A 72,089-nucleotide genomic window follows, 5' to 3' on the forward strand; every position below is an offset into this window, starting at 1 on the left:
CAGGATGAACCTGTTGCCCATGGCTGTCTTGGGGTCCAGAGGCCAAACAATGTCAATACCCACTCGCTGGAATGGCGTACCGACCACAGGGAAGGGTTGGAGGGGAGCCTTGTTCTTCCCTCCGGTCTTCCCACTTGCCTGGCAAGTCGGACAGGTTCTACAATGAGCGTCTGAGCTCTTGTGCATTTGGGGCCAGTAAAAGTGGGTGACACGCCTGTCATAGCTCTTGTCCATCCCCAAATGTCCTGCTAAAGGCACATCATGAGCCAGACCCAGTAGGAAGGCTCTGAACTTCTGGGGTACCACCAGCACACGGGCTGACCCAGGTTCAGCAGCCTTAGGCTCCGAATACAGGAGGTCGTTCTCCCAGTACACATAATGTGTTTTGGCCTGAACACCATTGGCCTGGTCTGCAGCCTGCTGCCGCATACCCACGAGAGAAGGGCATTCTTTCTGCTCCTTGCAGAATTCCTCCCTGGAGGGTCCTCCTTCTTGCTGCCAATGGGTCAGCTCAGGCAGGTCCCCCAGTTCGGCGATCTGTTCCCCTGTAGGCTCCAGGGCATCCCCCTCAAGGTCTGCTTCCTCCTGGACCGTGGGAACTTCAGGGACCGGTTTCCCGCGCCCCCTGCGCCCTCTCCCTAAGGCCGGTTCCTGGGCCTCTCCTTCAGGCCCCAGGACCTCTTGATCACCCCTACTGGCTGCCATTGACCGGGTGGTCACGCACGCTCAGTCAGGCAGACCCACCATCCGCAGGTGAGTCGTTTTCTCCACCTTTTCCCAAGGGGAGTGCTCCAAGTCATTCCCTAGCAAACAGTCAACAGGCATGGTTTTTCTTACACAGACCTGCAGAGTACCAGAGACCCCCCCCACTCGAAGGGAACTTGAGCCATCGGACACTGACTCTCAGAATTATCAGCGTTGATAACCCTACAGTAGGCATGGGGTACAACCTGCTCTTGAGACACCAGGTGCTGCCTCACTGCAGTCACACTGGCTCCTGTGTCTCTAAGAGCCTCAGCTTCCTTGCCATTGATGATCACCACCTGCCCATATTTCTTAGTGTTAGAGGGCAGGTAGTTCGTAGGGATCATCTCACTGTCTCCTAGCGAGACCAGGGTCATGTGAACGGGATCTCCACCCCCCGGGACCATCACTTCTTCTCCTAAGTGAACACTAGTCACTTGACGGGGCGGAGCACCAGTGGGTGCGGGTTTTCCAAACAGGCGACACTTGGGGTCACTGGATATGTGCCCAGGCTCGCCACATTTGTAACAATTGAAGGGCCCCTTTGGAACAGGCTTACCTGTCGGGCCCCATTCTGCTTTGGGGGTGGGGGAGGCTGAGAACCTTGCTGCTGGTTCCCCTGGGAACTACTTTGGGGGCCTTTTTGGAACCCTTTCTGTTTTCCCCCCTTGTCCCCCCCACTCTTCTGCTGGGGACCCTGCCCACTCTTGGCGGAGTCTCCCACGGGACCCTTGTGGACCCTGGTGCTGAGCCAGCGGTCCGCCTCCTCAGCAAGCTTCCTCGGGTTGGACAGCTTGCTATCGATCAGGTGTTGGCGTAACTCAGGAAAACAGTGATCAGACAAGTGCTCCCATGCAATTAAATCAAAGAGACCTTGAAAATCATTCACTTTGCTACCCTTCACCCAACCATCCAGTGCTCTGCAAAAGTAAGTCACATACTCCACATACGTATTCCCAGGCCGCTTAGTACATCCCCTAAACTTCTGTCTATACATTTCAGGGGTAAGCCCGTACCTGTTCATTAAAGCTTCTTTCATGTGGGAATAGGATCTCTGATTCTCAACGGGCAAATCTAGCAAGGTATCTCGTCCTTCGCTAAGGAACCTTCCCCACAACCCCGCTCCCCAATCCTTGTCAGGGACCCGGTGGGAGGACATGGCTACCTCGTATGCCCTAAACCACTGTCCTATGTCATCCCCCTTAAAGAACTCCTTAACTACGTCCTTCGGGATGTGCACTCTTGACTCTACCTGCACTGGTGATGTGCTGCCACCAGAGGGAGGACGATCCAAGCCTCTTTCTTTCAGGCTCATCTCCCTCATTTTCACTTCGTAATCCATTTGGTGCTTTCGCTCTTCCAGCGCCGTTCTTTTCGTTTCAAGCTCCAGTTGGATTTTTAATTCTGCCAGCTTTCTTTCGTGATTCCTTGTTTCTTTCCTATCTGCCAGCTCCTCTGGCGACAGGCCTTTACCAAAGCTGTGCACGCTGTCTTGTCTTTCGAGATCTATCAGATCTCCAAGTGCATTCTGCTCCTCAGTTGCAACTTGCTCCGCGAGGGCGTCTTGATCCTCCGGGGCCTTTCTGGACTCTATCCAGGCTTTCAGGGCCTTGTAGAGCTCTGGCTTATTCTTGCAACCAGCGTGCGGAACCTTGAGTTTCCTGCAAAAGAACTTCAGTTCATCCTTGGTGTATTTATCCAGCTTCGCGGCGTCCCACTCGACCTCCAACACCTCCGAGGTCGTGGACTCCGCTCCATCCAGGCTCTTCGCGCCCGGCATGGTTCTCACACTCGGAATCTTCTTTTCGGCAAAATTCAAAAGCAAAGTCTGTGGCTAAGTAACTGTAATCTGTAATCACTGTGCAATGGTCAGAGGCTCAGGTATAAATACTGCAAGCGTAAATTCGAAAAATCCTCACCGCTGCGTCCAATGTAGGAAGGGGGAGGCTCTAGTTGGCGCAGTGGCGACACTAGCGACAAGCAGGGACTCTCTCTTCCTCGTCAGGGCTGAGGGTTACCTTCCAGACAACCTCTGCTTACCCTCTAGGTAGTGTGGCTTAAGCAGTCGTAGGCTAATCTTTGGGGCACATAGGGTTAAACACTTGCAATATTACACCGTCACAACCAACCCACCACACAATGAGACCAAACTGTATTCGTTGAAAATATATCTCTTTATATAAACTTCAAGCAGGCTGGTGAATACAGTTATCAGGCTTTCAAATAGCGGTTTCAAGTTACTTAGTTCAGGTTGCCACAGTTCTTTCTAGCAATAAGAGTTCTTAGGGCCTACTGGCCAGTTCAACAAAGTTCTTGTAGAGCGGGCGGCTTCCAGGGGAGCTGTCCCACGTCGCGTTGCCTTCCCGGGGTCGCTGTTCGTTGCGGCTCTCAGCCGAGCAGGTCACGGGTCATCCGGGGCAGCGGTGTTCTGTGGCGGCAGGGTCCTTGCCTCGTCGTTCGCTCCGACCCTGGAGGCGGCGGCTGTGTGGTGGCGGCAAGTGGCAGTACGGTCCCCAAGTGCAGGACGTACCCAGCCAAGTGCCGGTGCAGCTGTGCGCTCACAGCTGCGCTGTCGGGCAGGATACCGACCCAGGGGACTCTCACAGGGCGACTGTCCGTCTTTGCAAGTGGATTGGCTGCTCGTGGCGCTGTCAACTCGAGAGCTCGGACCGGACGGGTCCTCCTTCGCTTTGCTCTCGGGCTCCCGGTGCAGTTGCGGTCACGGTGTTCGGGCCAGCGGCGGCTGGTCCTCACTTTGCTTTCGCTGTTGCTTTGGGCCCCGGTCACGGTGGTCAGGTGGATGTCGTTGCCTTGGAGGAGATTCCTCCGGTGGTACTGCAGTGACAGGCAGCACACACAGTCGCTTTCGTCAGGGTGTAGCGCCCACTGGTCCTGGGGCGCTGGTCAGGGGGCAAGTTCACAGCAAGCCCTTGGAGATCTCTCAGCAGAGTTTGGCACAAAGTCTTGTAAAGCAAAAGTCTTCTCGCAGTCTTTCCTTTCTCCTCTCCTTCGGCAGCAAGGCACCAGACACAGGCAAGAGACAGCACCCTTCCTTGTCCTCCACGGTCCTTCTCGTCGGGCAGAGTTCCTTCTGTAGCCCAAACTGGATCTAACTTTTAAGGAGCAGGGCTCCTTCTTTTATAGGGCATTTCTTTTGTTCTCGCAGGCCAGGGGGGCCTTTGCATAGCCACTTTCAGTCCTTGAGTACTCTGGTGGGTGTACTCCGGCTTCTGCTTTCAGTGTGAGGGGCAGGCGCATCAGACGCCCCACAGGAGGTGGAGCCAGCATTGTGCGGACAGGGGCCGCCAGAGTACCTTGTTGATGGGGGCTTCGCCCTTCCCGGGCCAGGTGTCGGCTGAGTCATCAGTCGCTCCCCAGGAGGGTGGAGCCGGCATTGTGGTGGTAGAGCACAGCAAGATCCAGAGTCAAGAGCCACTCCTACCTCCCACTAAGGTGTAATCTGCGCATTCACCACCTGTCATCCCCCCAGCCCTGTCACTCACACATCCCAGACAGTCAGATACACATACCAGCAGAGGCGGCTGAAATGGTTAGGCAAGCAAATGCTAACTTTCTAAAAGTAGCATTTGCAAACCCAGGATACTAAAATAAACTTGACTACAAGAAATATTTTATCATCCTGAGTTCAGGCATACTAAACACGACTCGCTACCATGCTCCCTGAGCCTGTTGGGATTATAGGGTGTAATAATTCCAGCAGCTCAGTCTGGCCTAATGGAGCAGGTAGCCTTCAATAGTGAAATACGATTTTGGTTGTAAGTCACTACTAGGACATGCCACACACATCAGGGCTTGTCCTACCTTACACCTACAATGCACCCTGCCCGCAGGCCTACCATAGGGGTGACTAATATGCAGTCAAGGGAAGGTTCAGGGGCTGGCAAGTGGGTGCACTTGCCCAGCTAGCGTGACAGTACGAGACCGCACGCGGGTTCTGCGGTCGCAGTTCCCAGACACATCTTTTACGGCTGCTTCGGTGGGTGGCGCAACCAGCGCTGCAGGCCCACCAGCAGTATCGGCATCTACAAGCCCCGGCACTCCTAGTGCACTTTACTAGGGACTGACAGTAAATCCAATGACCCAATCATGGATACCAAGCGCATGTACAATTTACAGTAGGGAGCACTTGCACTGCGGCACGGGTCAGCCGTGGCGCAGTGCCCTGAGTATCGGAAAACCAGCAAAACATCGGAGGCACATCAGCAAAAAGTGGAAGGGAGACTCACGCCAAGGTGCCAGGTCTAACACCTGGTTAGTAGGATCCCCGTCAGACTAGTCAGAAATAGCATAGCACCAGGCAAAAAGTGGGCGTAACCATTGAAAGCAGATCCAACTTTCCTACAGTAGGCCATTTCAGTTGCATTCTCAATTGCATGTTTAATGTCTTTGAAATTCTGGTCGCATTCTGGAGACCACTTAAATTGTACATTTTGCTTTGTCAAGTCTCTCAATGAAGCACTCAGTGTAGCAAAGTTATGACTGTATCTTGAGCAATAACTGGCCATGCCTAGAAAGGATCTTCTTGAATGAATGTTGGTTACGAATGTGACACGGAATGTTAAGTGTTTTAATTGCTGCGGTATGATTGTAGAGCTTTCCATTTATATATTATTCTGATTCACTGATCTCTTGTACATATATTCACATATTTACTTTGAAGATAGGAGCTTCCCTTGTAAATAGGTTGTTTTCATTTGTTTAAGTATATGCAAAAATGTCAAAAAATATGGCACTTTGACACAAAAAAATTAAGAATAAACAAAAGAATTTTTCAAGATTAAATCAAGGCTGAAAGAGTAGTCCATTCAGGATAATTGTGTTTCCATTATTATTCCATTATTCTGTAAAACTAGACAAATTACCGAGCAGTATTGGCACTTTGTTCGGTTGATCATTAGAAAGGATGGCAGCATGGTAACATCTTGAGGGGGTGCAAGTGGATGACAGTGCTTGCACCTTGTCCAGGTCTAGTGTACTTCCCCCATCAGAGAAGATGAGCCCAAAAACTTGAGTTTGGCTTTGCGAAACTCACACTGTGCAGCATTCACAGTGAGACTTGCATCAGCAAGTAACTGGCACACTTGTGTAGAGGCTTTGTCGTGTTCTTCTTGTGTTCTCCCAAAAACCAGTATGTCACCATTGCACTTGAAAGCATATGTAACAGGTTGGATTACTCTGTAAATAACGTCCTGAAATATGTCAGCCGCCAAAGATACTCCAAAACGTAATCTCCCATAGCTGAACAAACCAACAAGAATCGAAAAGGGTAGTAAAGTATCAGCAGCTCTCCTCCAACTAATGTTGATGATATCCATTATTTAGGTCAAGAAGGGAAAAAACGTTGGCTCCATTCAATTTCATGATTATGTCCGTTATGTGTGGACTAGGGTGTCTCTCCCTCTCAATGGCTTTGTTTTTCTAGCTCATAGCAACGCAAATCCACCCCACTCTGCCTCTGTCCTTTTTTGGTATCACTAGTTTCGGCAAAACCCCTGGCATGGGGCCTGTGGAGTGTTCAATGATGTCATGTTTTAAAAGTGCTTCAAACTTTTGCTCTGCAGCTTGTTGCAGATGAAAAGCTACTCTACAGTATTGACTTCAAACCCGATTTGGAAGACCCAGGAAGAGAAGTTACGGTGGACTCCTGGAGCAATCCAAACATTGCCATGGAAGTATGGCATCATAGGGACTGTTTTTCGAAATGGTGCATTGGAGTAAAAAATTATGGAGACAGAGCGGTACCTGGGCCCACTTTGACCCAATTCAAAACCATCGCAAAATATTACTACTACCATTAGTGGGTTACTAAGGGGAGCTAGAGGCCCCATGGAATCCCCTCTGAATTGTCTTCCAAATCTAAGTATCCAGCATTCAGCAGCGCCAGGAGCCCTAAGCGACATGAGACTGGTGTCTCCATCCACAGTGTGAGATTCAGCACCACCAAAGAGAGTCTCTTGAACAAGCAAACACACAGGCTCAAGCAACATCAACCTGAAACGGTGCTCCTGGAATATAAACGACCTCAGTTGCAAGGTGGATGACATTGATTTTATTTCCTTTCTCCAAGAGTTCGACATCTTATTATTGCAGGAAATTTGGCCCGTGCTTCAAACCCCAATCACAGGCTTCAAGGAGCACTATTTACAAGTGACCAAAATCAAAAAATAATGCGGAGCCTCAGGTGGCTTATCAATATTTATCGCATCCCACTTAAGGTGCCAACAAGAATCAATCGATCTAGGCCAGACAAGAGTTCAATGCGTCAAACTCTCAGTACAACAAGATTCAAATTACCCAATTAAATGTAATATTGTCACCTTGTTAATTTGAAATGCATACATTCATCCTTCCCAGTGGCAAAAAGCAGGAAAAATTGAGTCCCTAATCTCTCAACTCAAACCATTACAATTCACTTATCTGCAGGCCGCCATTCTCTTGTCAGGTGATTTCAACATGTTGCTATTTCAAACAGGCACGATTCACTAGGCCCTATTCACGTACCCAGTCGTAAATAGCATTCCCCCAGTAATAGCCAATCACTCCAGAACAGCTTGTCAAGGCAGAACTATCTCTGAGGCATTAATGAATATAGGCTTGTTTGCCCTCAACTGTAGTTTATCCCAAGATCAACCAGCAGCCACTACAAGAGTCTCAAACTATTCCAGCAGTATTTTAGATTACACTCTCGTAGATATCGATCTGTTCCAAATGATCGGCAGTTACCAAATAAAAGCAAGACTGGAGCGCGATCATTTTCCTCAACTCATTGAGATTACCATACACCCTTCAAGAGCTCCACAAAGCAAAGATTTAAGGGTTCTTACAAGGGCATACAACCCGAAAAGGCTCACTTGGGAGAAGTGTGGCGCAGTGGACAGGGAGGCGGACGCAGAAGCGTGGCGCTCATAGTTCGATTATCAGCACCGGAAGCAGATCCGCTTAACATCAAGAGACTCTGGGCAATAGCTCACCTAATCTCCCCAATGGGAATGGCCCCAGCGCCTTGAGACCCTTAAGGGTGATTAGTTCGCGCTTTACAAATACTGGGTTTAGTTTAGTTGGAAAGTCACAGAGAAAGATACAATAATGGAGTTCATGACCAGGCATACTATAGGCACACCTGACAATCAATTACGGCCTCTGTGGCAAATATGAGAGTCCACAAAAATGCAATTTACCCATAATTTTTCTGCTCATCGCTTTCACCTTCAGCCTAATCACAGAAAAGATGCACCCGGGGTTCACCAAATTGCTCCTAGGAAAAAGAACACTAAATAAGGAGATTAGAAAACTACAGAAACAAGACTCAATGCAGCGCTCAGACATGAAACAACAAATTAAAATACTAAGGGACCTGGTTAGCAAAAAAAGCACATCAATCAAACATCTGGAGAAATTTGCTTCATATGATCAAAACAAAGAACAACAAACAATTCCGGGCAGAAATTAACATCATAGCTAACGGTAATTTCTGCCACCACAATGCAAACATCTTGGAGGAAGATTGATTGGACAACACACTTGGAATCTTCTAATGTGCAAGCATAAATGGCCAAAGATCTCTATGGTCCAAAAACTAAGATAAGCATGTACCCTGATAACCAGCTAGAGGAACAATGGCTGAATGAAATACAAGTCCAGGACACTTAAAAAAAGACTGACAGCAGACGGAGCTCCCGGCCCAAATGGGCTTCCAAACGCTCCATTCAAATTCGATCAACCATTCTGGGCAAAGTACCTTACCCCTTAGTTCAACCATGCCTTCATAACTAACCGCATACATGAATCATAGAGAGGTAGCATCCTCCACCTAGTCTTCAAAGCAGGCAGTAGATCAGATCCTGAAAATTATCAACTGATCGCACTTATTAATATCGAAGCTAAATCGAAGCCTCTAATCTCAAATTAGAACTCGAGACATGGGCCACTGAAAAGAATATCATTCCAATTACACCAACTGGCTTCAGACCGGGTACCAGCACAATGAGCAACCTTTTGGCCCTCACCCTTCTTGTCGAAAAAGTTTTTCAGAAGGCTACTAAACTGTACACCTGCTTTGTCGTTTTGAAAGCGCTTTCGATTTGTTTCCAAGATAGTGTCTATGGTCAAAGATGGTTAAATGGGGTAACCTCCCAAAGCTACTCGAGGCCATAGTAAATTTTTACTCAGAGACATGGGTCTGTGTCAAACTAGGCAAAGACGATCGGACTACGGAGAAGATCCCTAAGCATAAAGGTCTAAAACAAGGGTGCGGGGCGTGGCCATGATGGCGGCCTGAGAGGATGTCTTTTCGGAGGGCTCCCCGTCCTGGACCCCCTTGGCCCAGGAGGTGGGCCTAGAACCAGGCATGGCGGAGCGGCTCATCGGCGGCCCATCCAGTGCCTCAGCAGTGGAAACACAGGCGGAGCGCTGGGCGGACAGTGACAGCTTGGATACCTTGCCCTGAACGGATCCGGAGGGGAGGAGCGGTGAGCAGGGCCGGAGGTGGCGGGGGAGAACGGGAGGGCACAAATCGAGCCCCGGGTCTGAGGCCTAACGGAGCCACAGCTACGAGCGACAATGCACTGGGGAGGAGTGGAGGTGGCAGCACAGTGAGCAGAGGCCGTGCCTCCAGGAGACACCATCACCTGCACGCCCCTACGAGGCCAAAGCCCAAACAGGTGGGCAGAGAGCGGGGGTGCCGGAGCCGGTGAGGCCTTCCCAGCACCCACAGTGGTCAGACGTAGGGGACAGTGACAGCAGATGCGTTTTGGGAGTCACAAGGTTGCGGCTTGGGACCCTGGTACCACGACATTAGCTGCAATATAAGACAGGGGCTGGGACTGGTCTCAGAAGCTCCATACCGCACACCCCTTCCACCCACGGAAGCCTTTGAGGCAACACCTGCGCAAAACCTGATCAGCACCCGGGGTCAACAACGAGGTGCACCGGCCGCTCGGCCCGAGAACCTACGATCCTCCATGGATTAGCACCCACTGAAGTGCCAGCTACCTGGGCGGGCTGACCCAAGCGGCTATAGGAGACTACGCAGGGTAAGCAGCATGGCGAATACAAACCGCAGAGGGGGCCGCACTATTACCGACATGCTAACCAAGACCACCCCTAAAGGGCAGAAGACCCCAACGCCACTGGTACCAACTAAGGACGCCCCGGAGCAAGTAGATGGTGGGGCCCCCATCACCAAAGCCTTCTTGGAGTCTCTGTTTCACTCCCTGAGGAAGAACTTCCAAACCCTCAAACAAGACATGGCGGGCGAACATCGAGAACTGAGACACGATGTGGACAGACTGGGAGAGCGGGTGGCGGCACTAGAAGAGGCGGACCACACCAGAAGTGAGGAGGTAGAACTTCTACAACAAGAAATTATTCGTATCCACGAACAACAGACAAACCTACAAGCGCACGCGGAGGATCTCGAGAACCGCTCTCGACGCAACAACATACGGGTGCGAGGCGTGCCTTCCAAATCAGAGGGGGACAACATCACCAGCTACCTACAGCGGCTGTTTCAGGAGGTCTTGGGGGAACCCGATGATTTGGCATGCCGGGCCCCCCCCCCTCCCCCCTGCCCCCCACCCCCGGACATCTTGGTGTTCCTTCCCGACTTCCCGCTCAAGGAGCGCATTCTGCGGGAGGCATGCCGGAAACAACCCCTCAAATTCCAAGGACACACTGTGGTGCTATACCAGGATCTCTCAGCAATAACGCTACAAAAGAGAAAGGCCTTCAAGGTGGCCACGACCTTCCTATGGGACAATGGAGTGCCTTACTCTTGGGGCCATCCCTTCCGGCTCATCTTTAAATGGAAGGAATCCCTACACCAACTTCGGTCCCTGAGCGAGACATGCGAACTGCTGGGCATCGACAGGGAGGAGAACAAGGAAGCGGGAGAGACAACGCCGCAGCTATCGCAGTCGAAGTCTCCCCCATCTTCCCGAAACGGATGGCAACGAGTGGGTCATCAACACTCGCCCAGAAGCAAACTTAAGCTGGACCCAACGACAATGGCACAGGAGCAGGCAGCAGCTATACAGGAAGTCTACAAGGACACAACAGCTGGGACTTGACGCAGCAAGTACTGGGGCATACTCGCACCGGCAATACACAGGGCTAGGGGGGGGGGGGGACAGGACGGGGGCCAATGGGGTCGCCACTGCCACACACTCCCGCACTCTTTCCTACTACAGGCCTGAACTACGGGTGACTGGCCTGAGACTATGATCTGTTATTCGGAACTTCAAGTTACAGTTGGGGAAGGGAGGGGGTGGCGGGGAGGGTTGGTTGCAATGGGGGTGGACTCAGAGACGGGGGAGGCGGGTGGGGGGATGGGAGGGGGGAGTTGAGGTGGTGTTGGCGATCTCCCGCCTGAAACTGGGGGGAAATCCCCGGGCCCCGACGGGTACCCGGCAATCTTTTCTAAAACATTTTGCCAACAAGTGGCCCCCCTGTTGCGGGATCTTTTTAACTCCTTAGCCCAGCCTGGGGCGATCCCAGCAGATCTTCTGGACGCAGCAATTTCGGTCATACCGAAACCGGGCCGGGATTCAACCAGCTGCGGGTCATATAGGCCGATCTCCCTTTTAAATCTTGACTTCAAATTATACGCAGACATTCTGGCAAGCCGATTAGCACCCTGTATGCAACAACTAGTGGAACCCGACCAAGCCGGCTTCATACCCCAGCGACAGACCAGCGACAACACCAGACAGGTCCTACACCTCATTGAAGCTGGGTCGCGGACGCGACCAGATTTCGGCATCGAGAAGCATGCAAAGGCCTTCGACAGGGTGCACTGGCCCTACCTAGAACAAGTACTACATCTCTTTGGCATGGGAGAGGTTCTCCGCACCCGCATATTAAATTGCTATGGACAGCCTAATGCCACGGTATGCGTCAATGGACACACCACCCCTTGCTTCCCGATCGGCAGAGGGACCAGACAGGGATGCCCCCTCTCCCCTATTCTTTTCGCCCTATACATGGAGCCGCTGGCGCAGCGGATCAGGCAGCATGCTCTCATCAAGGGCATCCCATTCGGGGGAGACACGCACAAGGTCAGTTTTTAAGCGGATGATATATTACTCTCCCTCACCGAGCCAACCCAATTGCTCTGCGCACTCTTTAGCACAGTTTTGCACAGGCCTCTGGGTTCAAAATTAACACTGACAAATCAGTGGCCCTCAATATATCACTGTCTCTCGAGACACTGGCAGAGGTACAGGAAGAACACAATGTGCAGTGGTCTGGTACCACGGTCCCTTACCTGGGAGTCCTCCTGGGCCCTAACATCCCCGCCACTGTCGAGACGCACTATACCAAGCTTCGCTTGCGACTCCGCGAAGAACTCTGGAGGTGGAAGCACCATTCACTCTCCTGGCTGGGGAGGATAGCCGCCACCAAGATGACTCTCCTGCCACAGATACTTTACATATTCCAGACCCTCCCCTTGCGCCCGCCAACGGGTTGGATCCAACAGACACAGTCCGAATTGGCACGCTTCATCTGGCAGGGCTGCCTACCGCACTTTAAGCATGCGATTGCAGTCCTGCCACCTGGCCACGGTGGAGTAGGGGTTCCAGATCTCCAACTTTACTACTACGCAACACAACTCCGCAGCCTGGTAGAGTGGCATCAGCTGGAATCCGGCAAGAATTGGCTTTTCCTGGACTAGGCGGTTTCAGGCATGCCCCTACAGAGGATCCCCTTTCTACCCAAGCACCATCGACCACCTAATCTAAACGCATCACAGATTACGAGCACTGTCCTGGAAGTGTGGGATCGGGTAGCCACCAAACACGAGCTGACATCCTTCCCCTCCCCTATGACACCGTTCTTTGCCAACCCCGACTTTACCCCTTGTCTCGACCTCAAAGCATTTACAACCTGGCGCCATTCCCCCTGCAGAGCCCTAGGTCATCTCTTTAATCTAAACGGCATTCTCTCCTTTCAACAGATGAGGGAGGACTATGGCATACCGGAGAGTGAGAGACTATCCTACATGCAGGTTCGACACTGGGCACTTCAGCCGGAAGTCAGACCAGGAGCACAGCACCGCCTCACCCCATACGAGAAGTGGCTAGTCACCCGCACTTCCGATAAAAAGCTGATCACTGACCTGTACCAAAATCTCCTTCTCACAAACATCTACATATAAAATGCAGGCAAGAGCCGGTGGGAGCGGGAACTGGGGAGGGCAATCATACACAATGAATGGAGCGGTAACTATCATAGGGCCAGGCACTCCGCATATCATACCAGCCTCACGGAAACCCTAACCAAAGTAGCCACCTACTGGTATCACACACCTGAACGCCTACATCAATTCGATCCCCGAATTAGCGATCGCTGCTAGCGAGGGTGCGGGGAACTTGGCACGCTGGAACACTTACTTTGGAGCTGTGACCGCTTGCAGGGGTATTGGGGCACGATACTGGATGACATAGACTCACACTTAGACACCCAACTCCCTCGGTTCCCTGCTTACATACTGCTGGGGCTGCCTAACGCTTTGATGTACCCTCTGAAATCACGGAGAGGCAGGCTCATCGCTATTGCACTAGGTGCAGCCACACAGAACATCCTGGCGCACTGGAGTCCCACGCAAACCCCCCCACATACAGGTTGGTTGCACAGGCTGTGGATGGGGCTGGGCATGGAGAAAATGTCCCTAGTACGGGCGGGAAGGGGCGAGGAATTCGCGGAACTCTGGAGGCCCTTTCTGTCTCTGCTTACAGGGGAATTCCGGGAGTTAAGCTGCCCCCGATACCTATGCCTTTTATGTTTGGCAGACACCCCAATCCCGGAACAGAAGGCACCTGCACACAACCACAAAACTGGGCAATAATAGCCCTCTTTCTGCCTTTTCCTCTTTTCCTTAGTGGGATATTCCTTTTGCTTTGTGGACAGGGGGGGGGCTATGTTACACCATCTTGGGGTGTTATTTGGGATCTGCATTGTTGTCCAACTCATTACAGCGTTACATATGATTGTGTTTATTACGGTGGAACTAGCCTGGCAAAGCTTGATGGACAAATACGGTCCGACTTTTTTCCTTCTTTGAAAACTTAATAAAAGATTTAAACCATAAAACAAAGGTGCAATCTCGCCTGAGCCAATTTAATATCTACATGGCGGACCTGGAGGTTCGGCTATCAGAAACTCAAAGCGACCTGCCCAAACTAGCAAATCGTGCAGTGAGGTGCTTACAATATGCGGACAACATAGTCCTATGCAGCCAGGCACCAAATTGACTCCAGCGCCCGATCCATAAATTACACAAATATAAAGATGAGCTTGGTTTGAAATTAAACTATAATAAAACAAAGATGATTTGTTTTTCTGGAAATGGGCACACCCACAACGTGAAATTCAAGTGGATGGTAGCAGGAAAAAAATTAGACCTGGTCGAATCATACAAACACCTAGTTCACAGACGGGCCCAGGCGAACTACCTCCGATTTGCTCTTAACATACTATGAACAAAGTTAGTGTGCCTGTCCCATGCTCACCTTTTACAAGTAATTGCAGTCAAGTTCCTACCCATTCTCACATATGGATCAGAACTTTTAAAGGGAAAGGACGTGACTAGCTTGAATCAACAAAAATCCACTCTGTTTAAATGTATCTTCCGCCTCCCACAGTTCATCTCGCAGGCACAGGTATGATTGTAATTTGGCCTATTCCATCAATACCCAGTCAGGATGGCCACACTTATCAAACAGTGCTGGAGATTGAGAGCCGTACCGCCAGAATCGTTGGCCACCCTATACTGGAAATAAATAAAGAGTCAGCCTAAATCCAAGAATGACTGGCCAACAGCTGCTAACCTACCTCAAACCGAATAAAGCATTAACATCAGTTTTCTGTCTTTAAAAAAATGCCAATTAAACATCTAAAACACTAGCCTGGTTACTTGATAAAACTGAATTTGCAAGGAAAAGTAATGGATGGATGCTATTGCAATCATATGTCCCCAGCAACACAACATTCTCTTCTCCTTATTCGTCTGGGAGCTTTTTCAACAAAAGACCAGGTTCCATCTTGGAAACAAACATGGCTGAAACTTCTTTGCAAGGTATGTGGCACTTATGAACAAACTATATTGCATCTTTTGTGTATTTACCCCGCAGTTGGAACGCTGACACAGCAATTATTATTACCAGCACTCTGGTCTCTTCAGATAAGATCCTGTCGACCAGCTCTGATGACACTTTGGAATAGCCAGTCGCTGCAGCTTGCTTGTAGGGCAACAAAGTTTCTCCAGCTAGTATATAAACAGTTACAAACACAGCGGGAGTAGAGCCAGAAGTCCGACCGTGTCAGTACTGCATATGGAAAGGAATCCAAAATGAAAACCATGTTCATCTAAGATTCAATATCATGTCAATAACAACCGGGTATTTGAATTCCATTGAGTTGCTCAAAAACGCACAATGTCAAATCTGACCAGGGGCCATATTTGGAGTAGAGTTGATGAGCTGACCAACCCTGCTACATGAAACCACACAGCTTATGAAAGACTACAAATGAGGGCTATGTGGAAAATCAAACTTTGAGTGATTACCCTGAGGTGAGGAACACTCAACTGTGCGGGACAGCTCTACCTTCATCGAACTACAATTCACGCCTCATAAATCGAAGTGGCACGCAAAATGAATTGGTTTGGCCTGGCATTAAGCAAGCCCCTGCACTTTAGTTGACCAAAAACACCCCAACGGCTAATTTAAAAGTTTTATCCTTATTTTTAGTGTATGGTTTTTATTTTTGCTAAGAGATATTAAACTCTAGCTGCCATGTAAATTATTTATGTTTTTGTAAAGGTAGTAATGAACCAAACAATAAAGATGAAATTCACTTTAAGATTCTTTAGTTTCCCCAGGCCATGGAACAATGACGGGAAGATCACAGACTGGACACAGAGGTTGTAGTTGAGGGATATCAACCCCATGTCAGCTGCGATGGACAAACTGAGCAATCAGACACTCGACGAAGTACCTAGTAGAACATGAATGGTGGCTCGCACCAATATCTTTTGGGTTGCATTGTCTCTGTGAATGACCCTTGGCTTTGCGATGTCTCAGAATCAGCCTAGGTATACCTCTTCGTGCCTGACAGAGTGAGGCAAGGCACAAGAGATAGGCTGTTAAACTTTTTCACTGGCATGATATTAATCTACGCACCACTGCCTATGATGAAAGCTACTGGGTAATTGTAGGAGAGTAGGGTCTGCTTCTTATGGTTACCCCCACTTTTTGCTGTGTTTCACTGGTTTTTCGACTTTAGTATGGCTGTGGCCCTGCTAATCAGGCCCACAGCCTTGCTGTTCTCTCTCTAAATTGAGAAAATTGAGAAATTTAGGTACATACCAGATTGGTTACTGGGTTACCCTTGTGAGCCCCTGTATATGGTACCTTAGGTACCCAGGGCATAAGGACCCTAGAGGCCTACCAGGGGCGGAAGCATGTCTTGTGCCACCCCTGGTTAGCCTTCCAAACCGACACCACAGGTCTGTGCTTGCAGCCTGGGTAAGGAGGTATAAGCACCCCTTACTTAGATATAGTATACCAGACCCCCCAGGATATAGCGGCATGGATTGGCAAATTTAGCGGCACAAAAATGAAAATTTAGCGGCACAAAAATGGAAATTTAGCGGCATTTAGCGGCATTTTATTTTGGGTTTTTTGCAACACCAAACACAGATATCTTACTGTTTGAGTTATTTGACAACATGGAGCTATGTACATTTTATTTATTTACAATTCAGCCCATTTGTTTTAGTTAAAAGGCATGTTAATCTTGGCCATGTACATTCAGTTCTTCTGAGCCCCCACAGGTTTCAGACTAGGCATGCTGGAGGCAGAGACAGGTCTCGGAGCGAGTGGGACGGGTATGCTCAGACGTGAGTCCCGTGCTCTCCATGCCACTGGAATCAAGCTATCCAGGCTGATGAGGGCTGAAAGCCCAAAACCTGTCCTTGGATGCTTGTTTCCAGTCCAGGGAGGACTTGGCTTGGCAGTTCGGGCTGGACTGTACCCATGGGGCTCAGGGTCAAGACTGATTTGCATATGGCTGGGTTCAAACTGGAATGGCATGGTGAGCAAAGAAACGATGGATTTTGGCCCAGATCTCTGTACTGGGGTGAATGTATGACATTGTTCTGCATTCTGTCCATCACCTGTTGTTTTTACAATCCACAATGTTTTAAGGCAAAGGTCATGCAAGAGCTGCTATATTTTCTAAGGAATATGCAAAATTTGTAAGGTTGTGGCCTGGGAAAGTCCACTCATTTCATAAACCCACTTGTAAGCAAAATGACTTGTTGTCTGAATGAGGCTGTGAATACAAAACATTGTTCCTTAACGCATGTCAGTCAAGGTTAAAGTACAAAACAGCATAAACCTGGGAATGGAAAATGGGTGCGCATGGGGCTGGATTTTAAGGCGGAAACGGGCGGAAAACGGCGGAGACGGCAAATTTCGCGGGCTTTTGCCCAAATATCGTGGCATTTCAACAGATCGGCCGATTTCGCGATTTTTTTGCAAATCGCGAAAACCGCGATAAGCTGGAGGGTCTGTATATACACACACACACACACAAAACATACACACAATATGCATAAAGACAGAGTGTACGAGACAGACGTTGAGGGAGTTAGAGAGAGAAATGTGGGAAAGGAAGGAGAGAGAGCTTAAGGAAAAGAAGGGAAATGAGATGAAGAGATGGGGATTTCGAGATTGGAAGAGTGGGAAAAAATATGAACTGAGGTAGGGGCGAGAGATGCAGAGGGTTATGGAGAGGTGTAAGAAAGGAGAGAGGGTAGGTAGGAGGGTGAGACATTAAAGCTTTGCTTCCGGGCGCCTCTAATTGTTTCCTTCACAGAAAAGCCCCCACTGTGCTTCTTAGTAAAAGCGTGTTTCTTGTAGCACCTGTGGGAACTGTATTATTACTTGTTTATACCGTGGCTCTGGCAGTCACTAGATCGTTTTAGTCGCGTGGCAGCCAGAGGCGGGCTTTGTTGACTGGAATAAAGGCTTTGACTATTTTCATTTCAGCGGGTTGGAAGGAGCGCCATGTAAGGCGCCGACCTTGAAGACATCTCTATAATTAGCGAGGCGCTGCAGTTTGCTCACTTTTGTCACGTTTGTGTGCACAGGGAAGAGACGAGGCTCTAGCATTTGCACCCTCCAGTCCCATGAGTTGCTGGATGTGACTCACAGCAAGTGGCTCTTGTTAGCGTCAGAAGGTGTAACTCTGGCGCCCTCTAACGGCGGACTTTCATATCAAGCCTACACCCAAAACCCACAGAATGTCAGCGCGCAAGCTACTGAAATGTGACAGCTAGTGCCAAAGACAACATGACGTTACATAAGGAAATTACTGGTTTAATAATACACTTATAAGTTAATTGAGCTTAAAGAGTGTGTGGTACGCAGGTCACATGTACTGGGCCAGTTCACCCCTCTCATGTCCATATAATGTGTACCTTCGAACAGAGTAATAAAACATCTACAACTGAAAGGGGGAGTTTGGTTTAGCTTGAGGTGTGCGTAAATTACTGTCAGTATGCTTTATGTTCTCTGTGATCCTTCAGCGTATTTTATCTTTTTAGTCGACAAAACTCTGCACTCTGTGCGGGGGGCCTTCGGGGGACATTAATCTTTTATTTTTAGTATTTCTGTGGGTCGGAAATGACTTCCGAACAGCTTCTTGTTCCCTGCTAACGCGATCCTGGCAGGGACGGTCTGTGTTCGCTGGCCGGCTGTTCTCCTGCTCCGAGTCCGCTTCCCTGGTCTCTGGAGAAGAGGAAGAGTCTTCGTGTGTGTGTCGCTGCCGCTTCTTGTTGGTCTTCTCCCTCTCTCGGCCGCCGTGGTCTTCTCCCTCTCTCGGCCGCCGTCCTCTACCTCCTTTCGCTCCTTCTCTCGCCGCGAAATCCTGGGGAATAGAAAATGGGTGTGCATGGGGCTGGTTTTTAAGGCGGAAACGGACGGAAAACGGCGGAGACGGTGGAAACGGCAAATTTCGCGGGCTTTTGCCCAAATATCGCGGCATTTCAACAGATCGGCCGATTTCGCGATTTTTTTGCAAATCGCGAAATCGCGATAAGCTGGAGGGTCTGGTATACCTATATCTACCTTATATATAGACACATAGTAACCTATAAGTCACTCCTATGGAAGGCCTTGACAATCCTGAAGGCAGTGTGCTTGGTTTTGTGTGAGAGGGTGCCCTAGCATGAGCTGAGCCACTCTGCAGCTTTCGGAACCATCTCCTTATAGCTGTTCTATGATATAGCCATACCATATACTCTTAAGTGCATTATAATCCTAGCGGTTAATGCTAACTTTGGTTTGGCTTTATCAAAACATGTCGTGTAAGGTGTCAAACACTTTGGAACACTACCCCGTCACTTCTGGCGGCGGGGGTAGAATTCCACCCTTCTAGAGGGAGAAGACATGTACTTACTGGTAAACCCGGTTAAAGTTAAACAGAGCCCCAGCATCACAAAATGGATGCTGCTGCCACAGACACAAGTCTGCCCTCCTGCTGCTGGACGAAACTCCGGCAGGGGAGGCCTGGACAATAGGTTTCCTGTCAAGAGAGGTGCTAGCACCTCCCCAGACAGGCTTTAGTGTATTGGGGCAGGGTGGGTTACATTCAGTGAATGCTTTTCAGACACTGCCTGGGGCACACAAGGTGCTCCATGCATTTCCCAGTTCAAACCGGTTGCTGTGGCGCTCAACCCCAGCTCTGGCGCGAAAAGGGAAGGGGTGTAACCACCCCCTCCCCAGGTCCACCCATAGGAGGGACCTTAGAGTTTGTCCAACCACTAAACTTACTAAAAGTATAGAACCTAGGACTTTAGATTACCCTGGACGAAACTCTGCAACATATATCTTGGATCTTCGACATTCCATATCGACTGGAAGATGGAAGAAATCTCCCTTGTGGTCAAGGAGTGACCACCCTGTTCAAATAGGCACCAACTGCATCTTTGCCGGTCTGCATTTTCGAGGCTCCCGCCGGATACTGAAGAATCTGCGACACAGGACACAGACTTCCAGACATCTCTGAAGCTGACCCGAGCTCCCAGCAAAGCTGAGACCTGTAGCTGACATGAGAAACGTGGGACCGGAACTCTTGGACATTTTTGCAATTGCACCTACTTCCCGAGGTATCCCGAAGTTGTGCATTGGGGTATTTGAAGCCCCTGCCCGAGCTCCTTTTGCACCGAAGTACAGAGGCCAGCACTCCACGAGTGACCCGTGAGTCCCCTTTCTTCACCGCAGCTTGAGGCGCCTTCGCGGTTCCTAGTCTGTTGGCTAGTGAGCCCACATGAAGGCCAATCCTTTGTTTCTTGAGCTTTCCTGGTTGCTCCAAATGTGCTCCCATTCCTTTCTAAAGGAGGAGTCGCTAAGACATTGCTGGTCTGCACCAAAGCCAATCTTGTCATCTTGCGTTGGTTGCTGTTGCCAAGGCTTGTTGGGTCCAATCCGGATTTCAACACCGCAGTCAGTTAGATCATTCGTGGGACAGCTCGAATCCAGCTCCTGGTCGTCGTCGACGCCTACTGGTCCTCGTGGCTGAAGAGTCAAGCTTCATCTCTTTCACCTGAAATCACCCAACATCGGCTGGCATCTTCTCCTCGCCATCCTGTTCACTGGCTAGTGACCACGACTCTGTCCCCTCTGCTTTCAGGTTTTCACATTTCCGATCCACCCTTGGATTCACCCGGACACTTTTCCTCTGGTAGCCTGCAGCATTTCTTCGCAATTCTCCATAGGAATCGACGACGAAACCTGACACCAAAAGACACCTATGCACCCGGCTTCCCTGGGGGAGGTAACACGAGTACTCCGGTGCTCCCATGGGTCTTGACTCTCGAAGTATCCTAGTCTAAAAGGGTTCCATCGTAGTTCACCTCTAAGTGCCCTTAATCTTTAAAATTGTAACTTGTTCGTTCTCCATAGAAAGTCAATGGTGATCCGTGGCTGTGTTTAGACACTGCACCTGTCCTCCGTGAGCCTCCTGCATCCTAACCTTGGGTGGTTCTAGGTAGCACCAGCGGTTCTACAAGCCCTAGGCCTGCTTTCTAACTCTCACGTGGTTCTTATACCACTATTTTAGTATATGGTTTGTGAGGCCCCTAGGGCATAACATATACTGTGCAACTTATCGTATGCTAATTAAGTTCCTTGCATTGAACTTTTACCTCTGACCTCAAAGAGTCCAGAGGGGTTGTGTTTAGAATAAATACATATATATTTGATATATACCTTGTGTGGTGTGCTTTCATTTGATCGTTCAAGAGATTATAATTGGTAAAACAACTAGCTTAACTCGCCTATAACTCTTAGCCTGAAGGTTGCTCTCCACAGCTACCACTAGGATAGCTTTCTATAAAGGTTGACTTTAAACCTACCATCAATGAGGGTCGTTTGGACTGGTGCCTGGTGCCCACTAGAATAGTGGGCATCATATGCCAGGCCAACTTCTCACAGTGATTGTTTAATTTCCATGTAATTTTGGGACAGTGTCCAAATGAAGATTGTTTGGTAAGCTGTCTTTGAACTGTGATTTTTTTTACAGGCAGCTAACCCCACATGTACACGCCATCCTTTTGTAGATATCCATCTATAATGTCTGCGCGAGAGAAAAAGCCTATCTTTCAACTCAAGAAAAACTGAATGTTCAGTTTACCACTCTAGATCCATGCCCAATGTCGGTAAAGTCCAAAAAAACTGACAGGTACATATTGCCATTCAGCAATGAGCTCAGTTGCTATAATGTTTGTGACATGCCCAACATGCATCACAAATTTTCATCTATGAATGAAGATGTAGACGTGAAGCAGAACGGAGACCCGATTATAGCCAATCATCGGGGTGATGCACTCATACAAAAAGTCATACATTTAGACACAAACATAAGCAAAATCAAAGACTTTGACATAACGCTGGTAATTACCACAGATGTGTCTACAACCAATACAAATAAAGGTGTGATTAATCTGATTACAATAACAAACAAGATGCTTACAGGACAACTAATAAAATGGATGGCACTTAATCACCCGCCTGGTGGCCTATCAAGGGAGCCCAAAAAGTAATAAGTGAGCCAGACCCTGAATTAGAACGAGTTAAAATATCTAAAAAGAACAAGTAACGTCGGAAGAAACGAAACAAAAAAGAATTTAAAAGCCGAAGTTTACAGCTGCCAGAGGGACAAAGAGTATATTAAATATTTGAAAAGGCCAGTACAATAAAGCCACAACATTCTCCAACTAAGGAGCGACCAAGTCTAAAACAGAATGAGTTACAAGTGTCCCCCCTGGCATTGCATAAAACCTTGACTGAAGACTCTGATTCGAAAACATCATAGACTAAAAAAAATACGTTCTACCTGTGGAGTTAATTCAAGACTTGTCAAATATGCAATTTGTGAGTTAAAGACTCGTTAATTTTGCAGAGAAAGATCAACCCTTATTTACATTATGCTCATCCAGTAGCCTGTTTACGAAATGCAACCAAAAAAAACATGACCTAAGACTTCTTCTGATTACTGTTAATTTCAGGGTTAGGAAGCAAGTCTCTTTATTTGGCAAATGGCAATCCGGCGAATGTGAGAGAATTACTGAAGAAATTTAAGAAAGATGTTCGGAGCGTGACACTCCGGGTCGGACAATACCAGCTTAAGGAGGTGATGTATTACAACTTTTAGTTTCAGACAGACAATGTCTCTCAGGCTCGATGTCAGGAGTCCTCAACCCCCCCTCCAAACCCCTCTGTATGCCCCCACTCACAGGTGAAAGTCTCGCCAGAGCTGGGAGCTCTCCTCAAATCCACAACAATTATTTATTTACTCACCACCTGTAAATTAGAAAGTAGTGACGTTGACGTGCGCTCGGACAGCCAATCAGATGGGACCATTTTGCGAAGGCCTATTTTTTGCATCAAAAAACTGAAATATCGCGATGATTGCGCCGCTCAGCTGATTTCACAATTATTTTGCGAATCGCAAAATCTCGAAATGCTGGAGGGTCAGTTCTTTGCTGGTATTCAATAGTGATGTCAATGAGCCTTTGCGCAATGAGCTTGACCACAATTGATTTTGCCTGGTTTCTAATTGTAGTAGCTGATGTTGCATTTTGGTTTTAGGCGCATGGCAAGAAAGCTTCCAGAACGTTTTCGCTTCCAAATTTTCTTGCCGTCGCGACACACTTGATTGTTCTTTCACTCGACACACAGTTATGAAATGGTCCTCTGTCCCGCAGCCTTTGCAGACTTATCCTATTGCTGGACATTTTCCTTCATGGGGAAATGAAAATCCACATCCGAAAAATAGCTTTGTTTTTTCTTGAAGACATCAACTTTTGTGCAACTAGTTTTGCTTTTCACAGTCAATGCTGATTCATTGTGGGCTGTTCCTGCTTCCATGTCAGCAGCTTGTTGATCTGCTCGCTCTTCTACTGTCACTGATATCAGCATTTTTTCTAGACTGTGTGTTTCTTTCAGCATGTGCCTTCTAAACAAATCTAAAGGCAGCCACCAATGACTTCGAGACGTATAGCTCCTTCGTCGGTGAAGTCACAGAACTTGCCATGCTTTATGTGTATCAAGTCTTTCTACAAACTCGTTCATTGTTTCACCAAACTGTTGTTGTGCTTGGTTGAAGATATACCTTTTATAGTCAACATTCGGCATAGGATGGAACTTGGCCTCCAACGTTTCTTTTACCTTTTGGTACGATTTTACATCAGTCTATGAGATTTTCTTTAGCACTTCTTTCACTCCATCACCTGAGAGGTTTTTCAAATGTTTTATGATCTTGCCATCATCTTCCTCTAGCGCATCTACGAAGTAATCAAATGTTTTGATCCATACAGCCCACCTGGCACCAATGTTGTTTTTTAGAAATGTCGAAAGGCAATGGTTGCTTCAGGGACACGGCTGTAGTGTATTTCGTGCTACCTTCTGCCACCATTGAGAGCCATGCTGTTCAGACAGCTTTGGCTGTGCAGACCAGTAACCTACAACTTCTGAGAACACAGGCCTTGTGCTTGAACCAGGGTTGCAGAATGCTTTAATTGTCCTTGATTATAAGTTTTCTGTTTCTCGTGCCCTGTTGTCTTGATCGTTAATTCTGGCTTTGTCCGATCACTTGCTTTATGTTATTGGTGTGGTGCAGCGTCTCTGTTGACCACCTCTTCGGCGGTTTGGTGGGTGTTTGGAATATGATCCTCTGTAGGGCCTTCAATTTCTTCTGTCGCCATGTATGGGCGGTGGCAGGATTTTGACTCCTCATGTGCTGTTTGAATACCACTCAGCATCGATCCTGGGCACCCATGCACAAGCAGTTTGCCATATCGTTGCACACTCTCAGGTAGAGCAATCTTGGCCTCTTGGAAACTGTTAGCAATGGTGATCTCTAGTTGGCAGCGGCTGGCGGCAAAGTCCAAATAGGGATCCTTCTTCCTAAGTCAGAGTGAGGGAGTGTGACAGGGGGGATGCAGGACGAGCCCTTATATCCCGATGTATCCGCAAGACGTGGCAACAACAACTTGCCTCCTTTATTCATGCAGCAGACGGAGAACTCGAGAAAAACGGCCGACATTCCTTTACCCGAACTGGGAAGCGACGAGGAACACTGCTTCTTTAATTGGGCGGAGTTTGAGCCACGACACTCCCCCAGCTATGACGCAGTCATGGAAGTAAATACGAGGATCTACCTTACGCAAGGGTGTTCATCACCCGGAGGAGGAAGTGAAGGCAGGAGGAGTGGAGACTGAGAATTCGAAGAACCGAGTGGAAGCGGAGGAGGAGAGGACGGCATTAGGAGGGAGTCGAGAGGTGGAGACCAGAAAGCGGAGGCGAGCCAACAACCCGAGTTGCCAGGAGGCCACCGACAAGGCGCATCGCCCAGCCACGCTTCAAGGGAAGCGTGGCTCACCCAGGTAAGTTCCCGTTTCGTAGGCTGGGCGGGTAAAAAGTGTTTTAAACCACCCTGAACCTCACTCGACAATTCCCTGCACTTCCCTATTCCCTGCACCATCGGCACAACGTTTCTCACCACTGTTTGAACTACAACACAGTGCACGTATGTGGAACCTCACTCCTTTCCCCCTTTCCACTGTATAAAAAAAAGAGCACCTGACTGAAGCAAGTCTACTTTTTCTTTTTATTTTTGGTTGATACCGGCGGCAAGGACGGAGTCGAGGGAGACTACATCACCCAGAGACCCCCGGGAAAGGAGAAGAGCCGGGCCGGAGTATTGGAAGGAGAGGACATCTCCAACAAAAAGAGACTCTGAACCCCCTTTACCCTAAAATTGTAGTGTGACCTGCCGGCGGCGGTTATTGAAACCAATAAAACCAGCCTTATCTGCATCTAGAGTCCCAGTGAGTTCTTATATCCCGCAAAAGGGGGCCACACCCTTTGATAACCCCTGCTCAACCCTGTGGTAACGTAGCACAAGCAAACAGGCCTATCTCAGAGGCAGTGTGTGAAGCATTTATGACCATACACAATAATGCAGGAAGGACGCTACAAACGGACACCAGAAGTAAGTAAGGAAAACGAGTTATCTTTATATAGACTGAACACGAGTCTTAAAAGCGCTCAAGGAGCCACCATACCCGTAATTACAGATTCACTTCAAAGCTATAAAGGCACTCAAAAAGCGTGTGGAATGAACTTTGTTCGAGACCGGGATCCACGCGGCCCGGTGATGCACAATGGACCTGGGGTTTAAAGGGGAACGGCACGCAGCCTCCCCAGGAAGCGGCAGTGATGACAGGCGGACTCGCAACGTCCACAGCTCCCTGCTATAGCGGTCCGCAGCATGCACTCACGATAATACTGGGACGGGGCTTAAAGGCGGGCACCCAGCGGCACACGCAGGTGATAGCAAGATCCTCGAAGTGGGGACTAGTGCGGGCACTAATCTGCACAGCTCCTCAGCTGCAGCGGCCCGCAATAGCGATTATTCTCGTAGGACGGCAAATGCGGGCACTAAGCGGCACAGCTCCTCAGCTGCAGCAGCCCGTGATAGCGATGATTCTCATAGGATGGCAAATGGGGGCACTCAGCGGCACAATTCCTCAACTGCAGCGGCCCACAATAGCGAAAGCGAATATTCTCGTAGGACGGCAATGAGGGCACTAAGCAGCACAGCTCCTCAGCTACAGCGGCCCACAATAGCAATAGCGCGGATTCTCGCAGGATGGCAAATCCAGGCACTCAGCGGCACAGCTCCTCTGCTGCAGAAGCCCACAATAGCAATCATTTTCGTAGTACGGCAAATGCGGGCTCTCAGCAGCAACAGCACCTCAGCTGCGGAGGCCCACAATAGCGATAAAGATGACGATGACTTTTGTAACACAGGCAAAAGAAGGCTCTCAGCTGCAACAGCTCCTCAGCTGTGGCGGCCCACAATAGCGATAACGATGACTTTGGTAACACAGGCAAATGCGGGCTCTCAGCAGCAACAGCTCCTCAGCTGTGGCGGCCCACAATAGCGATAACGATGACTTTCAAGCCCGCGTTCCCCGCATTAGAACCAGAGGCTCTGGAATTCTCAACAGAGGCTTCACCTGCGAGTAGAATTCCCCTCAAATAGGAATTCAGACAGCTGGTGGGTAAAGTCTAATGCCCCTGAGACTTCATCAGGAGGCAAGCTCAAATCAGGCCCTAGGGTAGTTGCTTCAGCAAGATGGATGAAAGTTTCAAAGTCCTTTCCCTCTCGTTACACGGACAGAGGTTCGTCTTGACATCCAGAATTAACACCCTGTGTTGGGGTTTTAGCACAGATCTTTATACCCCAAATGTCTTTGTTCTCAAAAAGTCACAAATCACTGAACCCAGCCAGAACCAGTTTGGTGTCGTCCTGGAGCACTTTGTTTACAAGGCTGCCTCCTGACTTTCAGGAAGAGGGGGTCTGCCATCAGACGCACAGTGGGAGGTGGAGCCATCAATTAACCTTGGCAGGCACAACCCTGCTCAGATCAAAGGGTCACCCATCCCCATACTCCAACTGCAGATCTCTCTATTCAATTCAGATCGGGCTCAGCCTGCCCTGCCCCTCCAAAACCAGACAGCCAATACACATAACAGCAGAGCATACTGGAAGGTTTAGGCAAGAAAATACTTTCTAAAAGTGGTATTTTCAGCCACAGAATATAAAAATAAGCTTGACTTCCACATGCACTTTAATATTGTGACCTCAGGCATACTACATTTGGCTTTCCTATCATGTTCCTTGGGTCAATTAGGACTACAGAATGCAATACAGTCAATTTACAATAGGGAGCATTCACGCTGTGGCACTGAATGGCAGTGGCACAGCGCCCAGAACATCTAACACTAGGAAACACAGGGGAGACAAAAGCGAAAAATGGCCAATGGTGCCAGTCTGACAGAAAAGTATTCTCTACTCATCGCCATTTGTAGTGTCTTCCCCAGTCCAAGAGCATGCAGATGAAATACACCACACCGAAGCTGCCATCACAGGGTACTTTATTCCTCAGTATACACTCACACACTGTGCATTACATCATACTTCACAGTAATCACACCATAACATATTACGCATTTCCTCTTCAGAGTCTGTCCAGAATCATGAGGGTCCTAGTGTGCATGACATCAATATGCTTCAATCATTATTTAAGTGCACCAAAGTGAGCAAGGGCTGATGAGGGCTATTAGCCCGAAACCGGTCCCAGGATGGTTTTTTCCGGTCCAGGGAAGACATGGCTGGACTGTACCCATGAGGCACATGGTCAAAACTTATTTGTATATAGCTGTGTCTGAACTGGGGTCCCTTGCTCACTTTGCCACTAGATTCAAGCTAGCCTGGCTGATGAGGGCTGTTAGCCCGAAACCAGTCCCAGGATGCTTGTTTCCGGTCCAGGAAAGACATGGATTGGCAGTTCCGGCTGGACTGTTCCCATGAGGCACATGTCTGAACTGGGGTGGTGAAGTGAGCTAAAGAGGCATATCTTGAGTATAATAATAAAACATTGTAGAGTTATATGGCAGCTAGGTTGTCACCTGGGGCAATATAATGTGGAATCTATATGTTGCTGCCCTTAAGACGAATTTTCGTCACTGGTTTGTCCTTCATTGTGTTTTTTTGTAAATTTTACTTGCCCCCTCAAGGAGATAGGTCTTCACGATTTTAAGGAAACTGGGGTTTGCCAAGTATATGCCCGCATTTCTTCACTTACTCATGTTTCCTTCTGTTGATGCCTGCATCAATGTCGGCCTTTTCCTTAAATCAGTTATTTTCTATCATAATAGCATGTTTTTTTGATATTATATTGGGTGAAAAACTTGGTCTCAATTCACAGTCACATTTTTAACTCCATGTATGAATTAATTGAGTTTGTAAGTATTTATTTTATCTTCGTTTTTAATGATCAAATAAATACTTATGATGATGATGAACTGATAAGGTTTACGAGTTGCTTTGCAGGGGTGTTGTCGGGGCTCCACCAGGAACCCTCTTGTAGATGTAGTTACAAATTGTGCATTTTAAGTGCAGTCAGCAATAACATTGGTCAGAACTGGGTCTAGCATTAAGATGGGTTCAAGGGGTCATACGTGATTATTTCAGGGTATTGTATTTTGAAAGATGGTATTTTAAAATTGGATCAGGTGGTACATTTCAAAACACACTTGCTGGCTGCAGTAAGTAATAGAAATATGGGTTGATCGCTAGTTAGGTGCACCAAGAAGGTCAATTGGAGGACCAAGTAAGAAAGATTACTCTTACACAATGAATAGGATTATATATATATATATATATATATATATATATAGCTTCCCCCCCCCCGGCCCCCCCCCCCCAAGAGACGTGCAGTGAAAACCCACCGGGGTATGCATGAACGGGCGGGGCACAGTGGGGTGGAGTCTGTGCTTTCCTAGCCCCGACACTACGCCTGTGGCGGCAGAGAAAGAAGTCGCGGGTCGTATTACAAAATGGCGCCGATCTCTTGGGCAGCTTCTGCGGTTTGAGGCGAGAAGGCCCACTGGCTGTAACCGAGCAGTAGACAGATTGGAGCTGCGACGAGCACATCCGGTGTCAACCCTAGCGGTGAATGAGGAGTGCAGATATCACCAGCAAGTAGGATGCTGGAGCCGGCGTGAACGATCTCCGGAGAAGGGGGAAGACGATCGACCCCCCAAAGCTGTGCTCGGCGTTGACCTGGTGCAGCAGAACGCCCATTGAGGCCCGGAGACTGACAGAGGCAGAGCAAACCTGCGGTAGGTGTAGCGCTGCTGTGGGTCGGGCCTGGTAGGTCCAAGCGGTTGCGGGCGTCGCGAGGTGTGGGCCCGTCGTGGTGCCTGTGAGGCAGGACTGAGCAGGGCTGCGACTTGGGGGGCGTGCCCGGGCAGGTTTAGTAATTGGCTGGTCTGTCCTCTGGCCCTCGGGGGAGGGTACTACTCGGTGGTCATCTCTCCCTTGATTTGCCTTAATAGTAGGCGAGTGGAGGCGGGGGGCCACGAGAGGCCTCTCGAGGGCGGGGGTTAGAGAGAGCACCGACTGGTTGCCGGGCGCAGAGGAGAGTGTGTTAATTTGACCTGGACTGCTGTTGGTCACTAGTGCTGGGTGACCACAGGAAGCGGCCTTATTGAGCGGGGGTGCGCTCACGAGAGAGGAGATCGAAGGCGGCTGCAAAGTGTTTGTTTGTGCTGGTGACCTGAGACTGAAATACCCGGAGTTACCCTGCAGCCGAGCACATCTGCGAAGGCATCAGCACATTTCAATCTGGGCAAACCGGAGCCGAAGCAAGCTAAGCTCCATTTCGAAAATAAAAGAGTGACCCGCACTGTGGAGGGAGCGGGTGATCGGAATGACTCTGGCAATGGCTTGGGAAAGGCAGAGGGAGCGGATGATGATACCAGGTCCATCCTGTTAGAACTACGAGCGGGAATGAAGACCATAGACAGTAAAATAGACGCTCTGGCCACTGGGCTTGATATGGTGAAGAAAAAGGTTGATAAGCATGAGCACCTACTAGATGTCCTTGAAAACCGGATGTCTGATGAACATGATGCGCAGGCGGAGGCACGCACACAATTGCTTCAGATGGAAAAGGTGCTAGAGGTGATTAGCGCTAAGAACGAAGATTTAAAAGCGCGCTCAAGGCGCAACAACGTGCACATTATTGGATTATCGGAGACCACACCCATACCAAGATGGAAACTTTTATAGCTGATCTGTTGCGCGAGCTTTTTGGACCCGTCCTCTCTGCTGTGATGATTGTAGAGCGGGCGCATCGGTCTCTGGGGCTGCGGCCCAAGCCCGGCGCACCACCCCGCCCAATTATTGCGAGGCTTCTGAACTATGCGGATAGGGACGCCATATTGAGAGAAGCTAGAGCCAAAGAACCAGTGATGTATAAAGGAGACAAACTTTTGTTTTTTCCGGACTACACTCCTACAGTTCAAGCAGCGAGAAAAGAGTTCGTGCCAGTTAAAAGATTGTTGAGGGAGGCGTCGATGCCTTACGCCATGTTATATCCAGCTAAACTAAAAATAACTTATGAGGAGCAGACACATTTTTTTACCGACGCGAAGTCGGCGCTAAAATTCACCAAACACATCTGCAAAGCGAAACCGCGACAGAAATCGGTGAAAATAACGATGCTGGAATCGAACCTGGAGGAAACAGACTAAGCCTTAGTAGGCTAGAGCAGGAGTGTAGTGGGATAATGTGTAGTCATATTTATCTATGGGGTTGAACAAGATCGGCATATGTTGAGTTTATTACATGAGAGGTTGGGGAGGGGAGTTACAACTTTACCCAGTCTTAATGTGGAAAGATCCCCGGGGAGGCACATATTAAGCAATACCTGTTACGTTTGGTTTAAGGCATGTTTGAGGGGAGAATTGTAGTTCCGGCAACCACACTGCGGTGTGGGTACTCGTTGCGGAGCCTCTCCCCCAGTGGGTCTTCCCCACATGACACAATGGATGGGTCAGGGTTTGTTGAGAAGGTGGGACAGGGTGGTATGTTCTCGACTTAATTGGGAGGTTGGAGTGGGAGGGGGGAGAGTGAAGATGATTGAGGGCAAAATGTCATTGTTTGTTTTGTTTTTGGTTCTCTTTTGTTTTATTTGGGCATGTCAAAGGAACACATGTTTGAGAAGATTGGCATGTATGGCGCTGATAGGGTTACTGCCCCTTCCAAGGAAAAGCCTGTTGCACTTGCTATTGTGGTTTATGCTCATAGATGAGACGTAAATGTAGGTTATTAACCTGGAATGTTCGTGGCCTTAACTCCCCTAAAAAGGTGAGGCAGGTGGTGGCGTATCTGAATAGACACATGGTACATATCGTTCTGCTGCAGGAAACACACCTGCCCAAACACACTGAGCGAGCTGTGGCGAGCAGGTGGGCTGGTTTTACATGTGCTGCGTCTTACTCCTCTTACGCAAGAGGGGTGATGATTTTGATTAAGAAGGGGTAGAGTTCGAACCACTATACACATATGCAGATGAAGACGGGAGGTGTGGAATGGTGTTTGGAAAGCTGCATGGTACACTGATAATTATAATTAATATATATGGACCGACCTTGGATGATCCGTCTTGTGTGGATCGCATGTGTGGAAAGCTGCGAGACTGGCCGGAAGGCCCTATAATATAGGGGGGGGGTGAATTAAACAGATACCTAGATGCAGTGCTCGATAAGTCCAATCCCATGTTGCATCGGACCCCCAAGGTAGCCAAACATATTCTGCGAACTATGGAAGAGTTCGGATTGAGTGACGTTTGGAGAGTGCGACACCCGCAGACTAAGGAGGGCACACATGCGACGCCATTGCATGGTAGCTGGTCCCATCTTGATTATTGGTTGGTTGGAAATGAGGAATATGGAGTGGGTTGAAGACATAGTGCCCCTGGCTCGGACACTATCGGACCATAAGCCGGTGGGATTGGATGTGGTGTTCCCTGGGGGGGTAAAACACCTGTTTACCTGGCGGCTGCGATCTGAGGCATTGCATGATCCCATCTTTGAGAATACGGTTAGAGAAGCAATAGTGCAATATTTTGCGATAAACAAGGGGACAGTCGATGAGGCCTCTATGTTATGGGAGGCGTTTAAGGTTACCATTCGAGGGGTGTGTATTGGGACGACAGCGGGTATTTTAAAAGACATAAGGACCCAACTCGAGAATACAGAAAAAAAGTTATGTGACTTAGAGAGGGACTACTCGGCTGCGCCGGATATGGGTATACTAGCTCGGATACGGGAGTTGACCCTGCAGTACGATGACCTGGTGGAAACAGAGATAAAGTATATGTCACATAGGCACACAGCGAGGAGGTATGGCGAGGCAGGTAGGCCGGGGAGCACATTAGCGCTCAAAATTAAAGAGCGAATGGACCATCCCCCAGTGAACAAAATAGTTGATTACCTTGGAGCTGAAATCCATGCAATTGTGGATATAGTGGAACAATTTAGGGAGTTTTATTCAGAGCTTTATCAAACGCGAGGTACAGCCTCAGAGCAGGAATTTGAGACGTACTTGGAAGATATAGCATGTGCATGGCTCTCTGATGTTGTAGTGTAGTTCCTATTTTCCCAATAGGCCCTGCGCATTGGAATAACAAACAGTAGTATCGACGTAGAAGTGCGGATCTTCCAGGCCTCTACTGACTATGCTAAACTTAATTGGGTTTGTTACCAACTAGCTCAGAGGTCACTGGAAACTTTCTTGACTGAATAGGAAGTGATCAGCTTCCCTGGTACAGACAAGAAGGGATTCAGTTTTCCAACAACCGTGCAACATGACAACTTTGCTCCTCAGATAAGAGTCAATCTCTAGAGTCGTGTGAACAATAGACAGTTATTTTACTCAGTCAGTGGTTGTGCAGTTTACTTTTACAATATGTAGAGAATAGAGAGACGGGCGTTTTCAATAAGGGGTAACATTTATTGAACAGTCTTTCTTCTCGTACAAGAGAAATGAATTACCACAATTGCAAGACTTGTTATTATAAAAAGTACGTACAGTAAGATGAGTATTGCGAAATAATACTGTAAATGCATTGATATGGTTTCTTAGCCATACAATGGTTTAAAATGAATAAAACATATATACATTCATATATACATTAGGCTAAAATACTCAACTGGTGCTTCTAACTACGCCTACCCCAGTGTACCTGACCTAAGCCTAATACTTGGGAAGGGAGTAAGTAAGTAGCTTTAAGTTAAGTTGGTTTTGCCAAGGTTTGCTTCAAGAATTCTCTCTAAGGGTTTAGTCAACACCATACCTCTGGAATAGAATGATGGAGGTCTGGTATCTCCTTCAGGGGGTCGATATCCCAGTCACCCGCAAGGGTAGCCTGGAAACGCCGGAGCTGGATTTCTCTGCAGGAGAAAAGACAGCGTCTCTCTCAGCGCGTCGAGGAAGAGGAGGGGCAGCGTCCGCGGGCAGCTTGCATCTGCTGGGCTCTTGCAGGGGGACGGCTGTTCAGCTCCTAAGTTCACCACACCATCGTTCGCTAGTTAGCAGCCATCGCAGTAGCGATAGCAGCTATGGTATCATCAGCATAACAGCAACTTCAGCAGCAGCTTCAGCGAAAACAGCAGCGTTTGTTTAAGGCAATGTTGGTAATATTTATACCTGAAAGGTGCCTTGTTTGACGTAAGTTTTTGGACATAAGACGTCAATAAAGATGTCACTAGGAAGTGATCGTCTATCAGTGCTCATTAGAGTTCTATTACTAATCAAAACATAGCAAGCAGGGCTTTCCAGGTTGCTGAGTTTTTATCTTGTTGAAGAACTCGGAGTGTTAATCTAGGAATCTTAGATAGTAACTTCTGCTATGTCATTGCACTAATTAGCTGCAAAGGAAGTGGCAGAGAAAGCGATTCTGAAATGTGGCTCTGTTCGTGTGAGGCCAGAGACGAGTTTCTGAATATTGCATTTGATCGGTTATGCCAATATAGGGAATAAATGGATTTATAGCCGTATAGGGGCATAAGGTCACAGTATCGATCAGGGTCCTAGATTAGAACGCTACACCCACTCCACGAATTCATGTCCATCAAATTACTAAAACTAGAGCAATAAGATGCATGTGTAACATTGCCCACCCCAAAATACATATATGCATTTGAAATAGGCGTATTTGTAATACGTGAAAATATAGGTACTGTACGTTTTTGAAGCATAAATCAACGAACGATTTTGCAAAAAGAATTACACATGAAAATATCTCTGAATACAGAAAGGAAGGGCAAGATAATTTCATCACATATAAATGCATTGCAGTAAAATGTGCTAGAGGCTGGTGTAAAATTATTTTGTCTCTAGATGTATTTAGAAATAGAAGTAGAAGCTTCTGTTCTCTATGAATAGTTCTACTTTAAGCAAAGAATTGTTCGTGCCAGAAAAAAGGGTAATATTACAAAGTGTTCAATTCAAAAGAATTATTGCTTGAACGGGGAAAATAGAGTTCCAACGCTTTTAGCAGTTTTTGTTGTTCAAAACTGAAGGCCGAATTCAGAGTTCATGGGAACGCTGTGTGTCGGAATGCTTCTCTAAAGTTATTGTTTCTGTTCGGGTGAGAACATCATATCAGACAGGCTCTCAAAGAATTGGTCTACAAAATCAGGTGACAGTTCGACCAAATTCGATAGTGCTGTAACTTGGCAGGTGTGAGAATGATTGCTGTCATCAAAGGCTGGATCAGCAATGCTCACAGAAGGTCGTACCTGGGTGATATTGCTTTTGTCACTTGCTCCACTGTTACCACCTAGTCGTAGCACAGGAGTCTCAACGAATGCCGTCATCAGGATTGGTAGCCGCTGAGGACAACACAATGCGTGAGCCGTTATCGGACTGAGCAAAGTATCGATATCCATTGGTACTGCTGATGGAAGTGCAAGACAGGTGTCCAACACGCATTCATCTCCGCATAGCATACATCGAAGTACAGGTAAGATGCAGTTTTGCCATATCGGTCTGAATGAAAGGAACCAGGTCATGTTTAGATCTCTCAGCCTGGCCAATCCAAGGACTCTAGTTATTCTGTCCGGTAGCGGATTGATAGGATTGTTTCTTCCATTCCCATAGGAGTCATGTCTGAGCTGTGGCTTGCCATATCGAAGCAGGAGGGTCAAAAATAAAATCCCTGCTACAAGTCCCAAAAATAGGGGTATGCCGCCAAAAACAGAGTGGACAAAATTTGGAACGATTCCCAGAATTGCTTGAAATGGTGTTAGCAGTCCCGTAAAAATCATCTTAAATATGCCTGGGATGCCTGTGGCACTAGACATGTTAAGGAGTTGGCTCAACATTTCTACAAAATGCACGGGGCAATTTGTTGATAAAAGGTCATGAACCTCCGTAGCTGTCCTTGCAACTAGGAGATCATATGTCTCTTTTGATGACGTGATGGGCACTGTTGTCTGCAAAAGCACAGACTTCATTTTGCTTAAAGTATCAATTCGTATAGAAGAGAAATGCAGACGAGGCCAGATGGGAGTCTTTATGTCTCCAGGCCCGCTCAGGAACAATGCTTGCATACAGCATTTGACCATGGAAGTTACGCTTACGAGATACGCTTTTCCTGGCAAAAGGCCACAACATCTGTGATCCGTTCTTAGAATGTAACTCCCATTCGCGAGTTGCATAAAGAAAGGCTCTATTTGTGTTGCAGGTGTGACAAGCTGGTGGCATGAAAGGTTGTTAGAATTACCTTCACAGGCTCCGTGTAAATTAATACCCTGGCACAAAAGTATACCGCTTAGTGAACGTTTACAGTTTTCACCACTAAGAAATACATTGTTGTCGCCGTCACTATAGCATGAATGTGTGTATGGTAATTTCCATGCTGATTTTACATATCCTTTACCCAATCGTTCATACTGGCCAGTAGGTATGTATTCAAGGCACTTTTTAAATCGGAAAGTTGTTATCGGAATAGTGATAATTCCGTGTATTATCCATTCAATGACAGGACTTTCTGACATTGTCAATGGTAATCTCTCAAGTTTTTCGATGCTCGGGATTGTATAGTCTGCTCCTTTCTGTGCCAAGCTGATTTGTTTATCAGTAAGGTTAAAAATGGAAAACAATGACGTTGTGTTGATTAAACGCCAAGGCACATAGCCTGAACGAAGATTTTGCAGCGTCCAGCCTAATTGTCCAATAGAACGTAATTGTGACTGGCCATGCTGTAACATTAGCAAGTCTCTGTCTATTATATCAAAGGCAGAGGATACAATATTGTCCAACGAATATATTCTAGAGGACAGTCATTAACCCATTGTCCACTACAGAAAGTGATTTTTCCAAATGAATACGATCAATTTCTCGTATTTTTTCTGCTGTTTCAATTTGTGTGACTTTCCAAGCCTCGTTGTATGCAGCATAGATGCTGGCCGCTATGAAACGCTTTTGACGCTGTTTGTGTGGTCCCATAATAAAATCGCGCAAATCAGCACCATCTTTAAGTAAAGATAAGCGTTGCTTAATTTCAGCCAGTGTGGATGATCCTAGCCATTCGAGGCAGAGTTTCCCTACACTGTATGTTGTTACTATCCCTGGATGTTGTCTCTGGGAGTATCTAGGGTCTTGTCTGGTCATTTTTAACCCCTGTGTTTTGTTCAGGAATCTATCTTGACAGTGGTTTGTGCCAGTAGGCCAGATTAACCACTTTTTCCAATCAGGATGTGTTCTGTTAAAATGTAAAATTTTAGTTACGCCTAACTCAATATCTGTTGTTGCATTATCAGGTATTGGCTTCGGAATAGACGGTTTGTTTAGGTCTTTGATCTTAGCTAGGCCAAGACAGGATGTTTGGTGTATTGTGTCATTTAAAAACATCATTTGTTCTGGTATCATACAGGTTCTGAATAATGCTTCTATGCCTTGTATCTGCCAATCTTTCGTACCCCAAATGGTTTTTGTTTCAATGTTATTTTTCCAATAATCAAAACCAAATGTCATCATTTTTTCATAAAATGCTTCAGAATATATTAATTTAGTGTTTGTCAGCATTGTTTTCATTCCTGTTTTATCTAACAGTTTGTAATAAAAACGTTTCTGCATCACTGGTGTTAAACCCTGAGAAGTACTTGAATTTCTCAAAGAATGTTTTAGAACTGCTTTTAGGTGGTGTAGCACAATGTTCCCATTGATTATACTTAAAAACATTTCTAGGCTGTGCAGACTAATGCAAGTAATGATCGCCATAATGTGTAAAACAGAACATCTGTTCATAACTAGACGAACCTTGTAAATAATCATGATCTGTGAATCTAGCTGACATTACTAAATCAGACATCATATTATTAATACTGTCAAAGTCCCAATCATCAGAGAATGTACTAGGTTTTACAAAGTCACTTAAGGAAACCTTCAGTTGATGAGGATACTTCAGGATCTCGACCGGACCATAGATCTCATAGTCAGTTTTCTCCCATACTACCCCACCGGGTATTGGAATGGCTGTGACATTTACTGTTGACAGTTCTCTTTTCTTCACGTGGGATGATCTGTGTGGTTTGAGGACTAAGTTGATGTTCTGACTTGCTGTGTCCATTCAATTGTAATAAACTTTCCTAAAATTAAAACTAAAATTAGGCATAGTAGGAGTATAAATACCCCCGAAATAATCCAATGCTCAATCAATGGTGCATCCAGATATACTTCTTTGACTTGTTGAAAGAGTTCTGTTGCTTTTTCTTTAAAAGTCTTTTTTGTTTCTGGCATCACTTCGGGGGTTGCTTTGATCCTCGGAAAAGTTGTCGAAGTTGATGAAATAACCAGAGGCAGTTCTGTCAATTGTTGGGATTGTTCTTTCAATTTGTCTTTCGGTAGCACTTTCTGATGCCACATTATTGTAGACTGCTGTTTCTTGACGAACTGTTTCAATCTGAGTCTCAAGAGGCACGAGTTCCATGGCATTATTGCATAGTCCCTCTCTGTGCACTGCAGGCTGATCGAATGTGATTAGTCTTTCAGTTTGAATCTCTTGGATTGTTGCAAGTTTGGGTAGTCTGTTGTTTCTTGGGAGTCCACTGGGCCTACTGTTGATTATAGGCCACATGCTTGTGGTTTTACCAGGTCGATTGATACAACTCTGTTCTCCTTTTTACCAGCAAGGGCCGGTAGCACTACTGATCTTGTTCCGGTGACTGCCAAGACAGGTACTGCTTTTCTGTAAGAAGGCCCAAATTCCTTCTTCACCGCTATTTTTTCTCTGACTAGATCCCCAATCTTTGGAATCCAGACAGGCCTTGCTGGGGCTGTTGCTTGTGGTGCCTCGTCAGTGGTAGCTGGCTGTTGCTTTAACTTTATGTTGCTTAAGGATTTTCTTGTTTTATTCAATTCCTGTAAAACAGCCAAACGGTCTTTGATGTCAAAGTATGTTTTCTTATCTTGTACCACTGATACTTGACTATCTAAGTCCTGAACTCTCATTCTAATTCTGAACAATAGTTCGTATGGGCTAAAACCTTTTAGAGAATTTCTTGGCAAATTATTAAGACTGATTTGGACACTTATTAGATGTTTCACCCACCCAGCACCCGAACCTAATACCTTCGCTGTTATAGATCGCTTTATGTCCCGTTTTTTTCTTTCTACCACACTATTCCCTTCGGGGTGTGATGGACAAGAATACCGCAACCCAACTCCCATGCTGGCCATGGCCTCCTTATAAGCTCGAGAGCTAAAAGCAGGACCCTGGTCAGAATGGAACATGGCAATTGCGTATGTGCCGATAAAGACTCGCAGATCTTTTATAACCGTTCTGGCGTCAGCCGAGCGCTGGAGGCCACATTTTTAAGTGTGTTTAGCCTTAATGATGTACAATGGGACGCATTTTTCTTCTTTGATAGCGCGGATAGATTGCCTGATGCTTTCTATTAGGGCTTCTGACACTACACTGGCCGGTTCTTCACTGCGATCTCTGTTGCAGTCTTCACAGTTTTTTGCAAATTCATGAATAACTTCACTCATTTCCGGCCACCAGTACTCTGATTCTAATTCTCTCAGAGAATCCCTGATTGTTTGGTGTCTCAGATCCAACCCCATGTGTGCTTCCTGTAATAGGAAGCCCCTCCGGTTCCTGTTTGGAATTACCCTATCCCCCACTCCAGGGATTCGAGCAAAAGGAACATTATTAGTATCTGTTGAATAGAAGTACTTTTCTGGAAAGCCTTTTGGGAGTGTTTTCTTATCATCTTTTACTGACGCACTGACAGCTTGTAGAATGTCGCTGTCTATTTTTGTTTTGGACCGAGTTATCGCAGCTACGGAAGCTGTTTGCACAGCTGCCTTCGCGGCTTCATCAGCCAATGAATTCCCTGCAACGTGAACGCCATCACGTTGATGACTCAGAGTGTGTATCACGTGAGTCTTTGGTAGTTCTTTCTGTAAAAGAACTACCTGTTCCCAAAGCATTTTATGCTTTATTGTGCCACCTTTTGCATCTTTGAAATAATTTTCCACCCAATTCTGCAAGTATTCATTATAAGATTGTACGCAATAATAAGAATCGCACACTATTAGTGTGGGGAATTCGCGATCGGTATTTTCTAGCGCCATCTTAAATGCTACCAATTCAGCTCGTTGAGCTGAGCAATCTCCTAGAGATTGTGTTTTAGTGACCATTGGTCTAAATTTTCCTTTGTGCCAACGACCTTTAACAATCGCACACGCAGCACTATAGGCTTGTTTACCCCCAACTGCGGGTTGTGCTGATCCGTCAGTATATATAATACTTCCGTATTCTTCGAGAGGCAGGATTTCAATTGGCAGAGGACATTCATATTCATATTGTAAAAATTCCTGTGTCTTTAAATTAGGATCAAATTTGTAAACTACGTCTGTTGCAGCAAGAGAATTAACCCACTGGATCCATCTTGGATGCAAAGCTTTGGCATTAGGAATGCTTGCTTTAGTTACCGCTTCTAAAGCTGGTATGGGTGTAACGATTTTTATTCGTTTACCTTGTGCTAGGGGCCTTTCTTTTGCTACAGCAGTCTGAACCACAGTTAGAATTTTCTCCGTTGAACTGAATTTTATTTCAGCCTTTGTGTACAAATGTGATTTGTAAGCTATTGGTACCTTTTCTCCCTCATTAGAGGTTAGGTACGTGAATCCGCATCTACCTGGGATGACTCGGATTACAAGATCGCGTGTGTTGTCACGTGTATCTAATTTTGTTTTTGCTAACATGTCTGTTTGCAGTGATCTGTGTGTTTTTGAGTCCAATTGATTTGTTTAAAATCAGGTTTTATTAGTTCGTAGAGAGGTTTAACCCTCTCTGCGTAATTTAGAATGTAAGTTCTTCCGAAATTCAGAAAACCTAGTATGGATTGTAAATTCTTCAGCGTTTTTGGAGCTTGGAGTACAGCGCACTTCTCAAAAAAGTTGTCCGCTAGGCTTTTTCCTTCACTTGATAATTCGTATCCTAAAAATAATACTGTCAGATGGGCAATTCGGGACTTTTTAAAGTTGAATTTGTAACCCTCTGCTGCGAACCCGAGTATAATGGTGTTCACTCTTTTCAAGTGAGTATCCAAGTCGTCGTCTGTGAGATAGATATCATCTACGTAAGATAATGCCTCATCATCATATATTTGTAGTAACTCTGTACTCTAGCTGAGAATAATCCTGGGCTGTTCTTGAACCCCTGTGGGAGCCTACAGAAATTTTTCTGAGACCCCATTACGGAGAAAGCGGTCAAATACCTGCTTTCTGGTGCAATGTTTTGACAAAAGAAACCATTCGATATGTCTAATGTTGTTTTATATTTTTTCCTAACTATGTTGTTCATTAGTGCAGCACTATGCGAGTTTTGTACTGCAAATGTTTTGCAACATGCATTAAGGTGTCTGTAGTCCAAAACTAGACAATATGAATTGTCTGGCTTGGAGACAGGAAATAAAGGATTGTTCATTTGAGAGGTGCATGTTTCAATCACCCCCTGGTATTCAAGTTGATCTAAGATCTCCCTGACTTGTTTTTTAGCTTCTTGCTTAATGGGATACTGCCGTTGGGCAGTTGGTTCACTTTTTAATTGGATTTTGTGAGGAGGTGAGTCCTCATCCCATTCTACATGATTTTTATATAATGCCGGTGCCTGGGCTACTGCCCATTTCCTTGCATAAGTATATTTTTTTGTGAATCGGAATGTGATTCGAGAAGGCAGGCATAATCATTTCTTCGCCACGAGGGCACTCCCTGACAAACTCCGGGGGCCAATCTTTTTCAGCTAACAGAATATCATAGCCTTTTGAGACTTTATCCCAAAATAGACCCTTTATTTTCCTAGTCTTATCACCCTCTATACGCAAATGTTATTTCGTATATCTTATGGGGCTCGCTAAGTCTGGTGTCGGCAGTTTCAACCTGAATGTATTCATTCGTGTCCACTGTCTCAAGATGACTCATCAAGATCTTGCAGGCTATACTGATTTCTGCTGCACTGTCTAACATTGTCTGTGCCCACTCCCCGTTTTTCAACTGTGTCCTCAGTATTCTCGGCATGGTTGATTACTCTAATACTGGCTACCTTCTTTTTCGGAAATTGAGATTTTTTACTCTGAGCAGGTTCCTTGTCTTTGGACTTGGTGTGCTCTCCTGGGTCTGACCGTCCTCTTCTTTCCGATTTCTGCGAAAAAGATCGAGAGGGACGTGTATCAATACTTTGATATCTATCAGGTTTTTTCAAATTATCCCTATTTCTAAGGTTGTATCTTTTCTCAGAGGGCTCCCTCTGGGGAGACTGGTGTTCTCGAGTCGGAGTTCTTTCCCTCCGTCGAGGAGACCTTCCTCTGGACTGGAAAACTTTTTCCTTGGGATTGGATTGTTTATTTCCATCCCAGCTCTTTTTAAGAGTGTTTGAATTATTTTTAATAAATAATTTTTCAGGATTTTCGAGCAGTTGGGGCTTTACTGGTTTTCCACCCAAGCTGTCTCTACCTAATTCTTCATAGCATTTTTCTATGATTCTGGCAAGCTCAATTGGCTGATCTGTTCTATCTGTTTCCCTCAACTTCTGGCGGATCGCCACAGATGCTGCTTCTCCTTTTATGTTGGCTAATAATATAGCCGAGACCTGCTTGAAGTCTTTCAGTAAATTCATACCCAGAGTTAAAGCAGGTTCTGGACCGTATTCATTTTTAATCTGTTTTAGTACATCTGGTATTACCGCCATAGACGGAACACCATGTGTTTTTGTGTAAATGGAAGCAAAGACTGTACCCCAAGTGTCACAGTCCTCCACGTGTGGTGCGATTCCCATAGGAAGGCAGATGGTCAAGATTCTGTGTTTCTCGATAGGGTTAGTATCCGGAAATACTGCCTCTATTTGAGTGATTTTTTGCGCTAACCAGAACGGAATTTGTTCCCGTTTTGTGGGTGTTTTACCAAGACATGACTGTATGTTCTGTGGTGTAATTTTATTAGTGTTCCCCTGATGAGGGGTCAGCTGTGGTACATTAACAGCTGGTTGGACTGTTGCAGTCCGCATTACATATTGGACTAATTGCCTATGTATTTTAATTAATGTTTTTAGCTGTACTAACAGCTCTTCCTTTGACATTTTTTCAATGTCCGGATGTGGTGTGTAGCTGGCTAGAACCGGCCACGTTGCTCTTGGTCTACCTAGTGGACAGAGCCTGGTAATATGATCATTGTGTTTTAGGGCACCTTTAAACCAAAGTAAATGTTCTTGGTATTTTAGTGGGATTTCAGTCTCCTCGAAAGGAGCGTACTCTTCCGGTGGATCCTCTATTTTATAATAGTGGAACTCTTTTGTTCTAGCGTTTGCCGCTGGAAAGTTTATCCATGAATAGAATACCTCTGTCTGCCGATATTCGTGTGCCTCTATCACGAAAATCACTGTACCACCTTGTGGTGTCAGTCCGTTTTCTATAAGTTTTAAAGTTATAGACTTTCTTAAATGTGCCGGGATGATTGTTGCACCCGGTTCAATAGTCCTGTCGGGACCCTGCTGAGTCGCATCTGCTGCGGCCCCAGTGGTTCCGTTTTCTCCTGGCATTGTATAAATGCAAGGTTTGCAGAGTAGGTCTCCAAGGAGACAAAGATTAGGTGCACAATATTTTGGAACACTGTATCCTTCAACGTTGAATAAACCAGAGCTTTACATAGGAATCTCTTACTACTAAGTTCGGGCGGATTTTAACCTTTCACCCACTCCAGACGTCTATTGGAGTATTCACGGGAGAAAAGGGGTCTGTGTGAAAAATGCACGACTGAGTTACTCTAACGTCTTGCGTAAGTTTATCGCCTTACCGAACGTTGGGCGCCATGTAGTGTAGTTCCTATTTTCCCAATAGGCCCTGCGCATTGGAATAACATAACCAGTAGTATCGACGTAGAAGTGCGGATCTTCCAGGCCTCTACTGACTATGCTAAACTTAATTGGGTTTGTTACCAATTAGCTCAGAGGTCACTGGAAACTTTCTTGACTGAATAGGAAGTGATCAGCTTCCCTGGTACAGACAAGAAGGGATTCAGTTTTCCAACAACCGGTGCAACATGACAACTTTGCTCCTCAGATAAGTCAATCTCTAGAGTCGTGTGCACAATAGAAAGTTATTTTACTCAGTCAGTGGTTGTGCAGTTTACTTTCACAATATGTAGAGAATAGAGAACGGGCGTTTTCAATAAAGGGTAACATTTATTGAACAGTCTTTCTTCCCGTACAAGAGAAATGAATTGCCACAATTGCAAGACTTGTTATTATAAAAAGTACGTACAGTAAGATGAGTATTACGAAATAATACTGCAAAAGCATTGATATGGTTTCTTAGCCATACAATGGTTTAAAATGAATAAAACATATATACATTCATATATACATTAGGCTAAAATACTCAACTGGTGCTTCTAACTACGCCTACCCCAGTGTACCTGACCTAAGCCTAATACTTGGGAAGGGAGTAAGTAAGTAGCTTTAAGTTAAGTTGGTTTTGCCAAGGTTTGCTTCAAGAATTCTCTCTAAGGGTTTAGTCAACACCATACCTCTGGAATAGAATGATGGAGGTCTGGTATCTCCTTCAGGGGGTCGATATCCCAGTCACCCGCAAGGGTAGCCTGGAAACGCCAGAGCTGGATTTCTCTGCAGGAGAAAAGACAGCGTCTCTCTCAGCGCGTCGAGGAAGAGGAGGGGCAGCGTCCGCGGGCAGCTTGCATCTGCTGGGCTCTTGCAGGGGGGCGGCTGTTCAGCTCCTAAGTTCACCACACCATCGTTCGCTAGTTAGCAGCGATAGCAGTAGCGATAGCAGCTATGGTATCATCAGCATAACAGCAACTTCAGCAGCAGCTTCAGTGAAAACAGCAGCGTTTGCTTAAGGCAACGTTGGTAATATTTATACCTGAAAGGTGCCTTGTTTGATGTAAGTTTTTGGACATAAGACGCCAATAAAGATGTCACTAGGAAGTGATCGTCTATCAGTGCTCATTAGAATTCTATTACTAATCAAAACATAGCAAGCTGGGCTTTCCAGGTTGCTGAGTTTTTATCTTGTTGAAGAACTCGGAGTGTTAATCTAGGAATCTTAGATAGTAACTTCTGCTATGTCATTGCACTAATTAGCTGCAAAGGAAGTGGCAGAGAAAGCGATTCTGAAATGTGGCTCTGTTCGTGTGAGGCCAGAGACGAGTTTCTGAATATTGCATTTGATCGGTTATGCCAATATAGGGAATAAATGGATTTATAGCCGTATAGGGGCATAAGGTCACAGTATCGATCAGGGTCCTAGATTAGAACGCTACAATGTGCAAAGAAAATACCTGTGTCTGCCTATTGATGAGAAGGACATTAAGATAGCGGTGGCGTCGATGGCTAATGGTAAAGCACCTGGCCCAGATGGGCTCACCGTGGAATTGTACAAAAAATACATTGATCTGCTTGCTCCGCAGCTCTTAGAAATGTATGCTGTGGCGTACGACAAAGGTGTATTACCGCCCTCTCTGAGAGAGGCACTGGTCATTACTCTGCTCAAAAAAGATAAGCCTCCAGACAGATGCGAATCCTATTGTCCATTGTCGCTCATTAACGTGGATGCCAAAATTCTGGCAAAAATTTTGGCCACTAGGCTGCAGCCGCTACTACAGGGGTTGAGATTGCCGGACCAAGCAGGTTTTATACTTGACAGATCCACTTCACACAACCTTCGAACAATTTTTTCCATGTTTCAGGTACTGGAGCCCAATTTGGAGGCGGCGGCGGTGTTCTAGATGCGGCCAAAGCGTTCGACTCTGGAGTGGAACTATATGTATAGGGTGTTGAAACGCATGGGGTTCCCACCCCCGTTTATACAATGGATTGTCGTCCTGTACACGGCGCAGACAGCAAGGGTGCGAGTGGGGGGGACTGACTTCTGAGGCGTTTTGCATCACAAGAGGCACCCGGCAGGGCTGCCCTCTGTCACCGCTGTTGTTTGCAATAGTTCTGGAGCCCCTAGCATGTGTGATTCGTCAGCGGCACAGGGAGACTGAACTTAACTTTAACTATAGACCGGTGGCTATATCACTATACGCGGATGATATGGTCCTCTTTGTTCGAGAGCCAACAAGTATTTAACACAACTACTCCGTGAAAACGTTCGATTCAGTTACCTGTCTGGTCTACATATCAACTGGGACAAATCGTACATGATCCTTCTCACATCCATAACTACTCAACCTCACTTAGAGTTCCCATTGGTGTGGTCCACAGACCCTGTTAAATATCTAGGTGTTTGGATACATCGTGACCTGGACGTGGTAATCAAGGAGAATTATGGAAGGGCGATAGCGAAACTGGAGGATATGGTGGACACCTGGATTGCACTGCCACTATCACTAGCAGATCGCATTGCCCTGATTAAAATGGTTGTCCTGCTAGATTTTTGTATCTTTTTACGAATATTCCAATTGTGCTCTCGATGGAGTTCTTTAGGAATTTCCGTGGTCCGTTAATTTGTCTGGCGTGGAGAGGTAAGACTGCACGAGTGCAGTGGACGACCCTGACAAAAGGTTATGAAAGGGGAGGTTTTGCTGCTCCAGACTTCTATGTCTACTACCTAAGTGCACAAGCTCAATATGTGTTCTACTGGTATAGGCCGCACGCGTTCACACCACATGTCGCAGTAGAGGAAGGAGACGCGGCTCCGATCCCATTACATAGTGTAATTACTCACCACTCTCGGGGTGTTCCAAGATCTGAGATCAACGCAGTTGATGCTACGGTTTCAGCCTGGCAGAAGATAGGACGACTAGCGGGTAAATTGCCACTGTATGCATCAGCACTGCATTTGGAACACCATGCAGCTATGTCGGTTATGTCTGAGGGCCCATCCATGCGATTATTGAAGGAAGCTGGTATTATGCGCATGCAGGATGTCTACCCGTCCGGTGTATTTCTTACGCAGGAGGCTCTCTAATATGTCAGCAATCAATCACTGTTATTTCAATTTGCTGTACATATATTTAGACATGCTGCCCGCATTCATTACACTGAGTATCCACAAGAACCTCCTACATTGTTGTCTCTAAAGTTCGCAATCACCACCCCTACTAATAAAAAACTAATCTCGAAACTATACAAGTAGATTACGGAGGAAACTGTGGAGGCTTCGGATTAAAGTTGGGACAGGTGGAACAAATGTTTACTGGATCCTATTACAGGGGCGGACTGGGTGTATATTTGTGGCCTGACGGGGAAGCTCAGTATGAATGGAAATTTTAGGATTATACATTTCAAGTACATACACCAAGTGTATTATACTCCGGCACGACTCCAAAGGTATGGCTTACGAGCATCCGCATGTGACCGATGTGGGCAGGATGGGGCCGACTTTATGCATTTGGCGTGGGAATGTCAGAAGGTGGGTGAATTCTGGGAGGCAGTGGTCAGTTGCTTAGGTGAGATGGTGGCTGTGGATATTCAACGCACTCCACTTGTGTGTCTGCTCTGCTGTGTGCCACACATCAAAGGAGTGAATGGGGTGTTTGTGCGATTGGCGCTATTATTAGCAGCACATAGGGTAGCAATAACATGGGGTAACAAACGCAGGCCTGCGATCAAGGCATGGATGACGGACCTGGTATACTGTCGAGATAATCTAACTACATATGCTGAAGAGTTACCGGTCGGTTCGAGACCAAAAGATATCTGGGAAGCACTCAGGGTATATTTGTTGCATAAATCCACATAGGAGCCTAGACTACAGGTGATGCTTGAGAAGGCGGACTACACACCTAGAAACGCTGCGGAGGTTATCTGATTGTATTTATATATTGCCGAAGGAATTTGTGTAATTTGACCTGTGTGTCCTTTGATGTAATAAGCTTGGTTAGTTTTTAGTTTTATTCTTTTTCTTTTGAAATGGGGGTTAATTATTATTTTTGTATTGAAGGTTTAATGTATAATTTTGGAATAGACCTAGGTTGTCCTATTATTTAGAGACTGGCTGTTAGAACATCTGCTTCAACATAAGCGGCGTACGGGGTTTATTCTATGATAGTATTATGTATCCTTAAGTTTTCATTTTTAATTTGAATTGTCATGTGTATATTTGTTGATTGTACGTTTGTATTTGAAATACAATAAAAACGTTGAAAAAAAAAATAATATATATATATATATATTTTTTTTTAAACAAAGGAGGCGGCACAATCAGAAATCGATTTAAAGCCTTATTTATTGCAAGACTTCACCCCACCAACGCGTTTCGGCCTCACTCGGCCTTGTTCACGGTTGGTTAGTCCCTCTACAGTGTTTGTATTTATACTAGCCCATTTGTAGCCATTTATGAGGCATTATGGGAGATGTAGTTTCAGTGCATTTAAGTGATTAAAGAAAAGAAAGACTTTGCATGCTTTTGAATATTAGCACTTAAATAACAGTCAGTGTTCAAAATGAAGGGTTTAGTACCCATTGTCTTGACTTGATGTTTACTTTTTTATCCGTTATTGTTCCGGGTGTAGTACCCATTTTTGTTCTGAGGTTCTTATTCCAGATGGACATGCAGATCCTCTCCAAAGTTCATCCCCTTCGGGTATTTAGTTCGGAGTCTAATTATCATGCGAGACTCCATCTGTCGCAATCTTCTGACCACATCACCTCCTCTTTCCATTTTGTCCAGCACTTTTGCTCCAAAGAAATGCATTTGCCTCCAATCACCATTTTGGCATGTACTCATGTGCTTCGCAGTGGCATATTGCATGTTGGCATTTTTTACTGCTCGAATATGTTCCAAAATTCTTTTCTTCAACATACAAGTGGTGCACCCCACATATTTCATTCCACATTTACATTCAATTATGTAAATGACATTTTTTGAGGTGCATGAGATTTGTTGATCTATTCTCATCAACTTGCCATCTGGTTCTTCAATTACTTTCATACTTTTTCCAATCTTGCAGGCTTTGCAAGTATTGCAGGGTTGGAATCCTTTTCGCTGCATTTCTAGCCAGTTCTGTCTCGGCTTTTCTTGGAAGTGGCTTTTGACCAATAGGTCTTTCAGTGAAGTGTTTTTTTTTGTATGTTATTTGTGGTGAGTTGCCAATGGTATTGCCAATATCAGGATCATTTTTCAGAAGATGCCAGTATTTTTTCATTATTCGGGCAATGTTGGAACTTTCTTTGCTGTAGGTCATTATTAGTCTTGGAGGTGTGTGGGTTTCACTCTTTTTTGGTTGTTCCATCAATGTTTGGGTGCGTGTTTTTTGATCGATTTTCCTTTTGCAATTGGTCAATACTCTTTCTTCATAGCCTCTCGCTCTGAATCTGCATTTGCTTTCTTCAATGATTTTCTCCGCATCTTCAGCTACCGAGCAATTCCTCTTTAGTCTTGTGAATTCGCCATACGGTATACTACGCAAGAGTGGCGTGGGATGGAAACTTGTCCCATGAAGTACAGTGTTCGTGGCTGTCTTTTTTCGAAATAGAGTTGATTCCAACTTTTCATTGAGCACATATATTTTTGTGTCCAAGAAATCTATTTCCTTAGTGCTGGTGTTGCATGTGAATTGTAATCCGACATTGTTGTTGTTGAGTTTGTTAAAGTATGTCTGAAATTGCTCATTTGTGCCGTGCCAGATAATGAACAGGTCGTCGATGTACCGGACCCACAACATTATCCGTTCCAGATCTTGTTGATTTTCTTCATTCCATGCTATGGTCTTCTCCCACCACCCCATGGTGATGTTGGCGTAGTTCGGTGATAGAGAAATGCCCATAGCGGTGCCGCAGGTTTGTCTGAATAGTTGCTTGTTGAAGAAAAAAACATTGTTTTTCAAGCATAGATCAATCATTGACATTAGCATTTCCGAATGGTCCAGGTATATGATGTTTCGTTGTTTGAAATAGTATTCACAGGCTTGCATTCCGATATCATGGCGGATTGAGGTGTAGAGTGAGACTACATCAATGGTTGCTAGCAAAAATTCAGGGTTCCAGGTCACATTCATTAGAATTCTCAAAAAATCACCAGTGTCTTTTATATACGATGGAAGACTTTGGGCAATGGAAGCTAAAAATTTGTCGACGTAATTGGAAACGTTTTCGTATAATGATCCGCAAGAAGAAACAATGGGCCTCCCTGGTGGTTGATTTAGGGTCTTATGAATCTTCGGGAGAAAATATATGCACGGTATTATTGGGTGGTCGATGGTTAGATACTTATGTTCTTCTTCATCTATTAAACCATTTTTGTGCCATGTTTCCAAATATTCATGCAGTTCTTTTTTCATCTTTTCATACGGGTTTGTTTCCAGTTTTTGATAGTTGTTTGCCTGGTTTAATTGTCTCATTGCCTCTTCTATGTAATCAGTTGTTTTCATCAGGACAATATTCCCCCCCTTGTCCGCGGGTTTTATGGTGATTTTATCATTGTTCATTAATGTTTTGATTGCTGCACGCTCACTTTTCGAGAGATTTTCCCGTGTCTTGTTCTTGACTTTAGAGAGATTGTCCAGTTCTTTTACCACTGCTTCCGAGAATAGGTCTATTTTGTTCCCAGGTGACAGTATCGGATAGTACCTTGATTTTCTCTTTAATCCTGTTGCTGGTCTGACGTCTGTTGGGATATTGAGCTCCTCTAACAGTTCAGCATCCGATATAGAGGTACCATCTAAGTCAAATAATGATTCAAAACTGTTTTTCATATCTGGGATGTCTGCAATGGTATTGAAAGGAACTTCCTCTATGTTGTCATCTACAGTATTGATGGGCTCTGTTTGTTTGTTGGCGTGCACTTTTGCTAGTTTTAACTTTCTCACATATTTGTAGAAGTCTATCCGAGTTTCCGTGTAATCAAAATGTGCCTCGGGACAAAATGATAATCCCTTATTTAGGACACGCTTTTCAGTCTCTGTCAGTTGGTGGTCCGAAAGATTTACTATCAGGTTGGCCTCGGATTGCGATTCCGTAGTGGGTACTGGCGTTTTTCTTCGCTTTGCCCTGCGGGTTTTTCTGGCGCTGATGTGGAGGTTGTTTGATTTTGTTGCCCCCTTCCTCTTCCTCTGTGTCTTTGGTTGGGGTATGGTCGTCTCCCCCTTCCTCTTGCTCTTCCTCCGCCTCTCGCAATACTTTTTTCCAGATTGACCAATTCGACCTCCTCTAAAACTGACCAGTTTTTTGACTGGTAGGTGCTTCGTGTTGACCCATCATCACTAATGCTGGATTCACTTGCGCTTGACACTAGTTTTTGTATTGGATAGTTCTTTTTCAAGTTATCATATTTTCTAGCAAAAGTCAATATTCTGCCATGAATGTAATCCTGTTCATCCCTTTGGAATTTCCGCTCTTTGCGTTCTTCGATTTCATTTTCATAAGAGTCTAATCTAGTTTCCATTTCCTTGCGGAGTTTGGTAACTTCATCTTGATTGGTCTCATTTGAAATATTGTCTTCCAGCTCTTTGATCTTTAGTGTGATCTCATCCACCTCAATGCGTGCATGCTTTACAAGAATGCGCATCATGTTCAGAGAGCACTGGGTATTATTATCCATCCATTCTTCAATTAGTTCTTTCTTTACCTCCGTATGCGTTGGCATTGTGAATATCCTGAGCCCTCGAGGGATGCGTTTGACTTCTAAGTACTTTTCTAAAGCAATTGCCTCCCAACTTTTATTGATCTCTTTCTTGTATAACTTTTCCAAAGCGTTTAGCTGCTGCTTTAGAGTATTAACAGGTGTTGAGGACGTTGTCGAGGTTACTGGAGTTTCATCTGGTTTACCTCCAGCTTTGAACATCGTGGTTACTTTTGTAGCTCTTTTTGCTATACGAGCCTCCATTGTTATAGTTTAATGGTGTGCTTCATGCAATTGTACCTTAAAGGGTGAAACAATGTTTTCAGTCTCTGTCACTTTAAGGCTCGATTCTGATCTGACTGTTCTTCGTGAAGCTGCCCGTTATGTTCACGGAGTCAGCATTTTCTATACGTAGATTTAGTCAGCCACTTCAAATTCCTGCTTGCATTCATGGGAGTTACACTCCGCTTACCTTGTGCGGGACTGCTTCGCTCGGAGGTCGCGCTGCGCAGCTTCTCCTTCAGTCCGGCAAGGTAATCACTCACACGCAGCCTTTCGGTGCAGGAAGTTGGGCGCGTCACTCGGCTTCATTTCTCAGCATCCAAAGAGATCCCATAGCCATGTGGGCGCGCTCTGCAGTGTGTGCTCTGCCCAGGGGTCGGATCCTGACCCAGGTAATTTTTTGAAACAAAGGAGGCGGCACAATCAGAAATCGATTTAAAGCCTTATTTATTGCAAGACTTCACCCCACCAACGCGTTTCGGCCTCACTCGGCCTTGTTCACGGTTGGTTAGTCCCTCTACAGTGTTTGTATTTATACTAGCCCATTTGTAGCCATTTATGAGGCATTATGGGAGATGTAGTTTCAGTGCATTTAAGTGATTAAAGAAAAGAAAGACTTTGCATGCTTTTGAATATTAGCACTTAAATAACAGTCAGTGTTCAAAATGAAGGGTTTAGTACCCATTGTCTTGACTTGATGTTTACTTTTTTATCCGTTATTGTTCCGGGTGTAGTACCCATTTTTGTTCTGAGGTTCTTATTCCAGATGGACATGCAGATCCTCTCCAAAGTTCATCCCCTTCGGGTATTTAGTTCGGAGTCTAATTATCATGCAAGACTCCATCTGTCGCAATCTTCTGACCACATCACCTCCTCTTTCCATTTTGTCCAGCACTTTTGCTCCAAAGAAATGCATTTGCCTCCAATCACCATTTTGGCATGTACTCATGTGCTTCGCAGTGGCATATTGCATGTTGGCATTTTTTACTGCTCGAATATGTTCCAAAATTCTTTTCTTCAACATACAAGTGGTGCACCCCACATATTTCATTCCACATTTACATTCAATTATGTAAATGATATTTTTTGAGGTGCATGAGATTTGTTGATCTATTCTCATCAACTTGCCATCTGGTTCTTCAATTACTTTCATACTTTTTCCAATCTTGCAGGCTTTGCAAGTATTGCAGGGTTGGAATCCTTTTCGCTGCATTTCTAGCCAGTTCTGTCTCGGCTTTTCTTGGAAGTGGCTTTTGACCAATAGGTCTTTCAGTGAAGTGTTTTTTTTGTATGTTATTTGTGGTGAGTTGCCAATGGTATTGCCAATATCAGGATCATTTTTCAGAAGATGCCAGTATTTTTTCATTATTCGGGCAATGTTGGAACTTTCTTTGCTGTAGGTCATTATTAGTCTTGGAGGTGTGTGGGTTTCACTCTTTTTTGGTTGTTCCATCAATGTTTGGGTGCGTGTTTTTTGATCGATTTTCCTTTTGCAATTGGTCAATACTCTTTCTTCATAGCCTCTCGCTCTGAATCTGCATTTGCTTTCTTCAATGATTTTCTCCGCATCTTCAGCTACCGAGCAATTCCTCTTTAGTCTTGTGAATTCGCCATACGGTATACTACGCAAGAGTGGCGTGGGATGGAAACTTGTCCCATGAAGTACACTGTTCGTGGCTGTCTTTTTTCGAAATAGAGTTGATTCCAACTTTTCATTGAGCACATATATTTTTGTGTCCAGGAAATCTATTTCCTTAGTGCTGGTGTTGCATGTGAATTGTAATCCGACATTGTTGTTGTTGAGTTTGTTAAAGTATGTCTGAAATTGCTCCTGCGGCACCGCTATGGGCATTTCTCTATCACCGAACTACGCCAACATCACCATGGGGTGGTGGGAGAAGACCATAGCATGGAATGAAGAAAATCAACAAGATCTGGAACGGATAATGTTGTGGGTCCGGTACATCGACGACCTGTTCATTATCTGGCACGGCACAAATGAGCAATTTCAGACATACTTTAACAAACTCAACAACAACAATGTCGGATTACAATTCACATGCAACACCAGCACTAAGGAAATAGATTTCTTGGACACAAAAATATATGTGCTCAATGAAAAGTTGGAATCAACTCTATTTCGAAAAAAGACAGCCACGAACAGTGTACTTCATGGGACAAGTTTCCATCCCACGCCACTCTTGCGTAGTATACCGTATGGCGAATTCACAAGACTAAAGAGGAATTGCTCGGTAGCTGAAGATGCGGAGAAAATCATTGAAGAAAGCAAATGCAGATTCAGAGCGAGAAGCTATGAAGAAAGAGTATTGACCAATTGCAAAAGGAAAATCGATCAAAAAACACGCACCCAAACATTGATGGAACAACCAAAAAAGAGTGAAACCCACACACCTCCAAGACTAATAATGACCTACAGCAAAGAAAGTTCCAACATTGCCCGAATAATGAAAAAATACTGGCATCTTCTGAAAAATGATCCTGATATTGGCAATACCATTGGCAACTCACCACAAATAACATACAAAAAAAACACTTCACTGAAAGACCTATTGGTCAAAAGCCACTTCCAAGAAAAGCCGAGACAGAACTGGCTAGAAATGCAGCGAAAAGGATTCCAACCCTGCAATACTTGCAAAGCCTGAAAGATTGGAAAAAGTATGAAAGTAATTGAAGAACCAGATGGCAAGTTGATGAGAATAGATCAACAAATCTCATGCACCTCAAAAAATGTCATTTACATAATTGAATGTAAATGTGGAATGAAATATGTGGGGTGCACCACTTGTATGTTGAAGAAAAGAATTTTGGAACAGATTCGAGCAGTAAAAAATGCCAACATGCAATATGCCACTGCGAAGCACATGAGTACATGCCAAAATGGTGATTGGAGGCAAATGCATTTCTTTGGAGCAAAAGTGCTGGACAAAATGGAAAGAGGAGGTGATGTGGTCAGAAGATTGCGACAGATGGAGTCTCGCATGATAATTAGACTCCGAACTAAATACCCGAAGGGGATGAACTTTGGAGAGGATCTGCATGTCCATCTGGAATAAGAACCTCAGAACAAAAATGGGTACTACACCCGGAACAATAACGGATAAAAAAGTAAACATCAAGTCAAGACAATGGGTACTAAACCCTTCATTTTGAACACTGACTGTTATTTAAGTGCTAATATTCAAAAGCATGCAAAGTCTTTCTTTTCTTTAATCACTTAAATGCACTGAAACTACATCTCCCATAATGCCTCATAAATGGCTACAAATGGGCTAGTATAAATACAAACACTGTAGAGGGACTAACCAACCGTGAACAAGGCCGAGTGAGGCCGAAACGCGTTGGTGGGGTGAAGTCTTGCAATAAATAAGGCTTTAAATCGATTTCTGATTGTGCCGCCTCCTTTGTTTCAAAAAATTACCTGGGTCAGGATCCGACCCCTGGGCAGAGCACACACTGCAGAGCGCGCCCACATGGCTATGGGATCTCTTTGGATGCTGATATATATATATATATATATATATATATATATATATATATATATATCCATATATATATCCAAGTAGACGATCTCGAACCTCCAACCAGTGGCGAACAAAGACCAGCGAATCCCAAAGTAAGGCAAGATGATTATTTTATTGCACCAATTTTCAAAAAAGCACGCAGCGGACTGACGCGTTTCGGCCGGATGCCCTTGATCACAGGGAAATGCAAATTTACAAGCCTTATTCTTATATGTTGTGGAATACACCATGTGATTAGTGAAAATAGACAACATACTATAGAGTAAACCTGCTTTCCCCAACGGACATCGAAAAGGTCACTTGTGATTGACAATCACACAGTATCGGTTCCACTTTGATCATTATATTGTAACATATTACAGAATAAATTCAGTAACACATTGTATAACTGCATAAATGCAATAAGAATGTTAAATACAACAGACCCGGTAGGTACAGTACAAATTGGTCAGAAGGCATTGTATAAAAGCAGCATGAATGATATGTGCAAAATATTGCATTATGTAAACAATTGTGCAAAGTGCAAATAGAATGGCATGTGTTAAAAGTACTGTAATAAATACTTAAAAACCACACTGAAATATCAAAAATTTCTAAAAACCATTCTTTCCATTGTTGGAATGTGCAAAATGTTGCAATGTAAACCAATTATTAAATACAATGTATCTAATTTGATCTGAGTACTGTCATGAAAAACTGAATCCGTCTGCATAATAGACATTGGGGACATCTTAAAAAGATTGCAGCCCCATAATGTTGTAGAGCCAACAAAAAGTAGGGGCCTGAGTAGAAAAGGATAAATACACACAATGGAACCGTAAATAATAAAGGGGAAAACCTAACTTAATTGGCTCTATAGAAGTGAAATGTGCCCATTCAGCTCGGTTTAATAAACCAGATCTGTATAACCCCATGTGATTTAACAAAAGTGCGATTGAAAAAGTGATTTTCCAAGAATAAGATGAATGTCATGGATCATTTCGATTAGTATTATTTTAGCATAGTACGTGATTGGGTAAAGGAGGTACCAAACCAAGGAATAATAGAATTTCAGCATCTGCCCATATATATGAAGTAGAACTCTTCCGCTTCGCTAATCCCTTTCCCATAGGGCACAAGCGAAGAGCACGGACCACGAAATTGCAAAATTCTTCAATTTTATTCTTTTAAAATTCACTCCATAATACAACTGGATGGGGCAGCCATAACGAGTTTCATCCCAAGCGTGGGACTTGATCACATGACGCCAACCACCAATCTTGGTTACTTAAATACTAACAGCACTTTTTTTGGTATTTTTCATTTTTTTCCTCGGGTTTAAGACCCACACCTCTTAAAGTGACAACAACAGTGCATTGGATTCCCTAATACTTTATATCAAAAGTGTCTTTTATGAAAACATGTTTTAACAATCTTAAAAACATGATTCTATGACATAGTGAAAACATAATAAACCATGGGGCCGTAGTCGTCCAAGCATAAATGCTATGGTGCTTTTCTTTCTTACATGGATTGTTGGATGACATGTGTTGAGTCCACAATCAATCTACCTGTACAAAAATAAATACATATACTTTACAATCTTAAATAGATAAATCGATATAAATAAGTTACAGATCAATATAATAACCATATAAATATGATAAAATCACTGTAAAAATCTGAATAAATATTGTTCTACAGGGCTGATTGTGAAAAAATATTGACTACCTCCTGATCTACCCTTATCGTTTATTATTATATATATATATATACACACACACACATATATTGGAAACAGACATTGTGATAGGGAAGACATCGCCATTAAGAATGTCAGAATATTGTGCTTGGAAGAATAATGTCTGTGCAATCTGTCATACATACACCAGATAATGCTTCCATCCTTTTGCTTTTATAATGTTGCATGGGGAAATAGTATTTTGTGACCCCCCTGCCATATATTGACCCCCCTTTTGGTGAATCAACCCAAAACTTTCCAGGAAGGAGCGGAGGTGGATGACATTGGGGAAAGTTTCAGCAAACTGCACCAAAGTTATTAGCGAAAAAAAAGCCCTTCTGTAGAAAGTCTGACCTAACTATAACTACACAGTAGTGACTGCCACATTACACAGTGGCAGTTGCCACTGTGCAGTTATAGTTAGGGCCTAATTAACATGGGATGAGAGAGTTTTTTGGTTTGTTAATAACGTTGGCGCTAATTGACAAATGTTTACAACATATATCTTTCTTGAAAAAATACTTCATCCCCCTCATCTCCTTCTTTGAAATTTTCTGGGTGATCTGTCAAGCAGGTGCAGTGAATAAAGAGAGGTCACACAAGCCAATTTTCCCATGCAATGTCCATAAGAATTTTGAACAGCGCCACAACCCAAAAGGCTGAATGGAATGACATCAGATTTGGCAGAAATCTAGATCTTTACCAAGAAAGTGTGTTGTTTGTGATTTGATTTAAATCTACTCAGTAGTGCTTTGAGGAATTGCTTGGTAGCATGATCTACTACTACCAGTATAAATCTGTTTCCTGGGGCTGTTTGAGGGTCAAGGGGACTTACAATATCACTACCCTTTCAAAGGGAACCCTAACCACTGGATGTGGTATTAAGTGGGCCTTTAGGTGGCCACCTGTCTTGTCACTGGCTTGACAGGTAGCAAAGGAGTTATACAACTTCTTCACCTCCTGAGACATACCTGGCCAGTAGAAATGGTTCACAAACCTAATCCAAGTTTTGATCAGGGCAAAATGCCCAGCTAAGGGGATGTCATGGGCCAATGTGAGAAGAAACTATCTAAACTGCGGAGGCACTACCACTCTGCTAGGGGCACCAGGTTTAGGTTCTCTGGCCTTAGTGTAAACGAGCCCGTCCTCCCAATAGGCCCGGTGAAAGCTACGGACATAACTCTTTTTCGGATCAACAGCTTACGGTCTCAGGCTTTCAAGAGAGAGAAAGGTCCTTTTACCATGGCAAAAATCTTCCCTATAGGGTCTCCCTGGGCCCAAGAGCTCTTCTGTGTAAGCCCCAAGCTCCTGGGGCTCAGTTCACTCTGGAGCGGATAGGTAATCTCCCTGAGGAGAGGGGACCTGATCTGGTGTCTGTTTAAATGCTGGTTCCTCAGTCTTCTTGCCATTTCTCGTGGAAGGTGTGTCCATTATCCCAGGCTCCAACTCTTCTTCTTCACCCCGGGCTCTACACTGTGCTCTGGTTTTCACACACACCCATTCAGGTATACCCATCATTGCTGCATGGGTTTTTATTTCGGCCTCAGCACATGCTGAGGACTCCAGATCATTGCCCAGCAGACACTGTACAGGAATTGCAGAAGATACCACCACGCTCTTGTGGCCAGTAACCCCTCCCTATTCTAAGCATACTGTTGCCATGGGATGTACATTAGCCCAATTATCAGCATTGAGGACTGTATACATCTCACCAGTCAGGTATTGTTCTGAGGATACCCGTTGCTCAGGCACCATGGTGACACCAGCATCAGTGCCTTTCAGTGCTTCAACTCTGACCCAATTGATATGTGGCTATTGTCTGTATCGTTCCAGATTACTGGGCGAGGCAGAAAGGGCAGCCACCTCTCACCCCACCCTCTAAGACTAGAGTTGCCTCAGTGAGCTCTCTGCCATCATAAGGGATCACCTGTGATCCCATCTGGAGACTCAATGTTGCATTTACTGCAGGATTACTAGAGGCATTATTTTTGTTGGGAGAGCTAAGTTCTCCAGTTCAGTGTCCAGAAGCCTTACAATCATGAGACCAAGCCTTTTTGGGATTCCCGTTCTTACCCTGGTACCCACCCTTCGACTATGTAGAGTTTCTGGGCCCAAACTCCTTAACAGGTTTTTGGGGGCCTTTAGAAGACTTTGTTTTTATCTTTTGCTTTATCACCATGTTTTCCTTGGGGGCTTCTGGGCCTCTTTCTTGTGGTCACCCCCACCAGTGATAGTTTTGGTCACCCTTGTTTTGACCCAGTGTGCCTTCTTCACCAAATCTCGAGGAGGGAGTGGACCTAGGTCTACGAGGTACTGGTGTAATTTCTCTTGGTAACAATTACTTAACAGATATTTTTTCATCAATAAATTGTAAAGCCCAACATAATTATGCATTATTACCTTTCAACCATCCACCTAGTGTTATACTGAAAATTCTACAAAATCTACCCAGGACTGACTTCGGGTTTTCCAAGTCTCCCTGAACTTGATCCTGTATTCCTCAGTGTTTAGTCCAAATCCATGAATCAGGGTATCCTTCATGAGGTCATAGGACACAGCATTTGTCTCATTCAGTGGCAGGAGCCTATCCCCACATTTTCCAGAGAACAGCTCCCGAAGAGGAGAGCCCCAATACTTCTTGTTCAGCTGTCTCAGTTCACACGCCCTCTCAAAAGCTGTAAACAATTTGGTTATATCTCCACCCTCTGAGTATTTTGGGACAATCCATTTGGAGATTTTAGGGTCGAAACCATCTTCCCTGTTTATAATTTTGCTGCCATCAGAAATAGGTCCTAGGCCCAGCTAAGATCTTTCCTTTTCTAGGGACAGGATTTTAGCCTCTAGTTCTATCCTTCTGGGCAGTTTCTGAAGATCAGCATCTTCTGTATCTATGTCTTTCAAGACACTACTAGGAGGGCTCTCAGTGGTATTTTCTGCAGTTTGATTGCAGCTGGAATCATCTATGTCATCTACCGCCCCTTCTCCAAGGGGGCTTCTCCCTCGCAAATGGCCCCAGCATTATATGTAAGCAACTTTTTCAGATGAGCTTTTGTGGGTCTATGCCCCATAGTGAGGTTCCATGCTTTGCAGAGTGTCTGTCCAACTTAAGGTTCTTGTAGGTTGAGCTCCTGGGAAGAGCCTTCAGAACCAGCCATGGTTTCAATTTAGTTTCAACCTTTTTAGAAGAGTGACAAAAATGCTAAGTACTCTCTAGAAGGATTAACTTACTAAAAATACTTAAATTCTAAACAGTTTTCCTGGGAGACTTAATCAAGGCCCCAACAGTTATTTTAAAACAATTTAGAAAAATTGAAAATCGGAAAAAAATGTTTTTACCTAAAGACGATTATGGATTCCTTAGTGGAATCACTTATCAAACAAGTGGTACAGCAAGTTTCGAGTCTTCAATCCCACCACTGCACTGCCAATGTAGGAAGCTGTTTTTTATGTGATGTATCAATAAGTTGATATTCCATGTAAAGAGTCCATGAGTTCCCTTATGAGTGTTCAGGGGCTTGCTAGGCAATCTCAAAGTGGTCTATTAGGGGGTAGTGTGGTTGAGGAGCCTTAGGCTTTACACAAAGGAGTGCAAGACATTTGCAAAATACACACAATGATTAATAAATGACAAAACGACTCAAGAAGGTTTTATAAAAACTACCAAGTACCTTTATATATGATTTAGCATCAGACAAAAATCTTTCCGGTAAGTATGTTTTTAAAGATAAATTATTTTCACTTTAAAAAGTGGACACTGTAATATCTGAGTCCTGCAATGTTATCCTATGGAAGGAAGAACAAGTTCTGCAAACAGGCACAGTACATCGACTTACAGGGCCAATCTCCAGGAGTTGAGGTGAGTGGTGGGCAAGGTCCAAGGCAACACCAATAGTGCACCACCATCGGCATGACGGCGGCCGGGTGCAGGGTGAAAATCAGTGTCGGGAGCCCAGTCCCCTTCAATGGGGATCGATTTCTGTAAAAAGAGACTACAGGCTCTGGCTAGGAAGCCAGTCGGGCTGAACCAGCAAGTGGGCTCAGGCCTTGCGATGCCCTTTGATCCTCTTCACCAAGGCCCATGGGCGACATGTGCAGGGGTTTCCTTAGGCATCTGTTTTTTCTTTACTAGAGTAGTCGTGGTTGAAGGGGGTCTGCGTGTAGAGGCTGCAAGCGATGTCGGGGAAAAGTCCTAAAGGGGTTAAGCCACAATGGACTTAAGCTCTGGAAGGGAGGGAAACCTTGTTGGCACCGATGTACCACTTCAACTCGGGCCGAGCGGACGGGTTCAATTGTGGCTTCGGATGTTTGGTTTTGGCGGTTACGGTGGTCGCAGAACTTCTCTGTTGGAGATTCTTTATAACAGGGCAGTTTTTCACAAGCAGACAGTCCTCCCCGATTTCTGTAAAAAGAGACTACAGGTTCTGGCTAGGAAGCCACTCGGACTGAACCAGCAAGTGGGCTCAGGCCTTGCGATGCCCTTTGATCCTCTTCACCAAGGCCCATGGGCGACATGTGCAGGGGTTTCCTTAGGCATCTGTTTTTTCTTTACTAGAGTAGTCGCGGTTGAAGGGTTTGCGTGCAGAGGCTGCAGGCGATGTCGGAGAAAAGTCCTAAAGGGGTGAAGCCACAATGGACTTAAGCTCTGGAAGGCAGGGAAACAGGGCCGGACTGGGAACCACAACCGGCCCTGGCAAAGTGCTCGGCCGGCCCCCCCTCCCGCCGAGCTCTTTGCCGTGGCCGGTTTTCGGTCGATTTTGGTACAGGGCCGATATTGCAGCTATGCTGCAAAAACGGCCCTGTACCAAAAACGGCCCCCAGGGGCCCAAAAACGGCCCCCACCCGTGCGGCGCACCGGGGGATTGCCCGGTGCCCGCTATGGACAGTCCGGGCCTGCAGGGAAAGCTTGTTGACACCGATGTCCCACTTCAACTCGGGCCGAGAGTACGGGTTCAATGGTGGCTTTGGATGTTGAGTATTGGCGGTTACGGTGGCCGCAGAGTCTTCTCTGTAGGAGATTCTTTAGAACAGGGCAGTTTTTCCAAAGCAGACAGTCCTCCCAAGTTTCTGGAGTCACAGCTACAGAACGAGTCGACTATGGCTCCGTTTTCAACAAGGGATGCAGACAGCCCAGCAGGGTTGGTAACAGGTCCGCTGCTGCTTCTCTCTTCTCTGCTTTTGCGGCTGTTTGGTGTCCTCTCTCTTCTTAGGTCATCAAGATCTGCTTCGCTGCTGCCATGGTCTCCCCTAAATACTGAATTCAGGGGTGTTAGGTTAGTACAGGGTAGTTGCCAATGGGCTACTGACCCCTGGGGACACTACCCCCCTATATGATGACTTCCTGAGGGAAGTGAGCATAACCCTGCCCCAGAATTCTTAAGTATGCTATCACAAAGATGGCTACTTCTGAAAAATGGTGTCCACCTCACAGGGGTGGTATTAGCCTGGAGGTGGCATGCCTACATGACTAGCTAATGTTCCCACCAGTCCAAGTACCAAGGGGGCTCTGAGCAGGTGGAGTGGCTTCCTCTCTTTGATGGAAGCCAGATTTATATTCCAAAGGCAGCAGCTTCCTTGAAGCTCATAGGCCCAAGGAGGCTTATCAGTAAGTCATGCTGTGGGAGGGGGTGTTACACCATCTTCCCGGACAGGCTTTTGTTATGGGTCTCCTGAGAGCAAAGGCTCCCAACCTAGGAGGTCAGAAAATCGTCTCTGGTGGCAGGCTGGAAGAAACCAGTCAGCAAGCACACCAAAGGCTGATTTCATTGAGCACCTCTAAGGTGCCCTCTGAGTGCATGTATTGGTAAATCCAACACTGGCATCAGTGTGGGTTTGCCACTACGAGATGTTTGATACCAAACGAATACGTTTCTTACCTTTGTTAACAATATATCTGTAAGAAACATTAGTAGTGAAAGATTTCTTACCTTAGAATTACCCCCAGGCGTCAGACTGGATCCGGAAAGTTTTCGTCAGCAGTACCCCTGCACATCGGAATGTGGCGTCGTGTGGCTCCGCGTCAGTCGTTGGCATCGTGGTCGCCGAGATGACATCATGGCAGCTACTTAGGCGCCACCCTCGCTGACGTCAGTTCTGTACACGATTTTCCGCGCCAGAAACACAGAGCCATGCGAGATACTGACCACTGGTGCCTTGAAACTAGGGCCCTGAAAGGGATTACCTTAACCCTAGAAATCAGTTTGCAGAACGGGTAGGATTGGAGGGGGGTAAGGAATCTATCACTACTAATGTTACTGAAGGTAAGTAACTTGTTCATCTGAAAGAAACACATAGTGATAGATTCCTTACCTTAGAATAGATACCCCAGCAATACCAACCATGGTGGTGGATCTGTGTACAAAGAACATATCAGTTTGCAGAACGGGTAGGATTGGAGGGGGGTAAGGAATCTATCACTACTAATGTTACTGAAGGTAAGTAACTTGTTCATCTGAAAGAAACACATAGTGATAGATTCCTTACCTTAGAATAGATACCCCAGCAATACCAACCATGGTGGTGGATCTGTGTACAAAGATCATACCAAGAAGTCTCGGAGAACAGAACGGCCAAAAAAGCTGTCTCTCCGGACTTGGCTGTCCAGTCAGTAGTGCTTAGTAAAAGTGTGCAGCGCGGCCAAGGTAGCTGCCTGACAGATGTCTTGCAGGGGGGCACCACGTCCCAATGCTGTAGTGGCTGCAGTCCCCCTGTTGGAATGGGCGCTAAGCTCCAATGGAGATTCTGTTTCAGCCAGAGAGTGTTTTGTAGACGTTGACGATTGTTCATGGTCCTTGCAAAAAAGACCAAACCGACACGTGTTTTAGATAAAATTAGAGTGTTGTCTGCAAACATTAAAAGTGGTATCCTCAAAACCAGCGAGTAGGGGCATCCGTAGGATATTCCATATAGTATGAGATAACCTTGTTAATGAACAAAGAGAAGAGGGTGGGGGCTAGGACACAACCCTGCCAAACTCCCTTGTCCACAGGTAAACGTTCAGTTACCTCACCCTGTTTACCCAACCGGACTTGGGCATAAGTGGATTTATACAGTTTTATGATGAAAGATAGAATCTCAGCAGGCAACCCTGCTTCCTTATGTCATTTTTTAGGCCAATAACTTTGTTCCAACGTAAGTAGTTTTTAAGATATGAATTTTCAAAGTTCGCAAAATAACACACTCTTGTGCGCAATTATGCACCATAGAAGTCTATGCGAGAAAATAGGAAAATGCATATCAAATCATACTGTTGGATCTCGAGGTTCACCTGGATTTAGCAAGGCCAGGTCCAATGTTCCACCAGCGGATTATCGGGAGCATCCCGAATTCAACCGGGATCATGGTGCTGAGGTTGTTGGTAGCAGTCAAGTTACGGAGAAGGAGGTCACCAGAAAACACACTGCGCAAGGAGTCTTAAAGGTAGGTCCGATGGGTCCCACTCGAGGAAACAGCTTGCATGGGCCTCAGAAACATGGGAGCACAGCTGGTTCATCGGTACCCAAGCTGCACGGGCTGGGAGCAGAGCAGATAGGTCAGCTGAGCGGCGTGCATCAAGAGGTCTTCATGGTCAGGGACAGGCAGATTGCAGGGACGATTCTGGGACAACTGGGCCACTCATTAAGTGGGTCTCAGGGGTCTCAACATCCTTCAATGGGTACTTACTTCCTGGGCAGTTGGAGTCCAGATTGTACTCTTCATCTTGGTATGGGTTGCAGGGGGTTCGGTACCACAGGCATTAGTATGGCGCGGCTCCTGTAGGCCCTGGTGTCTTCACACTCTGTGTGGAGACAGATCTGAGCCTCTGGAACCGATGTACCTCTTTTTGCTTGGATGCTGCGGAGTCACCAGAGAGCAGCAAGTCAGTAAATCAGACTTAGCTGGTTCTGTGCCTGTGGACTGCAGGGGAGTAATTCCTCTACCCCAAAGGAGTTCTCTGGCTATTGGCGAAGGGCTGGAGGTGTTCTGGGGTTCTTGGAGGCCTCACAGTTGCAGGACGACAAAGCACAACCTAATGGTTGAGCCCTGGGAGCAGCAGGCAGGGTTTTGCGCCAAAATTCTGAAGCAGGTCTTCGGTTCTTGGGTCAGTAGCGCTTCTTTGTCCATGTTTCTTTGTAACTGTCAAATCTAAGTTCAGGGTCCAGGGATGCCACCTAAATACTAAACTTAGCGGCATCAAAGGGAGTGACAGGTAGTAGCCAATGGGCTACTTATCTTTAGGGTGTTCACACACTCTAAGTGACCACTTCCTGTGGGAAGGGACACTACCCTAGCCCTGATAGGCTACGTCCTGCCATCACAAGATGGAGGAATTGGATAATTAGTGTCCACATCACCTGCCCCACCTTAGGGGTAGTGCTGGCTGAATGTGGGCACACCTCCCAATCAAACTAATTTTCTTGCGTGTCCTCCTGCCACATTTGGAGCAGGACGGGGGGCTGGCATCATCCACCATCTGCAATTCAAAGGTGGCATCCTCTTTGAATCTTCCCGTCATGGAATGCCATTCCGGCTTGGGGGGAGGTGTGAAGCACCAACGCCCAGAGCAGGCTTTGTTGTTGGTCTCTGAGAGGGCAGGCTCTCACCTCTTGAGGTCAGAATTAGGTCTGATAACTGCAGGCTGGCTAAAACTAGTCAGAGGCCACACCTGTGTTTGGTAGGTTTTCAGAGGGCCCTCTAAGGTGTCCCCTGTGTGCATTTGTTTATAAATCCAACATTGGCATCAGTAAGGATTTATTAAGACAAGATGTTTGGTACCAAACATCTTCGGGTACAGTGAATCCATCATGGAGCTAGGAAACTCGTATTGACAAGAAACCAGTCAGAGTACTCTGTACGGCTTCCCTGGGCACTTACAATATCCAATAATGGACTTAGATATTGTAGGGTATTGTCTGCTCATGCAGATATGTCCACACATGGGATATAGTACACCCTACCTTAGGGCAGTAAATCCTGCAGTAAGGGTGACTTACCTATACCGCCTGCAATGTCTGTGGTCATGGCACATAGGGCTGAGTGCCATGTCGACTCTTCAGTTTTCTCTGCACCAAGACATGTAGCCTGTAATGGCGGTTTGCGGTCCCTAGTGTGGCACAATTTGTGCTGCAGCCCTAGGGAACCCTCTTCAGTCAAATGCCCCAGTTACCAGGGGTACCATTTACTAGGGACTTATATGGGGGCTGAAGGTGTTCCAATTGTGGTTCAGTTGTAGGGAAAGAATGCTGGTACTGGGAACCTGGTTAGCAAGGACCCAGTACACCTTACTCAACGTTGCATCAAAAAGTGGGGGTACTGCACCAAGAACCTAGTTTCTCACTCTCGTGGACTGACTTACGTAAAAGAATAAAAGAGTTGCCAGAAAGCGAGCATTTGTGGAAGAATATAAGGAGCAAGTCTGTGAGGGGGTATATAGGCTATGCTCCAGGAGAGGACCATAGACATGCTGGATAGCTTAACACAAATAAAGCCAGCAAATAGAAAGCAAGCAAATGCGAGTTAGAAAACACAAAGCCAATGGTAAGCATTGGGCGGAATGCATTCCTAGGGCAGCTTTCAACATGTCCCTAATATGTCAATGCAACCAGACAGGTTTGCTGTCATGTAGGCTTCGACCTACAAAATGGGAGGCATGAGTGTGGTGGGTAGGCCTCGTACGGTTGGCTGGCCCTGAGGCTAACTCATGCATACATCGCCAAAGCCCACTTCATGGCCAAAGGCCGTGCATGGCAGGGGGGCGGGGGGGTTGGCATAGTTAGGCATGGTAATGAAATATAACTTTATGTGAAAAAAACCTAGAAATTCACTGAAAAAAACAAAGGTTAAAGTGACATAATAGGTGAAAATGTCAGTTTAAAAACATTAAATTTTAAAAAAAAATCTAAAACTTACCACTTACATCACTCATGACATGTTCTATCACACTAACGATAACATAAATACAACATCTGAAATGACATCATTAATGACCCCACTAAGCATGGCGGCCATTGGTCTATTGCAGTGCCATTCAAACTTGTGCCCAGTCACCACAATGTACATTGTTCGCCAATGGATCAACCCACATCAATCATTGGATCCTTCTACGTAAGTGTTTGCATTCTGCCAAGCATAATATTGTTATCACAGAAAATAGTCACATTCAGTTCCCGGGACTTGTGCGCCAATGTATTATTATTTTGTAATATTCTTTTTACTTTTATTTTACGTTTACAAATGCCAGGTACCTTTACAGATACTGCCACTGGGCCATGCCCTTCTGGTAGTGTGTCACAGAATTCGTGGGTAGACCGGGAACTCCGTTTTTTAAACAATAAGATACTCTATTTGTTATCCTGAGTTTACGATACGTGTGCTACACTTTCCTTGTGTTTACCTTGCACAATGGAAACATATAAGTGGGGTCAGAAGCCAAATTTATTCTGGAACAAAGGTGTGCACAACTTATGGTTTGCAAACAATTCAAAACATATCTACAATTGTTCTTCTTGTTGCTCATAATTTTAATACATTCTTTGTTAAACACAAAATAATAGTAACAATCCTTCACGATGATTGTCGAATATACATAGAACTCTACAAGCATCTGAACATCAAGCATTATTGTTGAAACAATTCAATTGTTCACGCCATTCAATGTGATCAACATAGGCTCAATGCATTTCTGGGCCAACGTCCCTTCATCAGGGGCCCAAGGGTTAGCTGCAGAATGGCCAAACTCTGACAAGGAGAAAATGGAAGCTGTGGAAGACTGGGCTATGGAGGGCAGAGATCTAGACAGCTAACCACAGCGGGAATAAGGGCTTTCAGTTGCAGTACACTTCCCGGTGACTCGAGGCAGAGCATATATAATCTGCACTGTCTGCCCAGGATTTGGGTAAACTTGTGGTTACTGTTGGGGTTCAGTCCTCACTATTTTTACCAGCTATTAATACACACTGCCTTCTGTCCTCCACCTCTTCTAGCACGTATATCCCCTTTGCTCTACATACAATACATAGTACAAGCCACAAGCAGATCCCACTCGACCCCAGGTTTTGCAGGTACCAACCTGCAAGAGCAAGCACTCCTGTGTCTTCTCTCTCCCCACCCCATTGGTCCCTCCTTCTCTGTCGAAGTATCACACTATCTGTACCACTTCGAAAAAATCGGTGACAGCAGGGACTTTTAGCACATATATTCCTTAGGCTGAAGCTTGATACAATGCAAGCATATGGGACCCACTTGTGTTATCTCTGTATTTTTTTTTTTACACTTGTACAATCAAAGATGTCTGTTCATTCGTGAGCATACTTGTGGTTCTGTAGTCGCCCATCGTGGAATAGTAACATTTCATTTCAAAATAGCCACCCACCCATCTGTGTGTACGCAAGTGCACTCAAGCAGGTACACTCAGCCCCTTTTGATTGTTTTTTGTAGGAAAGGTTATAAACATCATATAAAAACAAACATTGGCACAGCCAAAAGGTCTGCAGACAATGCAAAACCTAATTACTTTGCCAATGGTTGCTTTTTTGTTTTTCCCCAATGTTCGCAAACATTTGGAGAGGGAATTTAAAAGAGTCCTGAGCACTTGTGCAAAGTGTTGCATTTTCGGTTGTTCATCATCTATTACCCATAGCTAGCAAACAAAAAGAAACACGTCCATAATTAGACATGTACTGTGGACTTTGACATCTTTTGAATAGCTGAATTAATTTTCACCAAACCAAAATAAAGGTACCGAATGACAGAAAGGACATTCAGCCATTAAATTCTAGTGACCAGGGAGGTTGCCCAGAGCTTTGCTCCCTATTATGGATAGCTGTACGCTCAGAAGGATGCTGTGGAAATAGACCAAATACATGAATTTGTCAAAGATCTTTCCCCGCGGTCTCTGTCAAATGTTGCCCAAGCACATTTGGACAAGAATATCACGGTAGAGGAACTGTACTCAGCCCTTGTGGAGCTGCAGACTGAAAGAGCCCCATGGCCTTATCGTTTTCCTACTGAGTTTCCTAAAAAATGTATGCCACAGTTAGGGCATCATCACCTACTAGGGGTGTTTCACACTGTGCTAGAGGAATCCCTACTCCCACCAGACTGGCGGCATGTGGAAATTGTCGACTTTCGTAAGCCTAGGCACCGGCCTGAAAGTCACACCTCCCATCACCCAATTTCTCTCCTCAATATTGAGGTAAAGCTTCTCGCTAAAACCTTGGCCAACAGATTAAGGAGGTATAAATCCGATTTGGCCCACCCTTATCAAGTATGCTTCATGTTGCATAGGGACCGCTTGGGAAGACCGGCGGCGGTGCTACTCGCTGACATAGACAAAGCCTCTCATTCGGTTAGGTGGAAGTATCTGCTTGCTCTTCTTCAGAGCATCAATCTGGGCCCGTGGTTTCTTTCCTACTTGAGCGGGTCCTTTGCCGGTGCATTTGACATTTTGCCGCCATCTTGGGGGGAGAAAGGGACGTCTTGCGGGCGCCATTTTAGGGCCCGCTCTAGTGCTCCGGCGGCCATGCTTGAGCCCGATTTAAGGCACTTACTTCAGCTGGGTTAGCCTGGACAAGGTACCCTTTGTTTTAATAGCGCATTAGGCTACGTGCGCTCTTAGCCTTAATCATTTGGTGATTTGGTGATTTTTTTAATTTCAAAAGTTTTTTATTGGTTGTTTCAGCATAGACATATAAAAAGTAAGTCCAGTAGTACAGTATGAGTCATAATTTCACGATTCAAAGTTATTGTACGCCACTATACATCATAGTAAATGTCAATACAAAAGTACATGGCTGGTATCTTGCCTAGAACAGCAGAGCACATCTCTTATACTCAATCACAATTTTGTAACAGACATTGTATTTCAACAGCATATTACTCATTCAGTACGGAGAATGTTCTATGATAGTTAATAGTAAAATGAAGGTAGTCGGCGAACATATGTTGGTGGGTCGTGGACGGTGTGTGGACCATTCAGGGTGGCTTATGTGATGTGAAGTAGTTATCAAGAGTTGACCATAGTTTTCTCGTGGGAGGGCGCCACGGTGTCTGAAGGAGTGCAATATTGTCTGCCCCACGTAAGCTGATTATCCAATTCAGCCACCCTGCGAAGTTGGCCTTGCTGGTATCTTTCCAGTTGCTAAGGACTGTCTTAACCGCCGCCGAGAGGAGGAGGTCAAGTAATGCCTTATCGTCTGCATCAAGGGATGGGTCCTGGGTGAACCCGAAGACTAGGTAAGGAAGCTCTTTTACTGGTGAAATGTGGAATAGTTTTGAGATCAAATCGAATATCTTCTCCCAAAATTGTGTTACGCAGTCGCATTCTAGGATAATGTGTGACAAGTCACCCTCCGCACGTTTGCAATTCCAGCAAAAGGCGTCCGGGGTGATGTTGTGTACAAATAATCGTGCTGGGGTCCAGAAGGCCTTATGTAAAATGTAAATGTAGTTGAGCTTATATAGCGCACAGCTACCCGCAGTGGGTGTCCCGGGAGCCAGTATTTTGTCTGAGACAGTGTAGGGCTGACTTTGTGTCTCGTGCAAGATACCCATGTGTTGGTCCAATCCAATTCTGTGATTGGCCTGGATGAAAGGTTATTCCAGAATTGTATGATTGGGGCAGTAAGGCCAGACTGTTGGGGACGGCTGAGTCTATAGAGAAGGGAAACCTGGTGTCCTAGTCTGTTTAATCTTGCAAGGTATGTTGGGAGTGAGGGTGGTGTCGGGGAGAGGTTGGTTATGGACAATGCCGTTTTTACATTTAGGAAGTTATAAAATTCGATTGGTTCAAGATCGTATTTGATTTGCAATTCACTGAAAGGAATAGGGTATGCCCCCGCAAACAGTTGGTATGGGAACAGTATGCCTTTTTTGATCCATGTCTCGTTGTGCATGGGTTTACCCTTGTACATAATGTTACGGTTGGTGATTTTAATACCATTTCCCTTTTTTACTATTTTGGTTCATACTTTGTTTCTTGACCCCTGTTTTTAGATTCAGTCACTCGCGCATACTTGCATTGTAATTGTGTAACCCACTGCTGCTTGAGCGGGTCCTTTGCCGGTGCATTTGACATTTTGCCGCCATCTTGGGGGGAGAAAGGGACGTCTTGCGGGCGCCATTTTAGGGAGCGCTCTAGTGCTCCGGCGGCCACGCTTGAGCCCTATTTAAATCTGCAATGGAAGCGCGCAGCGGTTGCGCGCAGCGGGTGGGCCGGAGTCATGCCAGAGGCCTGCCCGTCTGCGCCCGTCAAGGCTAAGGAGGTGCTTAGCACCAGGGACTCTGTATCTTTTAAATCTAATGGAGGTATGTACCTGAGGGACGAGCTGCTGAGTATTCGGCAGCTGTCCCCACACTGTGCTTTAGGATCTTTTGATCCGCTTTGCGGACTGTCCTTTCCAATGTGCATGTGGCAACTTTTCACTTAAGACCCCAGCCCCTATTTCAGTCTTTACTGAGCCCTATCCGGATGAATCTCCACATACAGAGTCTGTGGCCCCTCGAGAACTTATATTCTGGAATCTCAATGTCAGATCTCTGGCCAAACATTACTCTGCTATCCATGATCTCATTACTGAGGAGGCCCCGGATATTTTCTTTATGACTGAAACATGGCTTCAGGATGAAGCTACGGCTATAGTGAATCTTGCACTCCCCCCGGAATATTCCATCTACACCCATAATCGTAACTCTAGGGGTGGGGGTATTGCTGTGATAGTTAAGTCATGCTTTCCTTGTGTTTGGAAGGTATTGAATTTGGATGGCTGCGAGAGTGCGCATTTTAGGATAACGGTTAGCCGCCATTTCACCTTCTCTGGAATTTTGATCTACTAACCCTCTGGAAATGATACCTCTTTTAAGAAGGCTTTTCCAGAATTTGTGATCTCTCTTGTTATAGGCTCTGCTAATTTTAGTGTCCTTGGAGATCTTAATCTTCACCTTGATCTCGGTCATATTCCAGCTATTAGCAGCACTCTTGCTGATCTTGAGGCACTGCAACTAAGTCAGTTGGTGACCCACCCTACGCATGTAGGTGGTTACATATTGGACCCCATATTCACGAATTTGACAGGGGCTAAGGTGTCGCGGCCAAGCCCAGTAGCTTGTTCCGACCACTTTCTAGTGAAATTAAACCTTACGATCAAGGACCTCATCTTTAAACCTTTAGATAGAGTTGTTCTCAAACGCTCCTGGAAAAAATTAAAGCTTGAAGATTTCCATTGATTACTTGATGAAAATCCGCTTGGTCCTCTTATTGATGTTGAATCTGGCTACAATCTTTTCTGTGACTGGATTATCCGGGCTCTTGACTTTTTGATCCCTGCTACCTGGAGCAAATGTCGCTCCCTAGAACCCAGTCCATGGTACGATAGTACCTTATTGCCTTTGAAAAAAGCCTGTAAACAAGCGGAAAGGCGCTGGCGTAAAACCTACGAGGCTGGGAAAAAAACACTATATCTTACCAAAGTCAAAACCTACCATAGAGCCATATGTAGGGCCCATGCGGCCTACTACTCCCAAGAGTTTAAAAACAGCCCTAATCCTTCGAAGCTGATTTTCAAAGTTCTCAAAGACTTGACTGCCAAGAGAGCCCCAGCAGCTGAAATTTGTTCAGTGTCCCACTGTGAAGACTTAGCGGCCTTTTTTCTTGAAAAGGTACAGACCATTTATCGCTCTTTTCCTAGCTCCACCTCTTTGAGCGAGGCCCTGGGGCCCAATTCTACCATGAATGGGGTTCTTTCGAATTCTCCCTGGTATGTCGGTGGAGGTGTTCAACAGGTTGGCATC

This window comes from Lissotriton vulgaris, unplaced genomic scaffold, assembly GCF_964263255.1.
Source record: "Lissotriton vulgaris unplaced genomic scaffold, aLisVul1.2 SCAFFOLD_945, whole genome shotgun sequence".
NCBI classification, from domain to species: domain Eukaryota; kingdom Metazoa; phylum Chordata; class Amphibia; order Caudata; family Salamandridae; genus Lissotriton; species Lissotriton vulgaris.